Source organism: Sphaeramia orbicularis, chromosome 20 (assembly GCF_902148855.1).
Source record: "Sphaeramia orbicularis chromosome 20, fSphaOr1.1, whole genome shotgun sequence".
Taxonomy (NCBI): domain Eukaryota; kingdom Metazoa; phylum Chordata; class Actinopteri; order Kurtiformes; family Apogonidae; genus Sphaeramia; species Sphaeramia orbicularis.
The window spans coordinates 42,519,425-42,573,693 of NC_043976.1; the positions used below are offsets into that span (position 1 = coordinate 42,519,425).

Here is a 54,269-nt window from a genome sequence, read left to right on the forward strand (position 1 = left end):
ATGTCATCTACAATTAATGTTTATTTGCAACATAGTATAGAAAACTATTACATAATCAAAAATAAATACATTTTTGCCCCAAAAAAAAGTCTCCGTTTTGAATGTCTGGGGTCACCAGAAATTTGTGATGTTCAAATGGGGTCACGAGCCAAAAAAGGTTGAAAACCACTGGGTTAGTCTTTCCGTGATTATGCATCTGAATCACTCCTCTCATGGTGAAGAACTTCGAAGTGTACTCCATCACAAACAACCCATTTGTTTACATAGCAAAAAGAAACCTAAACTAAACCGTCACTTGGGTTTTTTTGGGATTCCATGCAGCCACAGTAGCAAGAAGCAATTGAAGCCGTTTCCGTGTTTGTTGCCGCTACGGTGGCTATGTAAACAAATGGATTGTTTGGACCGGTCTGGGTTTGTCGGTTCCAGGAGAATGGTACTGAACCGACTGCATTATGCCAAGTGTAAAGTTTGGTCTGGGGATGTTTTCCAGGGGTTGGGCTTGGACCTGTAGTTCCAGTCAAAGGAACTCTTAATGCTTCAGAAGAACAAGACATTTTGGACAGTTTTTGGTCCAACTCTGTGGGAACAGTTTGGGGATGACCCCACTAGTGAACAAAGCAACGTCCATAAAGACACGGATGAGTGAGTTTGTTGTGGAGGAACTGGTCTGGCCTGCACAGAGTCCGGACCTCAACCTGACAGAACACCTTTGGATGAATTAGAGTAGAGACTGTGATCCAGACCTTCTCATTCAACATCAGAACCTGACCTCACAAATGCACTTAGAGAGGAATGGTCAGAAATTCCCATAAACACACTCCTAAACCTGGTGGAAAGCCTTCACGGAAGAGTTGAAGACGTTATAGCTGCAAAGGGTGGAACCACTCCATATGTTCTTAAAGTTTGTGTGTGTGTGTGTGTGTGTGTGTGTGTGTGTGTGTAAAGGCAGATGTCCCAATACTTTCGGCAGTATGGTGTAACCACCAACAAATGGAGTTAACTGTTGTTCATCTAATCCCATGTATCCTGTGACAGAATTTTGATGTCTATATTTTTTTATCAGAATTATTTTGAAATCACAGAGCTCTATTTTCACTTTTTCAACACTTGTTAAATAAATGAGTTTTTCAGAACTTAGGTTGTTGTCATTTTATTCACAGCAGATGAATGCACTGGACTGTAAGGACTGTCTGAAGTCTTATCAGTGGGATGTATCTCCAACATCATCTTACATCAGTGTGGACCTAAACATGTTTCAGTTAAAGCTGAATCTTTGATCTCTGATGTAGCGTCTGTTATTTTATTTCCAGCTGAACATGATGAACAAAACAGAAATTAAATACCCCAAAAATTGCATCTGATTTTAAAACATCTTGAAAAACTGCTTCCATTCTCAAAATGTGTTGCCTGCTCTTACCACATCACATCTGGTCTGGAAGTTAAAACATGCAAAAATTACTTTGTTTCTTTAGAATTTGTGAAACACCAAGACATAAAACACTTGTGGTAAATTTGAATTAAATCATTTAAATACAGGTGCACCGATTTGCTCATATTTTCTAAAATGTAAGTTTTTTTTCTTTGCAAGCTTGTGATTTTTCCTGACTTTTGACCTGACCTGTAGTCACTTACATATTCACATATGTTTATCTTGTACATTTACTAACCTGTGTGTTTGGTCTTATTTCACTCTTTTCCCTTTTGTCCCTCTGTTCCCCGCCCCAGATGTTTTCAACTCTTCTTCTTCTGCCACGTTTTTGCTCCTTTCCAAAGGGAAGGCGGGCATAGGGAAGCTGAGCCGTTAGCCGATTGGTCGCAATTCAAAAGAGCCCGCCCATAGTCCCGCCTACCAGTTTCTTCCGGAGCAGTGATTGGTCAGACGTACGGCCACTCGCGGTTACCATGGTCTTCGGCTTTGCTCGTATCCAAGTGAGGACGTGATTTGAGTGAGCTTCATGAATGAAAGCAGCGGCGCCGAGACGCTGTTTTAACGTCGACTCACGGCGAATTTACGCAAAAACCAGCACGGAATAACGTTAAAAGCTGCGTTAGTGAAGCTACGGAGTCATGGCGCAGAGAAAAAACAATAAGAGTCACTCTAGAAAAGGTCAGTACTCTGTTCTCCAGAACGGGACGCACCTCCACATCACGTATTTCTGTGACATTCCCTCCAATATGAACTTATCTTGTTCATCTGGAATAATGTCCGTCACATAGAATACCACGCAGAATGTTTTAGGGATAGTTGAAACTCACTCTTTCATTCGGCTGGAATCCAGACTCCATACAAAGTTACTCCAACCCTGTGGAGGTCCGGGGAGCCGAGGTTCCCACGGTCCTCTTCGTCCCGTTGGGCAGTAGCAGCAGCGAAAACCTGCACAAAAAACAGAATTGTATTAAAATAAAAGGAAGTACGCAATTTTAATACGGACCGAATTGAGTAGCAGGACGTATAGTTGTAAGCTTTAGCATTAGATACTGTTGTTCTGCGTAGTTGTGTCTGCAATTGAATGAATAGTGTTAAATTTGACTGTTTTTATACGGAGTCCGGTTGATATTCTCGCGATAATGCGCGTCCCGTTGGGCGGTAGCAGCAGCGAGAACTTGCACAAAAAAACATAAATGTGTTAAATTAAAAGAAATATACGTTTCTAATACACGCCGATTTAAGTAGCGGGTTGTGTCGATATAAGTAGCAGCATTAAATACAGCTTTTCTGGATATTTTTGTTCGTATTGAAATGATAAATATTAAATTATACTCCTTTCATACGGAGGCTGTTAAATATTCTGGAGCTAAACTGTGTAGCTGAATTTGGCTAACAGTGAAAGTACAGTGAGACGTAAACAGTCCAGTTTTACTTGGTTATTTTGTAAATTGTTTTTCAGAGGTATGCTGTATGTAGCTGTTAACTTGTCACACAGAGGTGGCCCTGTAGACGCTAAGCTAACGTAGCTGCAAGCAGGAGATAGCAGCTAACAGTAGCTAACAAGCTATTAACTTTTACAGCTGTTGTAAAGGTGATACTGCTGGATTATGTGTGGTTTAAGACAGACAGACTATAAACCTGCTCTACTCAAATTATCATGTCTTTTTCACCTGATTTTCCCATAGTCACAACTGCATTGTAATTTATTTGCATTATAATATTTGAGTCAAACAGGACAATCACACTACTCACATAAACTAACTAGTGATAGACAAATATTTTATTGTATTTCTGTATTTACATGTAATGCTAACACATGCAGAGCCTTCCCTATCAGTCTAAGTTGTAGGTGCATCCATCACCTAAGCCCAAAATCAATGTGTACAACCTCTAAAGCAGGGCTGTCAGACTCATTTGAGTTCAGGGACCACATTAAACCAAATTTGATCTGAAGTGGGCCAGACCAGTGAAATAATAACATAATAATATATAAATAATGTCAACTCCAAACTTTACTCTTTGTTTTAGAGCAAAAAAAGTAAAATTATGCTATGAAAATGTTTACATCTACTAACTATCATTTAAAACAATGTGAATAACATGAACAAACTGAAATTTCTGTGCAATTTTAACAATATTATGTCTCAGTTTATCATTTACACATGGAAAGTACAACTTACAGATCACAGTGAATCTAAAAATACGCAAAACATTTAATAACAGGCAGAATATTGATAAACTTGCACTTCAGACATTTCAAAATGTTCATAGTTCTACAGGTTATTCATGTTTTTTCTGAAATGATAGTTTGTTTCAATGTAAATACAGTCAAATGACATGAAAATGTTTACATTTGCAAAGACAAAAAATTGGGAGTTGTGAGTGTTTACAAGTTATTATGATAGTATTTTACTGATCTGACCCACTTGAGATGAAGTTGGTTTGTATGTGGAAGCTGAACTAAAATGATTAATATCTTCAGTGTTCATCCCACGGGCCAGACTCGACCCTTTGGAGTCAGGGGCCAGAATTGGTATATTTGATTTGAGATAGATAGATAGATAGATAGATAGATAGATAGATAGATAGATAGATAGATAGATAGATAGATAGATAGATAGATAGACAGATAGATAGAGCTTAACATTTTTTGTACTCATATACAACTAAAAGTGGCCAGAAATTATGCTAAATTGTGTAGTTTTATTGATAAATGTATAACATCGTTTAATCCTGTATATTCACCATATCCACATCTGCAATACTTTTAAAAAGTATGAACATACTAGAGCTACATTTTTATAATTACATTTATATTTATACCTTTTTTTTTTATCTTATGTGCTGCATGTCGTTTTTGTCTATTTTACTGTTGGCTGCAGATACAAAAACTGTACATGTGACAAACTATCTTATCTTATCTTATCTTATCTTATCTTATCTTATCTTATCTTATCTTATCTTATCTTATCTAACCATACATCTGAGTCTACCATAAACATAAGGAAAATACTGGAGCCCAAACAGCAATTTGAAAACTGAGGGCAAACTCTGACATGTGACACTCATCATGTGTCACGATTCTTCTACATCATTCTAGTCAGAGCATGCATGTTTGGCATATTTGGGAATGTGAAAATCAATTTACCCACTAAGACGTAAAACAGCTGTAAAAAACAAAACAAAACAGTATTGTGCGTGTTGTGTTTGATAACCTTCTACTAAAACCTGTAGTTGATGTGAAAAATTTGAGCAAAATGTCAAGTGAACGCAGCGAGACAGAAAACTGAGAAAAAGGACCAGTTTAAGAAAAAAGGAGCATCTACATGATTGATCAGTAAATTAAATACAACAAAATACACAATTTACACTGCATAATAAAAAATACAAAGGATAATATTATGATAAAATGGTGATAAATATGTACATATGCTAATATTGTATTTTTCTCTTGCTTTATTAACACACATATATTCTATTTATATTATTTATTACTTTTATCTCTTCACACTTTCCTTTTTTTTTCATTTTCAAGAGTGTTTTTGTATACAACTGAGCTATTTTGGATCAATAACATTTGCCTGAGTCTAAATCACTTATAAAACGCTAGTTAATCATTTGGGATCGGCCACAAAAGTAACGCTGGTTCTTTATGGGTTAATTTTTTTTTTTTCCATAACCTTTATATAAGCGACATCAAATGACAAGGAAACTTATGTACTATAATAAACAATATTTACATTAAGTCATCATAATGTGGGGAAGGGGGGGGGGGGGTTGGGGGTTAGGATATATGGCATGTAATGTACAAAAGAAACAAAATATAGGACTGACCACGTCGTATAAATCAGTGTCCTGTGTGTGGTGAAGTGTGTATGATGTGTATGTGGTGAAAAAAAAAACAGGGATATGACCAAAGATTATCATTAAGTTTAAGTAGGAAAACTGAAACTAAGTGAGAAGTTCTCCAAAGTGAAGTTCCTCTGACATTTTCATCCTCAAATGTACTCAGTGTAAACCTTAAACTCTCTGTTTTACAACCCAATAATTGGTTAGAGGAAACAAATATTTGATCAAACCAAAATAGAAAGAGTTTTGAAAAATGGCAGTGTCATAGATGGACAACAAAAATAAATATCAAATTAAACTTTTTTTATTTTAATTATCAATATCATTTTTTTTTTTTTCTCCACAATATTTACAACATACAAATAATATTAACATTATATTCAAATGTATTTTGCATAGATATATGCCTTTATTAATTTTAAACACTGTGTGTTTAGAATATGACATCAATAATATATTATTTAAATATCAATGTATTTGGAATAATTGTAGTTTATCAGTTTATAAAATGAACCCGAAATGACGGCACAAAACTGTGTCACTTTACAAACATTCACACTCAGAAAACCCCTCACATTTTTTTTCCCAATTTTTTTTTCTCATTTCAAAATGCATAAGTAATTACCTACCCAAAAATATAAGTTTGGTGTAGATTATTGTTATTTAATTTTTTTGACCAGATGTTAACCTTCCCTTGACTTCACCCTTTTTCTTTTTGTATGGTTTGTCATTCGTTGCTCTTTTCTATTGTTCGTGTTCATAAAATCTGAAAAAAACAATTAAAAAGATTATTTAAAAAACAAACAAACACTCTCTAGATTCCAGCTCTTACTGGGTTTGTGGAAGGTTTAGGCTTGAACTGATAGAATCAGATTCTGGACATAAATGTGTAAAACCTGAGCAGATACAGACTTGGCAGGTCTTCAGGACACGGCGTCCTGTCCCTTTAAAGAGACAGGAGGACATTCAGCAGCGTGTGCATGTGAACAAACAGTGTCAAGGTTATTGAGTGGACCGTTGTGTCCTCTCTGGCATCCCACACACACTGGGTTTGTCTAATATTAGTGTGGATCAGGTCGACTTTCAGCCGCTCACACGTTCTCCTGCTTCACTGCGGTTCTTCGGTTCGGACCAGCTCTTATTATCAGGGGGTTTTTTGTACATTTTCAGAGGTTATTTTTACTTCCTTGTTGGTTCATGACATGATCTAGTTTTGGTGATTTTATTTTTCTGTTTTCTTTTTCTTCTGTTTGGATTTGGAACAGTTGGGTGGTTTTTTATACTTTCAGGCGTTACTTTGTCATCACTCATTGGTTTATTGTGTCTGATTTTTTTTATTTTTTAATCTTTTTTCTTCTTGTTTTTCTTCACTTTCCTCTTTTCCTTGCTTTTCTTTGTTCTTTTTCCTCTGTTCTTTTTCTGTTCTTTTTTTTATCATTTCTCTTTTTTCTCATTCTTAATTTTCTTCTCCTTTCTCTTCATCTCCTCCTCCTCCTTCTTCTTCTTCTTCTTCTTCTTTTGTTTTTAAAGCTGTATTGTTGCGGTATTTCGGCGGCGGTGTCGTTTACATCCTGCTGTGTGGCTGTGGTTTGGGTTTTTGTCTTCTGGTTCTGGTTCAGCCGGTATCTGAGACCTGAGGCGGTCCATGCAGCACTACCGCCACTATGGCACCTCCTCGTCTTCCTCCTCTGCTCCTGTAGAGGAGATCCACACCGAGGCGGCGGAGGAGGAGGAAGAGGTGTATACTGAAGAAGAGGAGGGGCTGGAGGCAGGTAGGACCGGTGTACTGTGGAGGTCTGACCCGGTTTTGTCGGGTGTGGTTCTCACATGGCCTGGTTTGGCTCGGATAGGAGGTGTTCAAGAGGAGGAGGAAGTCCAACCTGTGGAGGCAGACGTGCAGCCTGTTGTCATGGATACAGGTAGGATGGGGGATGCAGTGCGAAACCAGAACCGGGATGTTTGTGGTTTTCATTGGCCTGGTTCGGCTTGGTTTTACCTGGTTTAGCGTGTGTTGTGATTGAATTAAGACCAGAGCTGAGTCTGGGATTAAATCACACATGAGAAGCAGTTCTTCTATGGCATGGCATGGTTTGGTTTGAGTATACAAGGTTTTCTTTGTGTTTCAGTTTTGCATTTTTAGTTTTAATTTTATTTTTATTTTGTGGACTTGTATTTGAGTTTGTATTTTGATATGTCTGATTAATTTGCACCATTAGCATGTTTTACAAATGAAATCAGAAATGACATGCATGTGCTTTCATTGTCAGCATTTTAAAGGAAGGAATTGCCATTAAAAAAAAAAAAAAAGTTTTGAGTTTTTTAAATACCGGCCTTAAAAATCCACTTTCTACCTATTCTTGGGGCTGGGGAATATATTGAACTAATTCAAATAATCAGTGTTTTGCTTTCTGAAAACAGTAAAGGTTGTGTCAAATCATAAAGTCGAGATTATTCTCCTGGAAATTTTCCCTGCTCAACAGACATTCTTAATGCATCGTGTCTAACATTGTATTATACATGTGTACCTTTAATCTTATATCACATATAGTTTCAGTAAAGACAGAATATTTTTCTGTCACACTTTGTCTTCAGTTCATGTAGCTGGAAAACAAACGGTTAAATCATGCATAACATTGGGAACAAAAGGAGCTTCAATGTTTTGGCCACGTCGTTCAGTTCTAAACTCTACTATTGGTGTGAGCGGAAGGCACCGATTCATAATATCACATTTGTAAAGTGGAATAAATAACTTTAAGGGAAAACAGTAGCTCAAATATTCCAGCCAGTCATCTAATTTCAGTCATTATTTGAAGTTAATTGACTTGCGTGTACTTTCATTTATTTTACTTTATACTTTGTTGCTTTCGTTCTTGTATAAATACATTTTACTCATTTACTCTGAACATTTACCAACAACTGAAGTAATTCAAGCTGTACATGATTCCAAGTGTTTGGAACAAATGTCACATCAGTCCAATGAAAAGTAGGGATGTCCCAGTCTGATCTAACGAATGGTATGGGCTGCTGATCTGGCATTTTTTAGAGGATCGGATCCGATTTAGTCACAAGTTTCCTAAGGTAGGGAAGTGGGAGACTTAGAGGAGTTAGTAAAGTGTCTAAGTTTCACTTTCACTTTATGGTCTGCACATACTCATTATGAGGTGCATATGTTATGCGTGAGTCAGGGTTCTTTTTTAACCCACGGGGCTCAGCCCAAATGTGATTGACAGTTTGTAAAATAATAGAATAATAACCTATAAAATAATGACATAAAAAATCATAAATCAAAATTTCAATGTAAAAATTTGGTATTGGATCGGTATTGGCAAAACTAATCCTAAAAAAAAATCAGATCGGAAGCGGATGAAAAGTAATCGGTTATTGAAGTTGTTTCTGCTGTTGTTTCTGTCTTTTCCCATGATGCACTTCAGCGGTGACCATCCCCTCCCAGTGTTTCGGACTCCTCTCCTTTTGAAACAGTGCTCATTGTTTTGTAATGTTCCTTTTTGGACCGGTCTATTTCCAGTTAATTAAGACTGATGGAGGTTTGACAGTGGGAGTCGTTTCAGTCGTTAATAACTGAGGACTCACAGCTGTTGGCATCGCTCTGTTCCTCCTTCTCTCTCTCTTTCTCTCTCTCTCTCTCTCTCTCTCTCTCTCTGTCTTTGTCTCTCTCTCTCTGTCTCTGTCTCTCTCTCTCCGTTGGGGTCATGTTGACTCGAGGTCTCTCGCTCTATTTCTGGGTCGGCCTGACATTTGCAGTGGCAGCCATATTGATCCATTGCCTCCTTAGGGGTTTAATCTCTTCTTCTTCTTTGAATGTATGAATGTTTTATTTCCGACTTTATAAAAAGCATAACACAACCACCAACAAAAGCAAATTTACAACATAAGAACTAAAAAACAAATGTATAACCTACTATTATACAAAAGAAATCCTGAATACAATTTTATTGTTATTTACACATCGAAAAGGAACGGGAAGAAGTAAGAAGAAGTAAACAATCTATTTACTAGATTTACTCCACCCCTTTATATATGAATATATGTATACATGTATGTATATGTAACTGTAGTCACTTTTCCATTGGACATCTGCGCAAAACTTTACCGATATTTACTAAATGTCAAAAAACAGGAGTGCATAATGTCGGTTTTTCCATTAAATCACAAATACGATGATTTGTTTATTTATTATTGCGAGATGACACAAAAAAACTTTAAATCAAAAAATGAGAGTTTTGGCGAAATTGTCGTTTTTCCATAAGGTAAATTTATATGCGCAAGTTATACTTGCACAATTTGAGGGTCAATGAAAAAGCGACTAATATATAAGTAATAAGTATGTACAAGTAATTCTAATAATAATTGTGATAAAAATAACAGACCGATCTCATGAAATCGCCTTGTATGTCACACCAGTTCTTATGGCATTTGCCGTGCTATTCGTACGCATTTTCATCCTTTTGCGTGTTATTCAACGCCATTTGATCGAGTGTTAATGTATACCAAGATCTCCGGTTTACATATCCGTAACCGCTAACCCTAAACCTAACCCTAACCCCAAACTGTAACCGTAACCACTAACTGTGTGGTATTTTACGCGACGTGAGCATACACACGGAAAGCTTATAACGCGTACAGATAACATGCCAATTAGGGCTGGGCAATATGGAAAAAAATCATAACGCGATCATTTTTTTCATATCAAACCACATCGATATGTATCACGATATAAATCAAATCACTGTTTTTTGTCAAGATTAAATTTTCCACTTCTCATAAGTTAGTTGTGAAGACATCAGAGGGAGAGAGAAATAAATAAACACATATGTCATGGTCCTTATGGAGAAGTCCCTCCCTCTGCTCTTAGAATTACCCCCCCCCCCCCCTGCTGTTATGTATTATTCCCCCCTGTTTTATCCCCATACCCCAGGCATGTCCAAAGTCCGGCCCGGGGGCCAATCACGGCCCGCGGTCAGATTTTATACGGCCCACAGCTTCGGTTTTATAATGTATTATTTATGGCCCGCTTGGACTGTTGAACCGAGTACATGAATCATAAAAGGTTCAAAATGCAGTTTCTTCTTTCACCTCATGGTGGCAGCACCACTCTAACTCTATCTGGCTCTATGACTTTACCGTGAACCATTTTCGCTAATTTCTAACCATGGCGCCTGTAAATAAAAAAAACGGAAGTTGACAGTGAGGGCCGCTGCTTCCAGGAGAGATGGGAATTACAAATTTTTTTCACTGAAAATCGAGGCGATTGTGTTTGCCTAATTTGTCAAGAGACTGTTGTGTTGTTTAAGGAATTCAATGTAAAGACACACTAGCAGACAAAACATGCTAACACATACGACAAGCTAGCAGGGAGTGAGCGTTCTGAAAAAGTGAAGCAAATTCAAGCTGCTTTAAACTCACAACAGTGACTCTTCATGTGAACCTGAGTTCAGTGAATTCACCACCAGGGCAGGCTACCAAGTTGCCAGATTAGTTGCCTCTAACTGCTGGTGTTATGTACTTGTAGATGTGACACAAATATTACTTTCTGAATGATTTTGTGAAAGACAAGAGTAAGAGTCATATGTTTTCATCTTAAACATTAACAGACTTTACATTACTGAGTAATATATGAGTAATGATTACTCATATAAGTCATGTTTAAAATGAATGTGGGGTTAAGATTTTTATCAACTTCTTGGACGTTTAAGATACTTCACACAGTTTGTTCTATGTTATCTGACTCCAGATGTGAAAGGAAGGCAGAATTTTTTTTTTTTTTTTAATTTGTTCACACCTGAGTGGCTTAGATTTGGTTACATTGCCATTTTAAAAAAATGATATTGTGACAATGAAAATAAAGTTGTTTTTAAAATTATCGCTTTTATATGTAATTTTTACTGTTTAAAAAACATCCGAAGGGACCACTGGCCCCTGTCAATCTCCACATTATCAGATATGGCCCTCTTTAAAAAAAGTTTGGACACCCCTGCCATACCCCATCTGTCAATCTGTGCGTACCTCCGCGCCATAACAGGCGTAAACCGAAAGTGAAAAAACATGCTTTGAACGTCTGACGCTCGGCCTCTGTTGTACACCGGAACCCAAACGATTCACACCCTACTTTTCAGGAACCCTTGTCGCCTGAGTTTTCAGTCGTATTTTCTTCCGAGGGAACACTCATTACCTCCTGCTGCAGTCCAAACATTAGCGTGTGCACTGCGTCTGCTCTTAAACCTGTGCTGTGGGCGTCAACCTAACTTGAAGTGGCTCTAGTGTGATTGGTTCGGCGTGGCGCTACTTAATTATGATTGGCTGTTCTTATGTCTGTCAAAACATGGACGAATGAATTCTGTCGAAATTGTATCGAGCATGTTTCAGCTTTGTAATGAGGAAAAGTTATTTCGCGATATATATCATTTTATCACCCAGCCCTAACGCCAATTAAAAGCGGCATGTTATCTGTGCGCAATTCATGATATCACATTGAAAATAAGCAATAACAAAAATAAACTGACAACGATGAAAAACATTGTTCAGTGTAAACTCCACATTCCTGCTGTCGGAGCGTTTGCTGTATCTGAGCCTCATTTGGTCATGTGTCTGATTCTGCTGGTTGGACCTGGAGTCGTGTGTCTGTTATAATGTTTTCTGTCTGTGTTTGATGCTCAGAGGTGAAGACGCCACCTGTGGAAAGTAAGAACGGAAAGAAGACCGAGGGAGGAGGAGCAGGAGGAGGTGCTGGAGGGGGGCCTAAATACTCCGTGTTCACCTGGGTGGTTGTCCTGGGTCTGCTGGGCGTCTGGAGCTCCATGGCCGTGGTCTACTTCGACATCGTGGACTACGACAGCGTCATCGGTGAGGGCCAGCATCATCCTGGTTCTGCGTCCTTTAGTCCTTCAGTCGGCCCTTGTACCTTCAGCTTCAGAACATAAACTTTCAGATGGATTTAGGGTTTGAAGGTTTGGCAGTAATATTAGAAATTAGAAAATACATGATGTAGACTGAAAAATGCAAAATACAGAGGATAATATTAGAAAATAAGGGTGATAAATCCCTATGTGAAGATTAACCTATTACAGTTCCAAAAAATGGGGGATGTGTAAGCATATATTTTATTCACAACAGCACAGAAAACATGTTTAAACTGAGAAAACTGACCATTTTAAGAAACACAAATAGGATAAAATATGCAAAATATTTAATAATAATAATAATAATAATAATAATAATAATAATAATAATAATAATAATAATAATAATGGATTAGATTTATATAGCGCTTTCTTGGTCACTCAAAGCGCTTTACATTATTGACCCATTATTCATTCGCTCACACGTTCACACTCCGGTGGTTTAAGAATAAAATGAGCAAAATACTCAAGAAATAAGGAAAAATTAGCCCAAAATTCTTGAAATATGACAAAAAATCTGAATCAGAATCTCTTTATTGTCATTGTACCAACTACACTGAAATTGAGGTAGAGCTCTCCAGTTCAGTGCGACGGATTTAAAAGACAAACAACAAAAAATCGGACTTTCTGCAACGATAACTTAAAAAGTAGTGAACCAATCAAAATGCAATTTCAGGGCATGAAACTATAACTTGTTACCTCCATCTTGCAGAAAACCCCATTGGATTTGCTTCAGTGTTCACAGAGAAATGTAGATCTGCATAAAGCATGTCAGAAGCCCCTTCCCTCCAAGTTTTGTAAGGAGACGCGTTGTCCGTTGTGTTCACGCCGTACAAATACGAAGTTGTTCATTGTGTTCTTGCACAAAAATATCTCTTTTGAAAAAGTTACTGCTTGTTTCTTTTCATTTTCAACTGACAAAATGAATGCATGAATGAATTACATCAAAAAGGAAGCATGTTTCTGAGTTTTGCAAACGTTGGTTTGGTAATTGACAGATCAACACATCTTTCAATAACAAAACCTCACACGAGTACACACCATTGATATAATGTTATGCACAGAATTTGAATTCATTTGTTCGTTGCCCTGTCAGTTGTAAGCAAAGTCTTTTCATTCATACGGACGCCAAGAGCATCCAAGTGCCAAACTTGGAAGAAACGAACCCATGACATGCTTTACACAGATCCACATTTCTCCACTGAACCAAATCAAATGGGGTTTTCTGCAAGATGTAGGTAACAAGTTATAGTTTCATACCCTGAAATAGCATTTAGAGTGTTAAATTATTTAAAACGTTATCAGTGCAGAAAGTCTGATTGTAATGTTTTTTGGGACATATGGTATATTAGAAAAGAAACACCTGAGTTCAATGTGTCCCAATATTTATGTCCATATAGTTTAGAAATATCAGTATTTCCTTAGTTTAATGTTTAATATTAGATTTTTCATCTCAGTCCAATGTGATTAAAGTAGATGGTTAGTTGTGGTAGAAAATGATTATTTACATTCAGAGCAGGAAAAATATTTTAGAAATTTAGAGGAAGAACATTTAAAATCATAGTCACGGATGAAAACAAATCAAAACAAAATCAATGTTAAAACCATCTGTGAGTCATTTTGGAAACAAAGATAATAATTTAAACCAAACTAACCAATGTAATGGTATTTACCCCATAATATAAAACTATATTCTGACATTAGTCATTATTGTTTTGTATCCCGGACCCCTGTTAGAAAAGAAACAGCTGAATTCAATGTGTCCACATACTTTTGTCCACATACTGTGTCTCCTCTGTATTGATAGTGTTGTCACGTTTCCAGGAAGTAGATTCATATCTCACACTGGTTTGGCTTCAAACAGGAACCTGCTGTGGTCGTCGCATGGTTTTGACCGTCGCACTTGGCTTTCACATCAGACTTACCGCTCAGATGCATGAACATAAAACAGGAAGTAAACGACAAATAAACATGTGATCTGCAGTTTGATCCGACATTTGACCTACAGACATGTTTCTGTCAGCGACTGCTGTTCAAAGAAGATAAAAAAGAAAAGAATATAGTATAACAGTAATAACTATAGGCACATTAGAGGTACTAGTAGTAATAAATGATCAAATTAGTAATAATAGAAGTGATATATAAGAAATAAGTTATATAAGGTGGTAGTAGTAGTAGTAGTAATCGTAGTAATAATAATAATAATGATAATAACAACAACTATAGGCACATTAGAAGTACAAGTAGTGATAATAAAATTAGTAATAATAGAAGTGATATATAAGTAATAAGTAATATAAGGTAGTAGTTATAGTAGTAATAATTATCATTATTATTATTATTATTATTATTATTATTATTATGCAAATAAGTGCTTCCAGGTACAACAAACTCCGCCCCTTGCACATACTGTATCTTATTTTGTCATCGATCCATCTGATGTCATCATGTCAGTGTGTGCTGATGTCATCATATCAGCTGCCTCTATATATGTGGGAAGTTTGAAGTAAATTGAAACAAAATTGATATTTTTATAGACATTTGACATTACGCCCATTATAAGTAAATGGGGAAAAAAATGTAATAATTCTTAAAAAATTGAAACTTTGAGCTATTTTTCCCAACATTTAATCAGACCTATTCGGGGTCACTGGTAATCTATAAACCCAATCTGGTATGAATTCAACCAATAGTTTTGCTGCTGAAGTGTTAACAAACAAGCAAACAAACCAAACCAAAAACAATACCCCTTGCCTCCTCTTCGGGGTGGGGGTGGGGTGATAATAATAATAATGATAATAATAATAATAGTTAAACATTGCACAACAGATTTATTACAAGCAACAAAATGTGACCAAAGCCGATCATGATACTGTTAAACTATGATGTTGTTGATGTGAATCTGACATGAATGCTCAGCGTCAGCTTTAGCTCCCCCACAGTAAAAGCCTTTCAGCAGCACAGGCTGTGAAATGTGCATGTTCGGTAATTCTGTTTGTTAATAAATGTGCGTTTTTCTCTGCTGATTTCTCTCTGCTGCAGCCAGAGCCAAGGAGTTCCGTCTGAACTTTTCAGACGTTTTACAAGGTACCGTTTCCAGAGTTAAACCTCCATCAGTGCATGTGACGGCCAACGTTCTCACTGGGATTCCTCAAAAAAAAAAAAAAAAGTAAATAAAAGAAATTAACCATATAGGGTTTAGGTTGGATGAATGTGCAGATTATTTACACAAACCCAAATATCTGCCAAAACAAATGATGAAAAATATATTAATCTGCACATTTTACTGAAAAATCACTGAAAGCATTCATCCATTAGGTTGTAGATTATTATTGTCATTAATATATTTAATTGTTGCAGTTTTTGTGTCTGAGAAAAGAGGCCAAAATAATCCAATGGCTCTACAGATTATGTTGCACCTTTTCTGGCACTTTTATCTTTTGTTAGATTTGACCATACCTTATTCTTGTTTTAACATCTTTTAATCTGATTATAAGTCTTTAAATTGAATTTTACCACATTTTAGTTGGTTTTTACCCTATTTTAATCTGGTTTTACCATCTTTTAGTTGGGTTTTACCATATTTCAATCAGGTTTTACCATCTTTTAGCTGGATTTCACAATTTGTTACTCTGGTTTTACCACTTTTTAGTTGAGTTTTATCATATTTTACTCCAGTTTAACCATCATTTAAGTGGTTTTACCATATTTTACTCTTGTTTTGCCATCTTTTATCCTGGTTTTATCATCTTTTAGTTGGATTTTACCATATTTTACAGCACTTATACCATCTTTTAATCTGGTTTTACCATATTTGCACTGGATTATACCATCTTTTAGTCGGGTTTTTACTATATTTTATGTGTTTTTGCCATCTTTTAGTTTGGTTTGTCAAAGGAATATGCATTTCGTTAAAGTTAGAGACTTATCGGCCACATATAAACACACACAATTATTCACTCATCTCTGTTTACCTTCACCTCATTAACTTTTACCATTTATACAGACAGACTTTGACTCTTCTACCAAGTCCAAACATATATTTAAGTCCTTATTTCTGAATTTGCTTAATTTCCATTCAGGTCATTTGTATATTATTAGACCCTTTTGCTCCCATAGCTCCACCCCTTTTTTCCCCAAACATGCGGCAAGATTGATATCTTGACAGACTCCACTAAATAAACTCAATAAATAAACCATGCTTTATATGTAAAATGTGAGGTTTTAATGATATCGTCATGTCCACCTTAAACCCGGTCAACAGAGACTGACTCCGCCCTCCTCTTCCTCATCCAGGTAAACTGATGGCCTACGACACCGACGGTGATGGAGACTTCGACGTGGAAGACGCCAAAGTTCTGCTCGGCAAGTCCACTTCGTAAAAAACACTTGTGTTTTTGTGACGTTGGGTTGATGTGGTTTACAGTGGTGTGTCAGTGTTTAACAGTGACCGGAACTAAACCAATTAAACCAACTCGTTCAACTGCAGCACATGACGCTCGAATATACGTATGACCAAAGGGAAAACCGGATCTGGAAAACGTTCAATGGAAATGCAGTTTTTACCATCTTTTAACCTGGTTTGACCGTCTTCTAATTGGATTTTACCATATTTTATTCTGGTTTTAAGATCTTTTAGTTGGATTTTATTGTCTTTTAATTGAATTTTACCATATTTTAGTCATTTTACCATCTTTTAATCTGATTTTACCACCTTTTTATTTGAGTTTTATCATATTTTAATCTGGTTTTAAGATCTTTTAGTTAAGTTTGACCATATTTTAATCTGTTTTTTCCACCTTTCCGTAGGGTTTTATCATCTTTTACTCAGCTCTTATCTTTTAGTGGGGTTTTACCATATTTTACTCTTGTTTTACCATCTTTTAACCCAGTTTTATCGTCTTTTAGTTAAATTTAACCTTATTTTACACCATGTTTAGCATCTTTTAATCAGATTTTACCATATTTCAATCTGGTTTTACCATATTTGCACTGGATTATACCATCTTTTAGTCGGGTTTTTACTATATTTTACTTGGATTTGCCATCTTTTAGTTTGGTTTGTCAAAGTAATATCCATTTTGTTAAAGTTAGAGACTTACTGGCCACATATAAACACACACAATTAGTCAGTCATCTCTGTTTACATTTACCTCAGTAACTTTTACCATTTATACCGACAGACTTTGACACTTCTACCAAGTCTAAACATGTTTTTGAGTCCTTATTTCAGAATTTTCTTCATTTTCATTCAGGTCCTTTTTTTATTATTACGCCCTTTTGCTCCCATAGCTCTGCCCCTTTTTCCCCCCAAAGTTTTATCTAGCTTGAGATCTTGAAAGACTCCACTAAATAAACAACAATGAACACAATAAGTATGAAATCACAAAATCAGAGACTATAGGTGTGTTTTGTCTTGTTGCATCTTTTCTCATTTAAAGCCCTAAATAACTTGGACACTAAAGTCAGACTTTAAAATGGAAAAAATAATTTGACATTTTTCTCGATGCTTATCGTTATTGACTGATACGAGCTTTTCTCCATCCATATCTCCAGCCTTCCTCTCCATATTTATTCATTTTACTCAGTTCATGGATGCGGCGTCTATTATATTAGAAAACTCAGGTATTAAACATTTTCTTATTGATACCTTGCTTGTCCAATTAGCATCTTTCATTAGTTTAGATACATAAAACATTTTTCGTTTGGCCTGACGAGACCGAGACAGGAAGTGAAGGCTTATTTGTTGCCTGTTGTCATCTGCCACTTCTTGAACTCACTATCTTTCTCTTTTTCCTGCATCTTCACCCCTAATTTTTTGGCCATGTTTCGTTACCATTTCCTCCTCTTTCCCTTTTCCTTACCCGTTTTAGTCCACATTACCTCCCTCCGTCTTGCCTCCTTTTCCCTTTCATCTCCTCCTCCCTCCCTTTTTCTCCCTCTCTCTCTTTCGTCAGGCTTGACCAAAGATGGCGGCAGTAGCGCGAACGCCGAGTCGCTCGAGGAGGTTCTTAATATTTTAGCTGAGGAGGGCTCTGATTGGATCTATGGCTTCTTCACCTTCCTCTATGATGTAGTGTCCTTGCCTGTAGAGCGGGCGGAGGAGGAGGAGGCAAAGGAGGGGGCGGAGGAGGGGGCGGAGATGCAGGAGGAAGGCGGGGCCACCTCCTCCGGTGACGTGGAAGTCAAAGAGCTCGTACTGGAGCTGCAGAACCAATAGCAGAGCAGCACGCAGAGCCACAGCCAATAGAAAGGCTCCCTGGTCCCGGCCAATGAGGACCAAGCTGGGGTGTAGCCCCGCCCAGCTGCAGGAGGACCACAAGATGAAGGTGGTGATGGACGGACTGGTTTCCAAGGCAATGCCAAATGGGACTGAATGTCCTTAAATGGAAACGTGTAAATACATCCTCAACACTGAGTCGATTAATCAATCAGTCATCGACCAGTAATTAATCATCAGCTGTTTTGATAATTTGTCATTTTTTTAGTTAAAATATTTTGATTCCAGACGTCAAATTCCAGCCACAGCGCCGTGACACTGACCGGTGAAGTGGAAATGATTTAGATTAGATTATTATTTAGAGCACAGCGCCCCCTATCGTCAGGACGTCAGGCAGTGAGTAAACATTAACAGCACATGTTTTGTAAAATCTCTCGACATTTGTTTTTCGTATCCACGCATGAACTGCGTTTTTATGTCACTGAAAAAGACAGTTAAGATGTTTTAAAAGTCATCTGATGTGGTTACATTTGAACAAGTGCATGAATATTATTGTTTTGTGTAATGAAGCTGCACCTGGAACAGTCTGTGTATGACCTGCAGTAAACCGAGGTCAGCATCCACACATACCAGCACTGTGGTGAAGTCTGTAGAATATTAAAGCAGACTGTCATCATAATTTTTTCTCCAATGTGTCCAACCCCAGTGCTAGCCTAATTATCACTAATCCGTTAGTCTTTCCGTGTTTGCGCATCTCAGTCACTTCCCTCACGGTGAACAACTTCATACAGGGGTTGGACAAAATACTGGAAACACCTTCACCTCAAGATGATAATGCCCCAATCCATACAGCTAGAATTGTTAAAGAATGGCATGAGGAACATTTGAATGAAGTTGAGCATCTCGTATGGCCGGCACAGTCCCCAGACCTCAACATTATTGAGCATTTATGGTCAGTTTTAGAGATTCAAGTAAGACGTCGATTTCCACCGCCATCGTCTCTAAAAGAGTTGGAGGGTATTCTAACTGAAGAATGGCTGAAAATTCCTTCGGAAACAATTCACAAGTTGTATGAATCAATACCTCGGAGAATTGAGGCTGTAATTCCTGCAAAAGGCGGACCTACACCATATTAAATTATATTTTGTTGATTTTTTAAGGTGTTTCCATTATTTTGTCCAACCCCTGTAGATGACTCCATCATAAACGCAGTCCACTTGTTTACATAACAAACCAAAACGTCACTCAGACTTTGTTGAAAATTTTGTCGCAAAGTGCACTGTGGGAATGGGAATTCCACGCAGCAGCACATTTTCGCTGTGTCTTGGTGAAGCTGAACCCAAATGTCACCTTTACCTCCATCCACCGACTAGACTCAGTCTGTAAACCAACGCTGGTGGACTGGAGAAGTTTACGTTGTTGTGATCTGACTCGTTTTCTTACTGAATCTGTGAGAAACTGCTTTCACTTGATCGCTGCGTGGGATTCCCGTTCCCACAATGCACTTCACATCAAGATTTCCGAAAGGCCCAAGTGACGTTTCAGTTTGTTATATAAACAAGCGGACTGTGTTTATGATGGACTGTGTTGTAGATTAATTAGAGGTCTGGGTGCATCGTCCTGCCTGTAGGGGGCGCTAAGACATCTGTGTTGGTTTAAACACAGTGGAATGAGTATCTACAGAATATTTTCCATCACAAGAACTTCAACTTTACTCTGGATTCTGAAACACCTTGGTGTGTTTCTACCGAAATTACCCAACAAAAAACTTTCCCTCGACCCCAAACCTATTTGTGTTTGTCACTATTTACGGCGTCATTGTGCTTTTTTGGCCTTAAGGTTCTTCTTACCGCCACCTACTGGACTGGAGGTGTAGTGCATGGGTTTTTGTACCACTCCCCCATTCATCATCAGCCTGATTTACAATGTGTCAGAAACACAAACCACACAAATTACCTGGAATTCTTATACCCAGGTAAATAAAATCATGGAAATAAAAGTTCCTGGATAAAGGGGCTACTGTACTGGAGGAAGTGTTCACCGGCTAACAGCAGCAACACGCTGATCTCTACTGTTGATATCAACATTAGCTCTGAAATGATACGTTTATATTTAAATCTTCTTGTGCACATTTAGATCTGTGAATTTCACTCAGAGGTAACGCATTAAAATCATCACTTAATGGTCTGGTAACGCATTATACCATTTTTCAGTCATTGTCATAAAACTATGAGCAATGGAATCAAAATATTCATTGAAATTGAAATCAATAGTTGCGATCCTACATGTACAGTTTAACCCGACCTCCTACTGCAGTTTATTATGTATTCATTGGTTATTTGTTGTTTTATTTGTCTGTGTGGCCTGTTTTAGCTCATTACAGTGGTGTATTATTCAATAAGTTTTATATGAATTTATTACCTTTCTGATTATCATCTTACACCATCGTAGTGAACTTGTAACTACTTGATTTATGTTTATTACACTTAAGGTTCATTTTAGTCATTTTCTCTCCTTTTGTTGTTATCATCAAATCCTCTTTACAGATAAAGGACCAGTAGGGAATTCATCCGAAAACAGTGTCTGCATCTGTGAGGTGATTTATTTTACTGCCGTAGACTTCTTTTTGATGTAGCTTTTTAACTCACTAAATCTACTTTTTCATGTCATGTATATAATTGTTTCTTTACATTTCACTGAGACGTGTTTGAGAAGAGGCCAAATAAACTGAAACCATGAAAAGTGGATTCTAGAGGATTCTGAAGGTGTGTTTCCAACCAGCTGTTTTCATGTCACTTTTCATTTTGGCTGTAAAAAGTGGAAACGCCAATAAAATCATGAAAGAAATTAATTCATTCAATACATTGAGATTTGGAGCTCGATGGGACTTAATTTCAGAGCTTTTACACTTTTTATGGAGTTAAAACCTTAAAGCAGGACCAGGGTTACAACAGTGTCCGACAATATTGATGTGTTGAAAGTTGAAGAGCGAAACCAGTTGCTTATTTATGGTTCTAATTAATGAACTATTCATAAAAGATGTCAAATGGAAATGATGTAAAAGATGCTATAGACAATAATGTTGCAGAAGATGCAACAAGACTCTAATGGGCCTAGAGAAGAAAAAAAATGTCGCAAATTAATAGACGCATGGCGAAATTGTCAGAAATGGCGCAACAAGAGAAAAATGCTACAAAAGAAGCAACAAGACAAAAATATTGCAAAAGATGCAATAAGGTGGAAAGATATAAATGATACAACACGACAAAAATGTTGCAAAAAACTCAACTGGACACAAATGTCACTAAGGATGCGACAAGATAAAAAGTGTTGCAAATGACACAAAAAAGAAATTGATGCAAAGGACATAAAAAGATGAAACCGACACAAGACACGACAAAACCTGGCACAAAAGACGCAACAAGTTGAAAACGACACAAGACAAACATGTCACAAAAGATGCAACAACACAAATGCCATAAAAGGTGCAACAAAACAAAAATGTCGCAAAAAAGATGCACAACTAAAGTATTGCAAATGACGCAATAAAGTGGAAAGACAAATGGTACGAGACAAAAAAGTTGCAAAAAACTCAACTCGACAAAAATGTCGCTAAGGATGCAACAAGATAAAAATGTTGCAAATGACACAAAAAGAAACTGATGCAAAAGACATAAAAAGATTAAAACAACACATGACAAAACATGACACAAAAGATGCAATATGTTGAAAATGACACAAAAAAAATCGCAAAAGTTGCAAAACACAAGTGTTCCAAATGACGCACTAAGGTGGAAAGACATGAATGATACAATGCGACAAAAATGTCGCAAATGACACAAAAAGAAAATGATGCAAGAGACATAAGATGAAAACGACACAAGACAAAACATGATGCAAAAGATGCAATATGTTGAAAATGACACAAGACAAAAATGTCACAAAAAGTCCAACAAGACGAAAATGACACGACAAAAATGTTGCAAAAGATACATCAAGACAAAAATGTCACAGTGCAAAATGAAAATGACACAAAAGATGCAACGAGATGCAAAGCCATAACATGTCAAAAACGTTGCAATGGACATAATAAGATGAAAATGTTACAAAAGATGCAAAATGGTGAAAATGTTGACACAAAAATACAAAAAGTAAAACTAACGTTTGTTCTCGATCAAAAGACAAACATGTTTATCATAATGTGAATTATTATCGTGATCCTTATGACTCAGTCGGACTGATCAGAGTTTTTGGACATGTCGCTGATGTGGCCTCGGTTTAATGGCGTCCCCTTAATGGCGTGTTGATGTGTGTGTCGTCATGGCTTCCCTCTGGTTTGGTCTGATGGTTTGAGCTGTCACTGACTTCTGAAAGAAAAGACACTAGAGGCTTCTGGGTAATCAAACCTCCCACTGGGTTGAAATCTGATGCTGGTTTGTCTGAATCATTTTACTCATAACTCATCCTAACTGACTAATGTCCTCAGGCCCCGCCCCCTCCCACCACCGCCAGGAAGGGGCGGGGCCTCCATGTCAGCTGCAGTTTTCCCAGTTTGGTGTTCTGTGTCGAACTCTCTGTAAAGCTTTGTTTCCTCTGTGTCAGATGAGAATGCAGCATCCAAGGACGCAACAAAAAACAGGAGTAAAGGTAGAAACACCTGTCTGCGTGTGATACAGCATGGGTCATGTGACACCTGCAGTGCACTCTGGGATTGCCTTGTGTGAATATGTACTGTTGAGAATTACTTTTTATTTAACATTATGAAAAAGTAGAACTGCAGATTACCATTTCAAATGATCATACAGTATATTCTAACAAGAGATGCATATTGTGGCATTTTTCAGTTTCTAACTTTGTAACGTTAATATATGCAGGGTTCCCACAGATTAAAAAAGCTAGAAAAGTCATAAAATTTGGTAAAATTGCCTGAAATAAATTGGAATTTTAACCCATAAAGACCCAAACAGCCAATGGTGACCAGAACCAGAACTGCGAACATAATTACATGTATGTTGGCAGTTATGAAATGGTTGTCGATCAGGGGTGATAAACATACGGCCCGTGGGCCAAAACCAGCCCTCTAAAGGGTCCGATCTGGACCATGGGTTGAATTTATGAAGTGTAAAAAAAAAAAATTATCCTGATGATATTAACAATCAGAGGTGTTCAGGGGCCACATTCAGCCCAGTTTGATCTCCAACGGGCTGAACCAGTAATGTAATATTATTAAAACTGTTGAACAATGACGAGAAATTTTTGTCTTTGTTTTAGTGTTTACATTTGCAAACTATCCTTTCACAAAAAATGCAAATAACCTATGAACAACCTGAAACTTCTGAAGAAAAATAAGGGCAGTTTTAACAGTATTCTGCCTGATTAGTAAATGTTTTGGGTATTTGTAGATCTATTGTGATCTACAGAAGAGGATTAGGGCCACTGGAGGGGGGAAAAAAGTTCCAATATTATTACTTATTGTTATAATTATTATTATGAAAAAAAAAATTATGAGAAAAATAATAATATGAAAAAAATGTTGGACCTTATTTTTTAAATTTTTTCCCAGTGGCCCCAGTCATCTTCCGTAGTGATCTGTAAGTTGTAATGTATATGAGTAAATGATAACCTGAGACATAATAATGTTCTTAAGAAATTTCTGGTTGTTCAGGTTATTCACTTTTTTTGGAGGGGGTAGCTCATAATTATAAACATGTTTGTAATGTACATTTACTTTTTGTACTTAAAACAAGGAGAAATATTAAGAGTTTATCATTTATATATCATTTATTATGCTATTTTTGGGGGTTTTTTTTTTTTAGTCCAACCCACTTGAGATCAAAATGGGCTGAAAATTGATATCTGAAAAAAAGTTTGATATCCCTGCAAAAAAAACAAAACAAAATGATATTCATATCTGGCGTTTGGCTCCTATACAGAATATTCTTCGATAGTGTTGACTAGTGTCCTGCATGTGTTGACAGTGGCGCCATCCTTTACTGTTTTGCATCTGATTTGAGTTGCCGTGCATCAGTAGCGAAGAATCCAAGGTTGTTATTTTAACGCGACTTTAACTCCGAACCTCAGAGCTTCCAGTTCGAGGAATCCTGCTTCGCTCGGCTCTCAGAGAGGAGCTGAGGATGATCCACGAGAAGATGGAGGCCAAGAGGATTGCTCGCTTCGCTCTGGCCGAGATCAGGGCCTTCATCGCCCAGGAGGAGGAGCCGAGGGAGGAGGCATGGGAGGTGAAGATGAAGACGCTGAAGGATGCCCAGGAGGGGCTGAAAGAGGAGAGGAGGAGGATGGAGAAGGAAGTGAAAGAAAGGATGGAGAAGGAGGAGAAGGAGAGGAGGGAGAAGGAGGAGAAAGAGAAAAAGGAAAGGATGGAAAAGGAGGAGAAGGAGAGGAAAGAAAGGAGGGAGAAAGACGAGAAGGAGTGGAAGGAAAGGATGGAAAAGGAGGAGAAGGAGAGGAAGGAAAGGAGGGAGAAAGAGGAGAAGGAGAGGAAGGAAAGAATGGAAAAAGAAGAGAAGGAGAGGAAGGAAAGGATGGAGAAAGAAGAGAAGGAGAGGAAGGAAAGGATGGAAAAGGAGGTGAAGGACAGGATGGAAAGGATGGAGAAAGAAGAGAAGGAGAGGATGGAAAAAGAAAGAGTTGCGAGAGAAAAGGCTGAAAAAGAGAGACTGGAGAGAGAACGAATTGCTAAAGAAAAAGAGAGAATTGCTAAAGAAAAGGCTGAAAAAGAACGACTTGAGCAAGAACGAATCGCTAAAGAAAAGGAGAGAATTGAAAAAGAAAGACTGGAGAGGGAACGAATTGCTAAAGAAAAAGAGAGAATCGAAAGGGAAAGACTCGCCAAAGAAAAAGCTGAGAAAGAACGTCTTGAGCGAGAACGAATCGCTAAAGAAAGGGAAAGACTCGCTAAAGAAAAAGCTGAAAAAGAACGACTGGAGAGGGAACGACTCACTAGAGAAAAAGCTGAAAAAGAACGACTTGAGCGAGAACGAATCGCTAAAGAAAGGGAAAGACTCGCTAAAGAAAAAGCTGAAAAAGAGCAACTGGAGAGGGAACGACTCGCTAGAGAAAAAGCCGAAAAAGAACGACTTGAGCGAGAACGAATCGCTAAAGAAAGGGAAAGACTCGCTAAAGAAAAAGCTGAAAAAGAGCGACTGGAGAGGGAACGACTCGCTAGAGAAAAAGCCGAAAAAGAACGACTTGAGCGAGAACGAATCGCTAAAGAAAGGGAAAGACTCGCTAAAGAAAAAGCTGAAAAAGAGCGACTGGATAGGGAACGACTCGCTAAAGAAAAAGCTGAAAAAGAACAACTTGAGCGAGAACGAATCGCTAAAGAAAGGGAAAGACTCGCTAAAGAAAAAGCTGAAAAAGAGCGACTGGAGAGGGAACGACTTGCTAAAGAAAAAGCTGAAAAAGAACGACTTGAGCGAGAACGAATCGCTAAAGAAAGGGAAAGACTCGCTAAAGAAAAAGCTGAAAAAGAGCGAATGGAGAGGGAACGACTCGCTAAAGAAAAAGCTGAAAAAGAACGACTTGAGCGAGAGCGAATCGCTAAAGAAAGGGAAAGACTGGCTAAAGAAAAAGCTGAAAAAGAACGGCTTGAGCAAGAACGAATCGCTAAAGAAAAGGAAAGAATCACTAAAGTAAAAGCTGAAAAAGAGCGACTGGAGAGGGAACGACTTGCCAAAGAGAAACAAGAAAAGGAAAAGCTTACCGAAGAGAAGATGATGAGGGACCGAAACACCGTAAAAGTGGAGGCGAAGTCGTCTGCTGAAGCAACGGTGGTTAGGAAAGAGAAGACGACTGCGAACGGGAAGAAGAAATGACGTCAGCTGACAAATGACGAGTTCTCAAATGGTGCTAAAGATCCACGAAGCCAGACGTGACTTGAAGAGACTCTTAAGGACACTTTTTTTTGGGTTTTTTTTCTGGAATTGTTGTTCCTTCAGACCTTGAAAGTGCACCTTCAGTCCAGATCTGAAGGAGCATTTCCCAAAAATAACAAGAAGAGAAGAACCTAATCCAGATTCCGTGTACTTCATAGAGTGTTGCATCATGGGTTAGTCTTAGTTTTTTGATACCAAAAGACCTAAACTAAGACCAGAATGAGAACCTAAACCACTTCCTAGATACCACTTTATGCTCCTCCCACTTCAGTTTCAAAATGGCAGCCATGTGAAATAACCTTACTAAGGCCACTTCTCAATACGTGGTCTTGTCTGTTCTTCCGTTCTCGTGAAACATCATGAGTCACGGCCCATGTACTGTTCCAATTGTAAGTTCGCATAAACCAATAACGCATGGAATGCCCGGATGTTGTACTTGTCAGCTAGCTTAAACCAAGGATGCACTGGTTGGTGACTTGTGTAGACTTGGCTGGCAAAATATCCCAAGATGCACTTCGTACGACTCCCGAATGCTACGGCAGCTTCTGCTAACTTAATTCAGAAATGGTTTTTGACTAGATGACCGTGATGAGATGATGTGATATAATGTTAGAACCCGAGCGAGAGATGGAATAGTAAGAAATCCGTCTTTATTATCATGATATCAGATTCAGTGAAATGTATTACAGTTTGGAAAAATATACAAAATGTAGAAATGACATGTAAATACTTGTGCAAATATATTGAAATCAAATCGAGTGACATTGTGTTTTAGTCACATGATACACACAGGAGTTAGTACTGGATTGCATAACCATTGTTTTTTATGACTTTTGATGGTCTAATAATTTTTTCCGCGACTGTATCTAAACTGGGCAAGTAGTCTGGTTTTCTGTGAATGAAGCTTCTGCTATCGGCTAATCCAGTGTTTTGTGTTACGTTGAAACAATTCTCTGTCTCGAAACAAATGTTATTGTTCAGATCCCGGACGAGCCCCCGTATGTGGTTTCTTAAGACGCCTTCACCGAACTGCAGTTTGGGGAAGCACATGTAGCCTCGCTTATGCAATATACACATTCTATACATCTGCTTAATCAGAAAAACGTCAGCTAAAAGCGCAATGAAGACAACTGTCAGAAAACAGTACATGGAGGATTTACAGGTGAATTACAGTGACAGGGTTAGAATGACCCAGTACGTAGAAGTTTGAGCTTTTTTACATTTTTGATAATGGCCTTGATTGGAAATAATGCAAAATTTTTTTTTTTTTTAATGGAATGTCCTTTGCAGTCGACAGCTTTTTGTTTTAATGCTAAACAAAACAACCCATGATGCAACATTCTGCAAAATACCAGAATACTCTGGAACTCAGCTTTCGATTTCACAAAAATAACAGGTAACAGCTACTTTTAAGATTATTTCCAGAAAATAACACCGCATTAGAAATATCAGTGTAGCTCAGCGTTTTTTTTGTTTTGTTTTGTTTGTTTTTTGCATATGTGCTGTGTCAAAGTCTTACAATGGTAGGATATATTAACCTGAATCTCAAGAAATAAGAGAAAAAACAGTTTACAGATCACAAGAAGCTGCTCTGACACTGTCGAAGAATGTTTCAGTCATCGTATTTGAGCAAAAGGCCACGGCTGGACTCAAACTTCATGAAACTTATTTTTGTTTGATAGTAGGTTTGGACAAAAAGTGGGAAAAAGAAGTCTACCGTATCAGACAATAGCTGTAACTATAAATGTCAAATCCTTATTTCTTTGAAGTTTACTGGGTGAGTTTTGGTCCTGAGTGTTTGTTGAAGAAACCGGAGTGGATTTACGTTGTTCATAAAGGACAGAATCATCACAAAGAAGAAGAAGAAATGAAGTATAAAGAATTAACCAAAGATGATGTAAAAGACGAAATTAAATGTAAAAGACAGACAAAAATACAACTGTAGCCCATTTGTGCTTTTTTTTTTTCATTTACTTTATTTTGATCGGACGTCAGCAGCATTAAATCAAAATAAAGAAAATTAATGAAGATGATGCAAATTACAGTTTTAATTTCCTCTTTATATTTTAGCCATATTTGATCATTTTGTTAATTTAAGCTATTAACGACAAGTGTAAGCTGTATGTCTAGAAACTTTGTGTTTTACTCAATTAATATAAGCTCTTAAAGTCCGACCAAAATGCGAAATGTGGACGATGTCTTGTGAGAATGGAGCCCGCTGAATGTAGCGCCAACAGCACCAACACCACATTAACACATTTTATGATGGTTTGTGTTGTACGTTTTCTGTTTAGCCAATTAAATTTAAAATTGTCAAGTAAATCTGATGCAAAGTTTTGAAATATTGCAAAAAAGAAACAATAAAAATGTATTAAAAAAATCTCTGTTTTGTAGTAAATAGACTCTCCTAATGTGGGCTAATGTTAATGCTAGTTACTGTGTGTATTATGGGTAAAATGCGGAAACTGAAATTCCTTACAGGGATAATAAAGTCAGTTAACCTTCAACTTTGTCAGGAGGTGGCGCTATAGGCCACGTTAATTTTCTTTATTTTGATCAGATGTCGGCAGCATTAAATTAAAATAAAGAAAATTAATAAAAATGATGCAAAGACAGTTTTAATTTCCTCTTTACAGTATGTTTTAGACATATTTGATCATTTTGTTAATTTAACCTACTAACGACAAGTGTAGGCTGTTTGTCAGGAAACTGCGTTTTACTCAATGTACATAAGCTCTTAAAGTCCAACCAAAACGCGAAATGTGGACGATGTCTTGTTACAACGGGGTCCACAGACTGTAGTGCCAACAGCACCAACACCAAATTAACACATTTTAAAGTAGTTTGTGTTGTACGTTTTCCGTTCAGCCAATTAAATTTAAAATTGTCAAGTGAATCTGAAGGAAAATTTTGAAATGTTGCAAAAATGAAACAATAAAAATATATGAAAAATCCCTGTTTTGTGTAAATAGACTCTCCTGTCTGCTAATAATAATGCTAACATTAATGCTAGTTCCTGTGTGTAATAAAGGTAAAACGCAGAAACTGAAATTAATTCCTTATGGGGATAGTAAAGTCGGTTAACCTTAAACTTTGTCAGGAGGTGGTGCTGTAGGCCATGTTAATTTTCTTTATTTTGATCAGTTAGCAGCATTAAATCAAAATAAAGAAAATTAATGAAAATGACGCAACAGCACCAACACCACATTAACACATTTTAATGTGGTTTGTGTTGTATGTTTTCCATTTAGCCAATTAAAGGTAAAATTGTCAAGTGAATCTGAAGCAAAGTTTTGAAATATTGCAAAAAAGAAACAATAAAAATGTATAAAAATATCTCTGTTTTGTAGTAAATAAACTTTCCTAATGTTAGCTAATGCTAATGTTAATGCTAGTTACTGTGTGTATTATGGGTAGAACGCAGAAACTGAAATTTCTTATAGGGATAATAAAGGATAGACTGTCAAAATAAACTCTGTCCCTTTCGTAGCAGTAATAATACACATATCAAAAACAAACAAAAGCATAACATTTTTTTTTCTTTCAGACCGAAATGATCAGTTTTTGCTCGTCGTTAAGGGTTAAAATACCATCATCAACTCATCGACCACTGACTGTAAACCACATCAGCTGCTTCCTTTGACTGTTTTTATTTCTGTGTCATCTCGATAAAACGACCCCGTGCTGATGGACTTTATATGTGAAAAATGAGACGTCAGTGTGCGTTCAGTTTGGTGCTTTTTTACTGTAACTTTCATTTCAGTACAGGTGTTTTTAAAGCTCAAATGTTCTTCATCTCATATTGAAACTACCAGGCAGAAGAAACAAGTCTTTACCCCCCACCTCTGGGACTAAACCCTGATCTGGCCGTCGTATTTATCGCGATATGGTGTCAAACTGTGTCTGATGTTCACTTTAACCTGGCCAACAGGACTGAAGGAGGCGGAGCCTGGCGCCGTGGGAGCCTCACCTGAGACAACAGGTGAGTACCAACGCCCACACCTGACCCGAAACCCGAGAACGGCAGTGACGGGCGTTTCCCTCCGACTCCGTCTGCGACACATTTAATGTTTCCTACTAACAAAGGCCGAGCCGCTCCACCCTGCAGCTCCTTCACCTAAGTTTACAGAGTTAAAAGGATGTTTCAGGTGTTCGAGGACACTTTTACTGAAGTTTTGCACATGCTCAGACCCTCCCCTGACCTTAAAAAAGCTACCGAGTCACACACAGTAGTATCAGGATACAAGGTAATAGAGTAATATGGGGAAACTATTTGAAAAATGAGGCTGAATTTTGAGAAAATAGTCAAAATATGAAGAAAAAATGAAATGAAACAGGTTAGTATTTCAGCAATTAAGTCAAAACTTAGAGAAAAGTTGTAATTTGAAACAGTGGATTACAAATTAAAAAAAACCCTCCAGAATAAAAGTAGTGAAACTTTACCAATTTGAGTCAGTATTAAATATAAATTCAGTCCAAATGCTGGTTTTCTGTAGTTTCACAGAGTCTGGGTCAAAATGTGAAACAGAATTATTTCACACTACTTTTGAGAATGTGTTTTAGTCCAAAGGAACGTTTGTGTCCGAGCAAAACACTGGCTGTACACGACAATACATCCACTTTACAGGTGCTTTATACTAGAACATTTATAAATCTATTGGATAAATGGACATTAAACCAATATATATGTGGAGTAACACTTTATTATGTACACTAAAAACATCCCATAACCAGTACTGTGGTCATTTGTTTATTAATTCATCTTATTAAAATATGTATATGTATCTGATACATTTAATCTCACAGACAGATAATTTATAAATAAGTGTAGACCAGGGGATTTTAAGTATCTGACGTCTAGTTTTATAGATATTTATTGGTAAATAAGTCACAAAAACAAAATGAAATAAATAGAATAATGAACAAAGTTAACAGAAATGAATAAGGTAATTAACAAAATGAAGAGAATAATAACAGAATAGTAAAATAATTAATTAAAAATGGTGGAAATGACGAGCAAAAATTAACAAAATAATGTAGAAAAAGAAGTGAATAATGAAGGAAATGAATAAAAAATGTGAATAAAAAAATGGGGAAAAAGAGCAACAATGACGAAAATCTAGGAAAAACAGAGAATAATGAAGATAATTCATAAAAAATAATCACAAATGGGGAAAATGAGCAAAAATGTAGAAAAAGAAGAGAATAATGAAGGAAATTAATAAAAATGTAAAAAAAAAAAAAAAAGAGGAAAAATGAGCAAAAATGAAGAAATATATAGAAAAAGAAGAGAATAATGAAAGAAATGAATAAAAAATGCAAAAAAAAAATGGAGAAGATGAGCAAAAATGAAGAAAATAATGCAGAAAAAGAAAAGAATAATGATGGAAATTAATGAAAAAAATAATCAAAAATGTGGAAAATGAGCAAAAATTAAGAAAACGATGTAGAAAAAGCAGAGAATAATGAAGGAAAAAAATTAATAAAACTAATCAAAAATGCAGAAAATCATGAGCAAAAATGGAGAAAATAAGGAAATGAATAAAAAAAAGTGTGAATATAGTAACCGTTTATCATGCACATCAAAGACATCCACTAACTAACACTTTGGTCATGTCTTTTTAAATTCATCTCATTAAAGTTTGTAAGATTCAACACATTTAACCTCTGAGGTAGATTGTTTCTAGAACGCTGTAGATGAGTGAAATCTACAGATAAATGACGGTAAAACGTGTCCGCCGCTCAGGTTGGACCACGGTGACTGATGTGACGATGTTTATCATAAGAATATTTTAATGTGAAGGAGCCAGCGAACGCATCGTTGAGCCGACCAATCAACAGGCTGCACAACAGCAGGGGGAGGAGCCAAAAGAGGCAACATCGGGTGACCCGGCCGCTGAGGAGACGCCGTCAGGTGCGTTGATCAGGTGTTGATTCAGCTTTTCATGGATGAAACTGAAGCTGATCAGAGTCATTGATGTATGTTAATGTATAAAGAACAAGAATAAAAACTAATTTTACAAAATAAATAAATAAATAAACCACGGAGCAGATGAACCATTTAATATGAGACCGTAACAGAAACATTAAACGCCACATCAGCTCCCACCCCACGGACAAAAGAATCATCTGTGTTTACTGTTTTCACCAATCGATTATTGAATTATTATTTTTACACATTCCTCATAAAGATGGAGAAAAGAACCCATTCAAATTTTGAAAAACGCTGGGTTAAACATATGTGTCCTGTTACATTAATGTCAGCGCCACATGTATGAAAGTGCACCTTTGAGCGCAGTGTTCAGAGTCGAGTCGACGCAGGTGACGATGCGATACAAGAGGTGGGTTTTTCAGTCGATGCTGCTCGCCTTCTTCCTCCTGTTGCACTTGAGCTGCGTTGTATCTGGTTGTAAATCTGCTGAATGAGCGGCTGTAACGTAACGCACACACCGACCTACAGGAGGTAACGCTGACTTCTGTGTATCCGTCTGTCTGTCTGTCTGTGTATCTGTGTGTGTATCTGTCTGTATTTTTGTCTGTCTGTCTGTCTGTCTGTGTATCTGTGTGTGTATCTGTCTGTATTTTTGTCTGTCTGTCTGTGTATCTGTGTGTGTATCTGTCTGTATTTTTGTCTGTCTGTCTGTCTGTGTATCTGTGTGTGTATCTGTCTGTGTATCTGTGTGTCCGTCTGCCTTCCAGCCTCTGGATCTCACGATGTGGAATCTGAAATCCAAGGTTGGTGCTGCCTTCACTGTCACTGCTGCCGTTTGTCTGATTGACCTCTGACCTGCATGGATCCAACACTTAACCCCACTTTTACAGCCTCAAATCAGAAAAAAAAACAAAAATTCCAACAGACAAAACATGACCAATATGAAAAAAAAATTTAAAAATCCAGGCGCTCACTTGGTTAGAAAAATTAGAAATTGAAAAAAGCCTTTATTTCAGGAGTAGGGGTGTAAGAAAATATCGGTTGTGCAATATATCACGGTATTTCATTTCACGATACTGTATTGATATTAAAAAGTGCTGTGTCGATATTTTTAGGTATTTATTCATATGCAGATATGATGGAGGTTCATTTTTGTTTTTTGGCTTTCTTTTTTGTTTATATTTTATTTATTATAATTAAACACTGTTTTATTAAATCATGGTTATTTGAAGCATCCTAAAAGCACTTTTTACTGTCTGAGAGGCACATGGTAGTTCCTTTGGAAACTGACCTTGTGATATAGCATTTGATCCTGTTGTGGTCAAATAAAATAGTGTTTAGTATTTGTGCAGATTTCTGGTGTAATTCAGTTCTTCCAGGAAATAATCATAAAAAAAAGAAACAAACCAAAAATGGCCTTTTTAACAGTATCATGATATATCGTGATTTATCGTATCGTGATCCTAGTATTGTGATTTGTATGGTATCACCAGATTCTTGCCAATAGATACCCTTATGCATGTGTGTGTTTTTACCTCCAGCCCCAATGAATTCATCTACAGGCCCTGATGAAATAAAGGCGTTTTACAATTCTTAATTTTTCCAACCAAGTGAGAGCCTGGATTTTTTTTTTTTTTTTTCCTGTTGTTCATGTCCTCTCCATGAGCACCTCTGGTTTGTCAAATACCAGTACCTCCCTGTGAAATTTTTTTTTTTTTTTTATTTGGTCTTTTTGGATAAAACATGGTTGTGTCTGAAACATCACCATCTGGTTCTTTTCTACTCTTTCTGATTTGCGATTGTGAAAGTTTCACTCCAGTTTATCAGCTTCCTCGCCACAATATTATAGTGAACGTGTGTTGTAGCTTTAACCTCTTGAGACCCAGGAAAGGTCAGCAAAGTACAAGCTTTTTTTGTTTTTTATTAAATAAGTGCCTATATTGGAAAGATCATGATGCGACAGTTTTTTCAGATGCAGTTTTTAAATTTTTTATGGAATGTCCTTTGTGGTGGACAGTTTTCTTTTTTTTTTTTTTTTTTATAAAGTTGTGAAACTCTTGTCCACAAATGTGGACCGAAAACCCATAGCTGGGTCTGAGGAGGTTAAATAATAAAACCAGTAACAAAGAATTTAAAAAAATTTTTTAAAAACATTAATTTCACTTCCCATCGTGCCTTGCTTGCACCACATCATCTCCGGCAAAACAGGTGTTTGATGCATTTTCACAAAACACTCCTATGTCGCTTTGCATTTGCTTCTATGATTTAAGGCTGTCTTCCTCAAGGGGGGGGTGGGGGTGGGGGGGTGCTTTGAAGAAGCCCAGGGGGGACTTGAAATTTTTTGGGAAAAATACATTAAACAAGGGGTGCCAGACACAACAAACCCACCCCTTGCATGTATTTCGCCCATTATAAGTAAACAGGAAGATTTTAAAAGAACGTAAAAAATTTGAACTTTGACCTGTGTTTCCCAAAATGTAATGACATCTGTTCTGGGTCACCGGCCAATCTATAAACCCCAAACATGTCACTTTTTCTTCAGTTTTTTTTCTGTTTTTGATATAATAACCTTTTGAATTTACTCAGAGTTTTCATGCACATCTACATGATCGGTGAATTAAATATAGGAAAATACAGGAGTTACACTGAAAAATGTAAAATGCAGAGGATAATATTATCATAAGTGGTGATAAATCAGTAAAAAATATAAATTAATTTGGGAAATGCCACAAAAGTAGCTCTGGGTTTTTATAGGTTAAAATAGGGTTCATTACAGCAGGAAATGACACAAGTTCAACTGATGATGATGATGGTGATGATGATGGTAGTGATGGTGGTGATGATGATGATGATGGTGATGATGATGGTAGTGATGGTGGTGATGATGATGGTAGTGATGGTGGTGATGATGATGGTGATGGTGATGATGATGGTAGTGATGGTGGTGATGATGATGGTGATGGTGATGTGATGAAAGTGATATTGTGGTGATGATGGTGATGGTGATGGTGGTGATGATGATGGTGGTGATGATGGTGGTGGTGATGGTGGTGATGATGATGGTGATGGTGATGTGATGAAAGTGATATTGTGGTGATGATGGTGATGGTGGTGGTGATGATGATGATGGTGGTGATGATGGTGGTGGTGATGGTGATGGTCATTGGTTGCGTTACATCATTTGCTGTTGTTTCCAGCTGCCGTTCCACTTCCGTCAATCGAAGACGACTTCATACCAGGTCAGTTCTAGTCCTTCGTCTTTCTCCCTCTTCTTCAAGTCTCATCGTTTATTTGTGTTGACGTGTTTTTACATCCTCTTCCGTGTCGACTCATGTTTGGCAGATGATCCTCGAGAAGACGTCGCTCATCCTTACGGTCGGTCCAGTCCGCCTGTTTTCCATTTTTACTTTGTCGTTGTTGCCGTTGGACCTGCTGGTGTTGATGTGGTTTTGGTTTCTGTTGGTTTCAGAGGATGAAGTCGACACTATAGACACGACTGGAGGTGAGACGGTTCTCTTTAATCACAGGTGTCAAACATGCGGCCCGTGGGCCAAAACCAGCCCGCCAAAGATTCCAAACCGGCCCGCAAAGTACAAAAACGACACTGAAGACGTTAAATGGCTCATATTTGTCTAAGCCCACTTTTCTTAGTCTGTGGTTCCTTTCTTTGCGTATTTGGACCCTAATAGTTCATACAGTTTGAATTTGAACCCTCCAGCTGCTGCAAAACTATCTTTAGATTCATTTAGGCAAAAATAAACCTGTTTTAATTCCTTCTTAATTTACTACGTCTATAACTAATTACATCACGACATTTGCACATGTAAGGTCCAGACTCCAGACACACGTTTCTCCAGTTCGACATAATTGTTCGTCAGCAGCAGCGGTTGTAATAAAAACTGAAAATATGTCCAAACTCGGAGCCTGTTTCGCTCGGTCTAGGGGTTACCGAGACGCAAACATGGTATGAGAGTAGGGCTGTGTATCGGCAAGAATCTGGCGATACGCTACAAATCACAATACTAGGATCGCAATATGATATATCACAATACATCATAAAACTGTTAAAAAGGCAATTTTTGGTGTGTTTCTTTTTTTTTTTTTTTTTTAATGATTATTTCCTGGAAGAATTGAATTACACCAGAAATCTGCACAAATACTAAACACATTTTTATTTGATCCCAACAGGATCTAATGCTAAATGCTATCACAAAATGTTCCTGTGTTCAAATTGAAAATATGTTTTACAGACATTACAGTTTAAGATCCTGTTCAAATGTTCATATTCTATTAGTGCAGAACTAACATCAGAACATTATTTTTGTGCAATCCCAACAAAGGAACTAACATCTGCCTCTCAGACAGTAAAAAGTGCTTTTAGGATGCTTCAAATAACCATTATTTAGTAAAACAGTTTGAAATAATAATAAATTAGATATAAACAATGAAGAAAACCAAAAAACAAAAATAAACCTCCGCCATATCTGCATTGGAATAAATACCTAAAAATATCGATACAGTACTTTTTAACCCTTTCATGCACGAATTATGAGAACCTTAATCAAATTTTTTTCCTGAGTGTTTTTATTCCTCTTTAGGCATGAATAAAACAATACAACTGAGAATTTTCTTCTAAAAAATAAATAAAGAAAATGAATAAGTAAAATAAAAAATAATAAAAAAAAAAGTTTGAAAAAATACTTAAAAAAAAAAAAAATAATGAAAAAAAATTCTTATGAACCTATTTTTTATGAAGTTGCAAAAATGTCCACTCAGCTGGACACCACACGTTTAATTTTTGATGTGCAGAAACTTGTATTTACTGATAAATTGTGTGAAAACTATGGGGAGGGCCTGAGATTCTGGGGGTTTATGCTCAGGAGAGATCTACATAATGTTACCAAATTCATGTCAGAAAATATATGTAGTGTCTTAAAACTTTAATAAAGATATGTGTTAAAAAAACAAAAAAGAAACAACGAAAAGAACAACAAAATCCATAAATATACAAGAGAACAGCTGTAGAATAGCTGTCCACTGTACTGACCACTATGCATGAAAGGGTTAATATCGATACAATATTGTGAAATGAAATATCGCGATATATTGCAGAATAGATATTTTCTAACACCCTTATATGAGACCCCCCTCCCTCCATGCTCCTCAACGAACAGGAGCAATCAACAAAACTGCAATTTTAGAGATTTATTTATACAAGAACATAAAAAAGTGAAATCAGGAAGGGAATCAAAGTAACAAAAAGAACAAACAGAGTAACACTTTAAGCTCACTATGCTTACCAAAACCAAATTACATGAATCGTACCTGCTCTCCTAACAAAAAACAGGAGGAAACTTAAAGAAAAGATTCCCGCCTTTTGGGTCTGATCATACAAAACTCTCCAAACAAAATGACAGGTTGCCGGTCAAACGAGGGGGGATGGGAAGAGAGGAGTCCACAGGAAGTAGGGTGAGTCCGCTGTATATTTTCCCGCTCGTCGCTGAGGAACCAATCAGCACACAGCACTCCAGCACCACAACTGCAACTCATCCTCACTCAACCACTATCTGCAAGGAGAGAGAGAGAGAGAACACACACTCATACCCAGAAGAGAGCAGAAAAACTACAAAAATACGACAGAATCACAGTTGACACATCACATCAACAGAATCAGAATCACTAACCCTTAACCCTTAACTGTTTTTGTTCATTTTGTTGCTTATTTTATTCTTTCATTTTATGTAAATGTTTTGCTCTTTTTTTTCCCCACATTATTATTTTGTAGATTTTTTTTGGAGCCCATTCCCTAAAATGTTCAGTTGTTGGTTGAACGGGACAGAGCAGCACAGCCAACAACCTGGAGGGGGCGGGGCCTGAAGTGGCTCCTGTGCATTTAAAGGGCCAGCGCTCCAAACCACCTTTCTGGTGTCATTACTCCGAAAAATAGTGTTGAAGATGGAGCTGTGGAGTTGAATTAATGAAGAATTCAGACCCAAACAGAGCATTTACAGTTTATGTAGACCACAGGGAAGTCTGAAGTCTGGACCTTATATGTGCAAATGTCGTGATGTAAGTAGTTATAAAATGCAACAAATTAAGCAGGAATTAAAACAGGTTTATCTTTGCCACAATGAATATAAAGATAGTTTTGCAGCACCTGGAGGGTTCAAATTTAAACTTTATGAACACAAATAAATGAAGCACAGACTAATAAAAGTGGGTTAAATATGAGCCCTTTAAAGATGAGTCAAAACCACATTTGTTTTCTGCATTCCCTCCCTGCATTCCCAAGGTCTCTAATAAAGGCCAGGGGTCAACACAGATGAATGAAGGCTGATCCCCTTATACACGCTAGTAAAAAAAAAAATAATAATAATAATTATAATATTGTGACCTATAGAAAGGCAAAGCTTACACAATAAAAGCCTTGATTCTATCTGTTATAACACTGGAGGGCTTTTATTTTGAAGTGCAGTGCTGGTTTTGTTGTAAATATGACCCTTCTATTCACTAATCAGAATAATAAAGGCCTGTTGCGCTGTTACAGTTAATACATTAGTGCTTAAAAATACAAATCTGCTGCTTTATAATCACCTGAGGAATGACTGCAGTTACTTAATAGAAAAATGAACTGGTTTGGTCGCATCATATCTGTCTGTGGAATGAATGAATGTATGTTTTATATATGGGACATATAGAAAACACAATACAACCACCAACAAAGCAAATACGTGATGCAAAATATCAACAAAAAACAATCAAAAACAACCACAAAAAGAGAAATGTATCCTATTATACAAAAAGAAATAATGCCATTTTTGGGTTATTTACACATAGAAAAGGAAGTGCAGTGTTAGGAAAAACGTACTGTTGTCGTGCATCTGGTCTCAGTTTCAACTGAAGTGTTCGATGATGCTTTATTTTCAGTTTTGGTGGAGGAGCCGCCGTCGCAGGAAAGTATCGGTGAGTCCAACACACAACGACACACAACAGGCTGAAGTGGTTTAGGATGAGTCCAGTTGGATTATACTCTGTACTTTGATGGTGTTTGTGTTGTCGAAAGGTCACTCTGGTGATTTTTGGAACTTTAGTCGTCAAATCAAATTATTTTTTCTCAGATGGCTGGTTAGCTCAGTTGGTTAGAGCGTGGTGCTAATAATGCCAAGGTTGTGGGTTCAAGCCCCGTATGGGCCAGTTCCATTTAAAACTCAACACCGACCATTAATTCATGTAAAAATCACAACTAATCTTTTAATTCATAACAGCAAAACATAAGCTTTGAAGTAAAACCATCAGGAAAATCACTCCTATTTTCCCTCTTCACTTATACATTTCATGGCCGGTTAGCTCAGTTGGTTAGAGCGTGGTGCTAATAACGCCAAGGTCGCGGGTTCGATCCCCGTACGGGCCAAAGACATTTTATAGATCATCGAGAATGACATACATAACAAGAAAAAGTTGTAAAAATTGCAACAACAAAAATGTATGTAAAAGAAACATGAAAATCACATAAAAGTTGCAAAAGGGAAAATTATGTAAAAGTTGCAACAAGAAGATTACATTAAAAATTGCAACCCAAAAATGATAGTTGCAAAAGGGAAAATTATGTAAAAGTCGCAACAAGAAAATTACATAAAAAGTCGCATCGGAAAAATGATGTAAAGGGCACAAGACTTTTTTTTGTATAAGTTGCAACAAGAACATTTTGTAAAAATCACAACAAATCAGGATTTTCGCTCCTATTGTCCCTCATGGGTTACTCATTTCATGGCCGGTTAGCTCAGTTGGTTAGAGTGTGGTGCTAATAACGCCAAGGTCGCGGGTTCGAGCCCCGTACGGGCCAGTGTCATTTTAAAACTCAGCTACCACCACACCCTAATAGTCACATGAAAATTACATAAACATCCAAAAGAAAAAATATGTGAAACTGGCAGCAAGAATATGACGCAGAAGTTGCAACGAGAAATCACTGGAAACGACACAACACCAAGAAAATGCAAAGGACAAAACAAAGAATAAGACGTCCTGCTAGCATCCCGTTCTCCCTGTTCACTCGTTTGTCCACTGCTATCTCTGATTCATTTATGGAGGACAGTATTCTTGAATAACTTCTTGATTTATCTGAAAGTTAGAGTCATCCAGAAACAATTTTCACACACAAAAGAAAATGAAAAGAAGTCCTATTTTCAGAACACACTAACTCTGAAACTTCCTTGGCCTGTACAGGGATCAAACCTGCAACCTTGGCGTCATTCGCACCACGCTCTAACCAACTGAGCTAACCGGCCAAAGTTGACCAGAGGAATGGCTCCATTAAAGGCTGTAAACACCAGCACACACAGATTAACGTGGAACTGACACTAAAACAAGTCACATCAACTTCAGGCAGGATTTTGAAAAACCCTGGTGCATTCCCACTCACATTACCTGGTAAAAGCTTTTCTACTGATACTGTGTCTGGTTCCTAATGGGAAACATCTCATTGGCCCGTACGGGGATCGAACCCGCGACCTTGGCGTTATTAGCACCACGCTCTAACCTACTGAGCTAACCGGTCATGAAATGAGTAACCCATGAGGGACAATAGGACTGAAAATCATGATTTGTTGTGATTTTTACATAATTTTCTTGTTGCAACTTTTACAAAAAAAAAAGTCTTGTGCCCTTTACATCATTTTTCCATTGTGACTTTTTTTGTAATTTTCTTGTTGAGACATTTACATAATTTTCTTGCTGCGACTTTTACATAATTTTCCCTTTTTGCAACTTTTTATATAAGACCAAAGCCTTAACAGATGTACAGGCTTTAACAGAACATCACCAGGTTTGGTTTGATAGTGACTCCAGTCAGAATAAAACTGTTGTATGTTTTGTCTTCAGTGGATTCTGGACGATACGTGACGAGTTCTGAAGTCACACAGGAATCAGGTTGGTGTCCATATTTAATGTCACTGTAGTTCAGCGTCTCCCCCTGATGTTTAACACGGATTCTGAAATCACATTTAACCCTTTGAGTTCATTTAACCCATAAAGACCCAGGGTTACTTTTGTGGCAGATCCCAAATGATTTTTCTGTATTTTTACCTTTTCTTAAGTGTTTTATCACCATTTATTCTAATAATATGGTCAGTATTTTGCATACTGAAGTGAAAATCAGGTATTTTTCTACATTTAATTTACTGATCCTGATTGATATCCATAAAACCTCAAATTAAAGCTGAAGGTTATTATGTCAAAAACAGAGAAATTGTAGTAGAAAGTGACTTTTTCAGTAAAATCTCTCATTAACTGAACATAAAAACTAATGTTTCCATCCACTGTCATTGATCCAACTCCATGGGTTTTACTGGTGAATCAATGTTGTAGAAGATGATGGTGTTTCCATGGTAACTACGGAGCATCTGAACATCCAAATGGGTCATATTTGATGACCATGAAAAGATGAAGAACTGTATTTTACACCAATTATTGACATGGATTGATAGGATTAGTGGATCAACAGTTATTTAACTTTTTGTAGCAGTAAATTATTTTGGTTTCCAGTGGATGTTGAGGTCAAACTCAGGTTTCTGTTACTATCCTGGTGTTAAAACTGTGTAATTTAGACACGAAAGGCCGGGTTTTAGGAAACGGAGGAAAAAAGAGGAAAATGAAATCTCTTCAATCTGTCCGATCAGAACCGGATGATGGATCAGAGTGCGAAAGAGTCGTTCCTGTTTGTCCTGATGGGTCTGTGCTGTGTTTTCAGAACCGGCTGTCACAGCAGAGGAACCATCTGAGTCTCCAGCAGAACCACCCCCAGAACCAGAACAACAACCAGAACCAGTACTAGAACCAGAACCAGTACTAGCCGCAGAGCCAGAACCAGCCCCAGAACCAGAACAACAACCACAACCAGAACCAGAACCAGTACTAGAACCAGAGTCCCAACCACAGACTGAGACCCGACCAGAGACAGGAAGTGTTCCTGAGGCTGAAGGTGAGCTCATCTTTTCGTGTCTTTCACCTCATTTTACTTTGTTTTACGTTTTTTACGTCGTTTTGTTCCTGTCGCTTCTCGACTCTTTTCCATGTCTCATCATTTCATTCACAGTCTTATTGTTTAAAGCTGATACAAACCAGTAGAATACATCTGCATCGTGCATATTAACCCTTGTGTGGCGTTCAGATTTTTCTTATTCAGCCAGTGTTCGTGGGTGTGGTGGTCCCGCTGCATTTGTGGGTTTTTAATCCAACATAATCCAACAATTTAATGTAGGAGCGAAGATCCTGACAGTTTACTTCACAGCTTATGTTTTGTTGTGAATTAAAACATTTGTTGAGATTTTAACGTCATTTTCTTGTTGCGACTTTTACAAAAAAAATTCTTGTGCCCTTTACATCATTTTTGCGTTGCAACTTTTCATGTAATTTTCTTGTTGCGACATTAACATAATTTTCCCTTTTGGGACTTTTATGTGATTTTCATGTTTCTTTTACATACATTTTTGTTGTTGCAATTTTTACACCATTTTCTCGTGACGACTGGTACGTCATTTTCTTACTGCTTTTATATGATGCAGTTTTCCAGTAGATGTTTTTGACATCATTGTGACTTTGGAAATCAAACCTTGGCATCAGGTTCTGTTTTTTTTCCCACCAGAACAGGTTAGAGCCACACTTCAGTTTTGTTTCAGAGTCGTCAGTATTTGTGTTCATATGTTGTCATAATGTCATGTTGTCATAATGTTAAAATATTCATCAGATGTTTACTTCATCCTAATTACAAGCTACATAAAAAGCATATATGTGTAATATTTGCTGTTTGCCCTTTCTGGATCACATTTATGAATTAAAGTGCTACTTGTTTTTAGTTAGATTTTTTAATAAAATGTAATATAATCAAGATATGAGAGGAAAAAATGCATCAAAAAAATAATTACTCATTTTTCTTTTAATAAAAAATGAAAACAGCTCCCACAGACCCAAACACCATACAAGGGTTAAATACACAGTAATAAATATAGGGTACAACTATTACATTAGTTGCTTTTCCTCTCAAGTTGTGTGAATACGTGAATATAACTTGCGCATAAAATTTACCGAATGGAAAAAAAAAACAATTTCGCCAAAATTCGTGTTTTTCAATTTAAAGTTTTTGCACTGGCAAGCAAGGTTGAAAGAACATTTTCGTTAACCAAAATAAATAAAAAATAGAATTAAAAGAAAAAATGATAACTAACTGAAACTGTATTGTGTGCTTCCAAAACTAACTAAAACATATAGAAATTATGGATAAAATTCCCTTCATTTTCGTCTTTGTCAATATCAGAATGACCCGAAATCAATTTATTTTGCTCTAGCAATTTTAGCTGGCGGCACTTCACGGTCCGTCACTTGTGTTCACTTGTGGTTTCCAGTCGTCTTCTGGTCCCCAGTCTACCTGGAAACATGGAGACTAAAGTTGGGAGAAAGCAGAGTCCTGTCTGGGATTTATTTGAATATGACAGCGAAGAAGAGAAAAGATACAACAGAACTAAAATTAATACTAAAACTAAACTAAAACTAAGCATTTAGAAAAAAATGAAAACTAATAAAAACTAGCAAACCTGCTCAAAAACTAATTGAAACTAACTAAATTAGAGAAAAAATGTCAAAACTAAAAACTAAACTATAATGAAAAATCCAAAACTATTAGAACCTTGGTGGCAAGAGGTGGTTTTTCGGGTGTAGCGCAATTGGTATATTGCGCAAAACTGCAATGGAAAGACCTTTTCCGCAACTAGAGTCACGTAAATAAAAAAAAAACAAAAAAAAAACGAAAGTTGACGGACGTTACGACGAGCAAAGAAGAAGAGTTTTAAAAGAAACATGTCGGGGTATGTGTGGAAACACCAGGAAATTGAATTATTTTTTAATTTAGTATGAGATAGAGGGGTGATACATAATAATAATGAATATATCTGTAAATCAACACCATATTTGCATTCGTCAAAATGTTTGTGGAGTGACTTCTCATGCCATCTCACGATAATGAATAAGCAAATCATCGCGTTTTTTTTTTATATGCATCTTTATTAAAGTTTTAACACTTTACATATCTTTTCTGTAACATTGTGCAGGTCTCCCCAAATCATCGCATTTATGATTTAATGGAAAAACCGACATTACACACTTCTATTTTTTCGACATTTAGTAAATATCGGTAAAGTTTTGCGCATGTCCACTGGAAAAGTGACCGCTGATCCGTCTGAAATCTAAAATAAAACCTGTTGTCTGTTTGTGGATGTGATTAAATAAACTGTCCTCATTTGTCGCAGGATCAACGGAAAAGCTCAAAGAAAAAGGTAAAAACATGTTCCGTCCCAGTTTTATCCAGATCATTAAAATCTTCAAGCTTTGTTCGTGTCATTTTTGTCATTTTCTTCTTCTGTTTATTTTAGCCAAAAAGAAGAAACCAAAGCTGTTCAACAAGTTTGATAAAACCATCAAAGCGGAAATCGACGCTGCAGAGAAACTGCGTAAGAAGGTGACAGCAATTGTACGCGACGTTGAGTTTTTAGGGTTTAACGTCGGCCTCTGTCTTCACCTAGTGTCAGAACCCTGCACTGCATCTGTTTGTGTTTGTGGTTCAATCAGTCAGATCTGATGGAGGCACAAACAGCCTTTTTTACTTCAGGTTTCATCTTATTTGCTCCACCTCATACGTCGTATTTGTGTTGTTGTGTTTGTTTGTTGCGTCAGTTTGCTCTGTTAATGTTGTGTTTGTGTTGAATTTGTTGTGTTTTGGGTTTTTTTTGTGTGTGTTTCAGGGTAAAGTGGACGAGGCGTTGAGGGCGTTTGAGTCTCTGGTCCAGCAGTATCCACAGAGTCCCCGAGCACGCTACGGAAAGGCCCAGGTACTGCACAAAAGTACTACAAAACATGCACCGTGTACTCAGACTGCATACATACTGCACCAAAATACTACAGTGTACCCAGACTGCATACATATGACACAAAAATACTACACAGTGTACTCAGACTGCATACATATTGTACAAAAATACTACACAATGTACTCAGACTGAATACACACTGCACAAAAATACCACACAATGTACTCGGCCTGCATTCCATCGCTGTCGTCGTGTCGCATGCAGGCGGAGGACGACGTGGCCGAGAAGCTGCGGAGTAACGACATGCTGCAGAGAGCCATCAACACCTACAGGGAGGCCGCCGAGCTGCCCGACGCCACCTCCGACCTCCTGATGGCGGCGCTGAAGAGGCGAGCAGAGAGGCAGCAGTTCCTGGGTAAAACAAACCACCACATGGGGGGGGGTGGGGGGTGCTTATATACGATGCAGTTTTTCAGTTGATATTTTTGACATAGTTGTGACTTTGTAAATCAAACATTGGAATCAGGTTGTGATATTTCAGTTTGTTACAGAGTCATTAGAATTTGAGTTCGTATGGATCACTGTCGATCTGTAAAATGTCTTTGGCCCGTACGGGGATCGAACCCGCGACCTTGGCGTTATTAGCACCACGCTCTAACCAGCTGAGCTAACCGGCCATGGAGCTCAGTGGTTTATGAGGGAGAACAGGAGTGAAGATCTTGATGTTTTTACTTCACAGCTTATATGTTTTGTTGGGAATTAAAACATTTGTTGGGATTTTTGCATAATTTTTACTTGTGACCTTTACATCATTTTTGCGTTATGACTTTTTATTTAATTTTCTTGCTGTGACATTTAGATAATTTTCTTGTTGCAACTTTTACATAATTGTTTTTCTAGTGATTTTTACACCATTTTTGTGTTGTAATTTTTTCAATATAATTTTCTTGTTGCAACTCTTACATCCTTTTCCCTTTTGTGACTTTTATGTAATTTTCCTGACTTTCACATCAATTTTTTGTTGTTACAGTTTTTACACCATTTTCTTGTGACTTGATTTTTAGTTGTTGTGACTTGTATGTCGTTTTCTTGCTTTTGTGAATTAAAAACTGAAGCACCTGTTTCCCGTCTGCGGCGTACATCCAGTCTGCTCCTCATTTTCAACATTAATCCTTTAGTCTGTGAAATATTATCAAATGGCTGTGGATGTCTGTTTTTCAGACTTTTTAGTCATTTAACCGTCAAACCAACCTTAAACACATTCAGATTCTTAGAACCTTTCACCAGAAGATGACGTCGTCCTGTAAATCCATCCTGATGTGGGTCTGTTGCGTTTCCTTCAGGTCGGATGCGAGGCTCGTTGGTGACTCTGGAGAGGTTGGTTCAGATCTTTCCAGAAGACATCAGTCTGAAGAACGACCTGGGCGTCGCCCATCTGTTGCTAGGCGACAACAAGGGCGCCAAGAAGGTCTATGAGCAGGTACCTGAGCTGAGTCAGAACCACAGCTGTGTTAGTACCCCTTCAGACCTGTGTCTTGGACTCTGATTGGCTGATCCTTTCCTCCAGGTCCTGGCGGCTGCACCCAATAACGGATTTGCGAAAGTTCACTATGGTTTCATCCTGAAGTCGGAGAACAAGATCGCAGAGAGTATCCCATACCTGAAGGTACATTAACAGCTGTCAGCATCATTTCTAATTCAGGACAGAGTTTACAAACCCATTAAATGTTGGGCCAAGTAGGCCAAAGTTCAAGGTCACAGCAAGGTCACAAAATCTACAATTTTCCTATCGCTCATCATAGAGCAATTTTCGAAAATTCATCAAAAATTCAAAATGACTCCGATTAGCCTCCAATTTGATCCACCCGTAGCTTAGAACAATATCTTGTATCTGGCACAAAATTGTCCACATCCACTGTGGAATGTGGACTCTGTGGACATTTTTTAAAAAGAAAAAGTCGACACACGTGCACACTGCTCGGCGGAGGTTTGCGTTCTCTGAACACTTGTTTCTTTTGTATCTTTTTTGTAATTTTCATGTGACTTTTAGGGTGTGGTAGGTGTTGAGTTTTAAAATGGCAGTGGCCCGTACGGGGATCGAACCTTGGCGTTATTAGCACCACGCTCTAACCAGCTGAGCTAACCGGCCATGGGATGGGTCAGTTCATGAGAGAAAACTGGGGCAAAGATCCCAGTGGTTTTACTTCCCAGCTTATGTATCGTTGTGAGTTACAATTGAAAGAATGAAAAACTTGTTTTTTGATTTTTGATTTGTACACGAACAATGTAATAACAGACCCCAGGAAGAGTAGCAACCACTATGGTGGAAGCTAATGGGAATCCGTATAAACAATAAAGAGTCATTTTTTCGTTTTCCAATTGTGGATTCTCAGTTGAATATGAAAAGAACCAATGATGCACAGATTGTTGTGACTCACTGAGCCTCTTTGTGTTTTGTTTCTTCAGGAGGGTTTGGAGTCCGGCGAACCGGGGACAGATGATGGACGGTTTTATTTCCACCTTGGAGACGCTCTGCAGCGAGTTGGAGACAACAGCGTGAGCGACACAGTTCACATCACACCTCGCAGCGTTAGACCTGAACTCACTCTGACCCATAAAATAAACGCTTTTCCACATCAGGAACTTTTAACTTTAATCTGGATTTTGAAAAACCTCAGTGTGTTTCCACCTAGATTACCCAGTAATAACCTTTTCCTCAACCCCAAAGTTTGCCTGAAAAAAATTCCTAGCAGTGGGGGGGTTGGACTTTTCAGATTCGTAGAATTCTGGGGGTGGAGCTATATGCTGAAGAATGCTGATTGGTGGAACAGACTTGCGGCATTCCACTTGTCTGTTCACCGTCACCCTTTGATTTGGTTTTGATTGTTTGGAAATTGGAGCAAAAGAACAGAAGGTACGAAAAGTGGACGATGATGACAAGTGTATTTGGTAAATTCACTCAAATCAACCTGGACCTCATCGAAAGTTTTTACTGAAAACACTCAAAAGAAATTTGTCACGATTTTGAGTCGGCGACTGAGTCTGATCTGAACTTTGAGGTGGAAACACAAACCACACAGATTACCAGGAATTCTTTTTCCAGGTAAATAAATTCCCAGAGATAAAAGTTCCTGGAATGTTGCTGGAAAAGAATCTATGTATCATTGGTTCTTTTCATACTCAATTGAGAATCCAAAATTGGAAAACGAAAAAATTACTTGTTATTTCATTATTCATGTACAAATCGAAACACTAGTTGTTTTTCATTCTTTCAATTGTACGCACAAATTTAAAATTGTAAAAAATCAAATGGACCAGATGTGGGGTTTCATGTTGACATTTTTCATATCTGATTTGGTTTGACCCTGAAGTTCCTGACTTGTTGGTGTGTTGTTCTCGACAGTTGTGGGTTTGTTAGTATTCTGTCTAATGCATTCTGCGATAATGGAGAATTTGGTGTTATTCAGAGGCAGCAAACGCGTTACTGTGACGGAGGACGACATGACAACTGAAAAAATGGTCCGGATCTTCCAGGTTTTGTTTTGTCTAATACAGTGGGTCCATGGAAGACAATCTAAGAAGAAGACACTTCAACTAAGACATGAAGAAGTCAGGAACTAATGGGTCAAACCAAACCAGATATCAAAAATGTCAACATGAAACCCCACATTTGGTCCTTTTGATTATTTCCAATTTTGAATTTGTGTACAATCGAAAGAATGAAAAGCAACTGTTTTTTTTTTTTTTTTTGATTTGTACATAAATAATGAAATATCGAGTCATTTTTTTCATTTTCCGATTGTGGATTCTCAATTGAATATGAAAAGAACAAATGATACACGGATTGAAAAGGGTCTATAGACAGTTAATAAAAGTTTGTCCTAAATCAACAAAAGTCTCACTTTATACAGAACCACAGTTGTTCAGTTCCAGCTGGAGGCCACACGATGGCGCCAACGAGTCAATTTAATGTATTTACCGGCATGAAATGTTCAGGTTTTTGTCCTTATTCTGAAATAAAGAAAATGAAATATAAATAAAAGACATAAGCAACATAGAGGATGAAAAAATATGGAAAACATACAAAAAATGTGACAAGAAAAACATAAAAATGACACAACATAAAAAAAACTGAAATGTATTCATTTCATGTATTTATTAGTTTGAAACATAAACAAAAGAAAAGCCAGACAAATACAAACCAAAATACAGTGAATTATACACAGACAAATAAGATAACGACCAAAGACGATACGAAGAATAGATAAATAAATCCTAATGCCTAAGGATCTAAATACTGAATAAAGCAGGAACCACTATTTACATGTAAATGATGCTGAGAGTAAACAAAATAAAACACATCTGGACTTGAACAGGATTGCATTGAACACACCCTTGGCCTGTATAGGAATTGAACCTGCGACCTCGGTGTTATTAGTGCTACATTCTAACCAACTGAGCCAACAGTGACCTTTGACCCCTGGTCGACTGGAGATGGTAAACATGGGATCAGGTCATAGACAGAAGTCTGTTTGATCCAGTGAATCCAGGGTCAACACAAAATCAACACAATGCCAACACAAATATCTTTCCTTGTCGGTTTTCTAAAAACCAAAAACAATCATTTCCAAATGGATGTAAAATTAACAATATAAACATTAAAAACAGAAGAAATCAAATATATCAACAGATAAAGTATATTTAATTAAATTAAAATTAAACTGTTTGTGTGTCCATTGTGTGTCTCTGTGTGTGTCTGTTTAATGTGTGTCCGTTGCGTGTCCGTTGTGTCCGTTGTATGTGTCTGTCTGTTGTTTGTTTGGCTGTCTGTTGTGTGTCCGTTGTGTGTCTGTTGTCTGTTCGTTGTGTGTCCATTGCATGTCCGTTGCATATCCGTTGTGTGTCCGTTGTGTGTCCGTTGTGTGTCTGTTGTGTGTCTGTGCAGGCCTACCACTGGTATGAGTTGGGACACCAGCGTGGACACTTTGCGTCGGTGTGGCAGAGGTCTCTGTACAACGTGGAGGGTCTGAAGGCGCAGCCCTGGTGGACGCCCAAAGAGACCGGATACACCGACCTGGTCAAGGTACGGCTGCCGTGCCTGTCAGTCTGTGTGTGGTGCGTGTGCGTTGGTGGGTTTGTTTAGTCACCTGGTTGTGTTTAGATGCTGGAGAGGAACTGGAAGACGATCCGGGATGAGGCTCTGGCGGTGATGGACCGGAACACCGGACAGTTCATACCCGAAGAAGAGAACCTGCGAGAGAAAGGGGAGTGGGGACAGTACACACTGTGGCAGCAAGGTACGACAAGACGACGGCAACGCAAACAACACAAACACGCCTGTGTCTGGCATCCGCCATGACAACTCTGCCCCTTTACAGTCTCCGCCTCCTGACCGGTGTCCTCTGTTTGTCCAGGAAAGAAGGTTGGGAACTCATGTCAGGGTGTCCCCAAGACCTGTTCACTGTTGGAGAAACACCCAGAGGCAACGGGCTGCAAGAGGGGACAGGTACACACACACACACACAACACACACAACACACAAACACACAACAGACACACAAATACACAAACACAGTTTTTGTTTAATAGTGAACTCCACCTTCAGCTGTTTTTATTGAATCAATCTTCCATTCAGACCCAGTTTAACCCTAGTTTAACTCTAGTTTAACTCCTGTTTATCTCCACTTTAACTCTGGTTTAACCCCAGTTAAACTCCAGTTTAACCCCAGTTTAACTCCAGTTAAACTCCAGTTTAACCCCAGTTTAACTCCAGTTAAACTCCAGTTTAACCCCAGTTTAACTCCAGTTAAACTCCAGTTTAACCCCAGTTTAACTCCAGTTAAACTCCAGTTTAACTCCAGTTTAACTCCAGTAACACTGACCTCCTGATGGTGGGGTTCATCAGGTGTCAGTAAAGTCCGGTCCAGTGGTGTCTCCTAGAACCTGTAGAACTAGGATGTGGTCCAGGTTTTAATCTGTAGTCTGGTCTGTGTCCAGATTAAGTTCTCCGTCATGCACCCGGGCACACATGTGTGGCCTCACACTGGACCCACCAACTGCAGACTCCGGATGCACCTGGGCCTCGTCATCCCCAAGCAGGGCTGCAGGATCCGCTGCACCACCGAGACCAGGTAGGAACCAGCAAAGACCAGGTAGGAACCAGCAAAGACCAGGTAGGAACCAGCAAAGACCAGGTAGGAACTCACAAAGACCAGGTAGGAAACCACAAAGACCTGTAGAAACCTGTAGGAACCCACAGAGACCAGTACCAGCTGTCCAGACCGGTCCTCCTTCAGGTCCAGGAGACTTTATTCAGTTTTAAGGCATTTACTCCAAACAGTCGATGGATCTGTCTGTGAAATCAGATGGTTTTGGATTTATTGTTTCTACGTCGTCCTCTGACTGTTCTCCTCCTTCTTCTTCTTCTCCTTCGTCTTCTTCTTCTCCTTCTCCTCCTCCTTCTTCTCCTCTTTTCCTTCTTCTTCTCTTCCTCCTTCTTCTTCTTCTCCTTCTTCTTCTTCTTCTCCTCCTCCTCCTCCTTCTTCTTCTCATTTTTCTTCTTATTCTTCTCCTCCTTCTTCTCCTCCTCCTCCTCCTTCTTCTCCTCTTTTCCTTCTTCTTCTTCTCCTCTTCTCTTTCTTTTTCTCCTCCTCCTCCGTCTTCTCCTCTTTTCCTTCTTCTTCTTCTCCTCTTTTCCTTCTTCTTCTTCTCCTCCTCCTCCTCCTTCTCCTCTTTTCCTTCTTCTTCTTCTCCTCTTCTCTTTCTTCTCCTTCTCCTCCTCCTTCTCCTCCTCCTCCTCTCCTCCTCCTCCTCAGGCAGTGGGAGGAAGGTAAAGTCCTCATCTTTGACGACTCCTTTGAACATGAGGTGTGGCAGGACGCTGACAGTTACCGCCTCATCTTCATCGTGGACGTTTGGCATCCGGAGCTGACGGCGTATCAGCGTCAGACTCTGAGCCCCATCTAACCTGGGGAACTCCGCCCACTTCTTCTTCTGTGGTCAAACTGAGGCGAACGTGTCCGGGCAGAAGGACGGGCCCCGTGGGCGGATGATGCTCTGGGTCTGTTTTGGTGGATAAACTACTAAACCCATGGAAGGACTGAACCGTGGAAGTGAAGGATGCTGGGTAATAGATACTACTGAGTCGCTCTGAACAGTCCAGTACGTGTCTGAATGTGGAAAACCTCGCAACGGGAACCATTCGGAGAAAACATCAGGATTTACGGGTGTTTTGCACTAAAATCAGAATGAAAAAACAGAAAATATTTAGAAAAACCACAGGAAGGAGCACCACACAGCGGATTAAAAACACATTCAGAGGGAAAAGTCCAAATATTATAAAGAAAAAGGTGAAAATAGATGAGAACAGAGTCATATTTTTATAGAAAACAGGATTCATATCATGAAAATCGTCAAAATTCACGGCTGAACCACTCTTTTTCAAATTATTATCACTGTTCATGTTGGTTTTTTACTTTTTTGCTCAAAATATCACAATGTTCATTTATTAATATTAGTAGAAACAGTCTGAATTCTAAGGAAGGATAGAATATTATGCATAATATTACAGTAAAGCAAGGCAGGTTTATTTCTATAACACATTTCATGTACAAGACAGTTCAAAGTGCTTTACATAAAACATAAAAGCATTACAGCAGGGAAGCAATAAAAAGTATAGGCATCAGAAAAGCAAACAAACAATCAAAAAAAAACAGATAAATAAATAAAACAGATAAACAGACAAAAACTTTAAGCTTAAAAGAAGCTGTGTAGATCTGAACTTCTGAATAGTCGCTTTTCCATTGGACATCTGCGCAAAACTTTACCGATATTTGCTAGATGTCGAAAAAACAAGTGCGAAATGTTGTTTTTTCCATCAAATCACAAATGCGATGATTTGTTTATTTATTATCACGAGATGACACGAGGAGTCATTCCATAAAAGTGGAGACAAACATAAACATGGTGTTGATTTACAGATATATTCATTATTATTATATATTACCCCTCTATCTCATACTAAATTCGAAAATTATTCAGTTTCCTGGTGTGTCCACAAATACCGCACCATGTTTCTTTTAAAACTCTTCTTCTCTTGTAACGTCCATCAACATCCGTTTTTGTTTTTGTTTTTTTTTTTCTCTAGTTGCAGAAAAAGGTCTCCATTGCAGTTTTGGGTGATATACCAATTGCGCTACGCCCAAAAAACCACCTCTTGCCAGCACAAAAACTTTTAAACGGAAAATGAGAATTTTGGCAAAATTGTAATTTTTCCATGAGGTAAATTTTTATGTGCAAGTTATATTCACGCAATTTGAGGGTCAATGGAAAAGCGACTACTGAAAATATAATGAAGTCACTATAAGTTCAGGAAAAAGTCCAAATATGGCAAGAATTAACTCATAATAAACAAAAACAAAAGTGATGTTATTTTCAGGAAAAAAGGCATAAAAACCAGAATAAATTCAGTGTTTTGAGGAAAAACATTTTGAATTTTATGACAAGCATTAACAGCTGATCCACATTTTGTCTCAATTTCCTCTCCAATTGTACTGACTTTTTTCTATTATTTTGACTTTTTTCCTCAAAATATCACAACATTCTTCTATAAATATTAAAAGAAAAAGTCTGAAGTATGAGAAAAAATGTCACATTATGACACACGTGATAACATTACAGTGAAAATATAATAATGGTGTTATAAGTTCAGAAAAAAAGTCCAAATTTAATTATATGTTTGGAGAAGTACGTCTTAATATTACCAAAAAAAGTAATATTTTCAGGAAAAAGTTCAGAATATTTAGGAAAAAAGTCATGAAAACACAAGGATAAATTCATATTTTGGGAGAAAAGTTGTATTTTATGGTTTTATAATTCACAGCTGAACCACGTTTTCTCACATTTTTTATGATTTTCTTGTTTTTTTTGGTTTTTGCTTTTTCCCTCAAAATATTGTATTTTAATATTAATGTTAAAAGAAAAGTACGTATTATAAGAAAAACACAAATGAAGTCCAGTGTAAAAAGTCGAAGTTTGATAAGAATAAAGTTAGAATATCAGAGAATAAAAAAATGGGAAATATTTTGAGGAAAATGTCAAAATATGTAGTTGAGAAGTCATGAAAAACAGGAATAAATTAACAATATTTTAAAGAAAAAAAGTATTTTAAT

At 37.6% G+C, this 54,269-nt stretch overlaps 1 protein-coding gene and 6 non-coding genes across 10 annotated transcripts; 4 read left to right on the forward strand and 3 right to left on the reverse strand.

Annotated features, from left to right (window-relative positions):
• The first annotated feature begins 1,911 nt into the window (after window positions 1-1,911).
• Window positions 1,912-52,483, forward strand: unm_hu7910 (un-named hu7910). 4 transcript variants are annotated; one of them, XM_030123688.1, is made up of 27 exons: window positions 6,411-6,542; window positions 6,809-7,050; window positions 7,129-7,197; window positions 11,954-12,139; window positions 15,238-15,282; window positions 16,492-16,560; window positions 30,242-30,292; window positions 32,114-32,224; window positions 33,010-33,045; window positions 35,440-35,481; window positions 35,585-35,617; window positions 35,712-35,744; window positions 39,170-39,205; window positions 41,123-41,170; window positions 41,991-42,221; window positions 44,542-44,568; window positions 44,665-44,750; window positions 45,034-45,120; window positions 45,364-45,514; window positions 46,443-46,579; window positions 46,667-46,765; window positions 47,566-47,655; window positions 50,045-50,182; window positions 50,261-50,396; window positions 50,514-50,605; window positions 51,097-51,230; window positions 51,915-52,483. In XM_030123688.1, the coding sequence occupies exons 2-27, from the start codon at window positions 6,924-6,926 to the stop codon at window positions 52,063-52,065; spliced, it is 2,445 nt and encodes an 814-aa protein (XP_029979548.1). In that variant the 5' UTR covers window positions 6,411-6,542; window positions 6,809-6,923; the 3' UTR covers window positions 52,066-52,483. The 4 variants fall into 4 exon arrangements, with proteins under 4 accessions (XP_029979551.1, XP_029979548.1, XP_029979549.1 ...); XM_030123689.1 differs by lacking the exon at window positions 33,010-33,045; XM_030123690.1 differs by lacking the exon at window positions 15,238-15,282.
• Window positions 39,363-39,436, forward strand: trnai-aau (transfer RNA isoleucine (anticodon AAU)). The gene has a single exon. It is a non-coding gene; the product is annotated as a tRNA-Ile (tRNA).
• trnai-aau (transfer RNA isoleucine (anticodon AAU)) lies at window positions 39,580-39,653 on the forward strand. The gene has a single exon. It is a non-coding gene; the product is annotated as a tRNA-Ile (tRNA).
• Window positions 40,012-40,085, forward strand: trnai-aau (transfer RNA isoleucine (anticodon AAU)). The gene has a single exon. It is a non-coding gene; the product is annotated as a tRNA-Ile (tRNA).
• Window positions 40,457-40,530, reverse strand: trnai-aau (transfer RNA isoleucine (anticodon AAU)). Its single transcript has one exon. It is a non-coding gene; the product is annotated as a tRNA-Ile (tRNA).
• trnai-aau (transfer RNA isoleucine (anticodon AAU)) lies at window positions 40,726-40,799 on the reverse strand. Its single transcript has one exon. It is a non-coding gene; the product is annotated as a tRNA-Ile (tRNA).
• Window positions 45,703-45,776, reverse strand: trnai-aau (transfer RNA isoleucine (anticodon AAU)). Its single transcript has one exon. It is a non-coding gene; the product is annotated as a tRNA-Ile (tRNA).
• Window positions 52,484-54,269: the final 1,786 nt, after the last annotated feature.

Coding starts and splice junctions, on each gene's coding strand:
- unm_hu7910 (XM_030123688.1), top strand. CDS start 6,924: ATGCAGCACTACCGCCACTATGGCACCTCCTCGTCTTCCTCCTCTGCT. Junction 15,283..16,491: donor CTTTTCAGACGTTTTACAAG/GTACCGTTTCCA, acceptor TTCCTCATCCAG/GTAAACTGATGGCCTACGAC. Junction 41,171..41,990: donor TGAAGTCACACAGGAATCAG/GTTGGTGTCCAT, acceptor CTGTGTTTTCAG/AACCGGCTGTCACAGCAGAG.